The sequence below is a fragment of the Magnolia sinica genome, chromosome 18, assembly GCF_029962835.1.
Source record: "Magnolia sinica isolate HGM2019 chromosome 18, MsV1, whole genome shotgun sequence".
In the NCBI taxonomy this organism is placed as follows: Eukaryota; Viridiplantae; Streptophyta; class Magnoliopsida; order Magnoliales; family Magnoliaceae; genus Magnolia; species Magnolia sinica.
The window spans coordinates 4,058,028-4,130,116 of NC_080590.1; the positions used below are offsets into that span (position 1 = coordinate 4,058,028).

Genomic DNA, 72,089 nt, shown 5'->3' on the forward strand with positions numbered 1-72,089 from the left:
CACACACCACAAGGAGCAATGGATATGGAACAGAAACCATAGGTTTACCAGTGGGGCTACCACGGTGTATATATTTCATCAGGTATGACCCACGAAGATGAATAGAAAATACAAAAATCCAGCATGATAAAAAGTCTCTGGAGGGCCACAACCATTAAACTTAGAGGTTTTAGTGATACTTTTACATTATACCCGCTGGTGCGGCATCTCAGCTTTTTTAATTTTAATTTTAATTTTTACGACGATCTTATGGAATTACGATTAACATACGGGTTCTCACATGATGGACGGTGTAGATGTTACACATACAACATAGTGGCCCCACGGAGCTTCGGTGTTGTAACTGCTGCATAAACTCAGGCGTTGCAGATGATTACGGTCAAGCTTCCTCTGCCTTTTAAACCGCAATCCTCTACAGCAACTGTATTACGCAGTGCGTAAGACACCAATCTCCTTAGGCACACCACGTAAGTATATGTGAAATCCAATCAATCCATCAGGTGCTCTCAAAACTAAGGGAATATTTAAAAAAAAAGAAAAAAATCAACCTGATCTAAAATTCAGGTGGGCCAAAGGATGTGAACTTCGAGTTTTCAGCGTAAATTTACATTGTTGCTTTTAGTGTGGCCTTTATGAATTCTTTATCAGGCAGATATTTTATGTCTACATTAAATATAAAGTTGATCACCTGATGGACGGAGTGGATGTTACATATACAGCGTGGTGGACCACAAAGAGGTAAGGTGTTGTACGGGCGGTGTCAAACAAACGAGTGGGTGCAGACGAATCCGGTCCATGGCTTTTTCACTTTGTCGTAAAACTAGAAAGGAGATGCACGTGACCATGCAAAGAACGAAGAAAGAAAGAAATGTAAAAATCAAGTTGTTTATAAAAAGAGAGCCCATTACAATTACCAAGGATCCTTTCCTGATATATGATAGTGAAACGACCCCTCTCTCTCTCTCTCTCTCCCTGTTGATAGTCCAACTTTTCAAAAATCAAAAAGATTTCATATTTACGTAGAATATCATATGCTTGGGTTCTCTCTCACAGCTTGATATATGGACATTCCCCCTCCCCCCCCTCTCTCTCTTTCTTTTCTGCTTTCTGTCTTTTTTGTCTCCTTGTCTTTCCTTCTTTCTCTTTCTTTCTTTTCTCTCTCTTTTTTCTTTCTTTGCTTTGCTTTTTTTTTTTTCTCTGATTTTGAAGTGGGTATCATCACAGTAGTCTTTTCCAGAGAATGATTTGAGAATGAGTACCTGATGAGATCAATGCGACCGGCCCAAGGTGAATTCTAGATTGGGCTTCTTCGTTGGGCTTGATACGTGCATATCTGTTAGTCTTTCATAGTTTAGGCATTTTGGGTCCATCTCCTTCTGAAATTTTCATTCAAGAAAAGAAAACAATGAAGAAGGTTTCTAGATCTCAGTAGCTCTAGTTGTTGTAAAGAAAAGTTGCATCAAGATATGCACCAATGTGGCCAGTGTGTGAGATCAGGGCCGCTCATCGGGCAGTGCCAGCTGGATCAACATGTGCGCGTAGAGTGTAGCCTTGAGGGATCACCGGTCGGTCATTTTTATACCTTGCAAACTTTTTTGTACTTGTGCATCCCACCTGATGAATGGCCAGGATCCCACAAGCTTGCCACATTGAGAACTGTGGCTAGAGTCCCAATTAGTTAAGAGAAATGGCATAAATATCTCCTTTGGCTTCACCAAATAACCCAACTACCGTTTGAAAGGCCTCTATCTTTTCTCTTCTTTCTCTTTCACTCCCTCTAATATCTAAACTAACAAGACTTGGAGGGACTAGAGATGATTCGCTTTCCATTTCTCATGAAAAACCTCCATCCAGTGGGTGAAGAGAAAAGGGGGGTCATTTAAATCCATTTCATGAAGCTCAAGGGGGAAAAAAACAAAAAAAAAAACAAACAACAAATACATCCCATTCTAACCAAGTGATGGAACGTTTCAGTAATTTTCCGAATGGAAAATGGAACATTTCAGTGATGGGTTTTTGGTGGGTACCTCAAAAGAGGGTCTGGTTACTGTGGAATCCCTTGTTTTATCAGTCAACCAAGCTCCCCTACTGAAAGAAACCAACATAGAGAATATTTCCATCAGTGCAAGTCCATGCATGGGAAAAAAAAGGTATGCTAAGAAAAGAGACTATCTTTGTAACTTTTTACTATTAGCCTGTGATTTGTTAGCTTTATGGATTGTGCTGATTGAAATAAAGTTAATAGTCCCATGTGATAGCCCTTTAGCTGTAAGAAGAAACATCAAGGAAGCTTCATGGGAGCTTTGCTTTTGCACCAAGGCTCCTACCCAAATGGACGGTGCCCACAAGATCTTAAAGGGCAGGGCTCCTCATCTCAGACAGATTTTATCAAGTGGAACAAATTAGTCTTGGAATGAGAGAAGATGGGTTCTTTGTTGTCTTTTAAACTCTACTTAAATTGATCTTTACCCTATCACACAGCATCCACCTCTACATGGTCAGACAATGGACAGACAGAACAAAAGCTCTTTGCAACTTTTTGTGAGCACTTGCATGAGAAGTGCATTGTGTGTGTAAACACACATAGAAAGGGAGATGCTAAGCATTAGTGTATTGTATTTTGCACTTATCTAAGGAAGAAGTAACCTCCCTTGAGACATTTTACACTGTTTTAGGTTCGTTCATTTTAGTACAACCATTTTCAGACCCCATACCAATACGTATGTATTAAGGGGTCAATGGTCAGCAATCATTGATGGCATCAAGCGATCAGTGGTCGGATGTGGCCTGCTCTTATACCAAGTCAGAGATAGGAGTATAACAGGTGCCCTGTAATCAGGGCTTTTCTTATCATTATATACCATGATAAACTTACAAATATACCCTTAGGCAAGTACTGTTACATACACATGTGACACAATATAGACACGTGGGAAGTACACGTGTGATACCCTAATAACATTCTTAAAGACAGGTATATATATAGACGTAGGGAAAAGGATTGGTAGTTCACGAGAACTATAGTCCTCATCTTGCCACCGGGGGGGGACAGAGCTGAAAACTGATATATGTAGTCCATCCACGTTTTGTATAGGTCCCTTTCTTTAGCAGCTAATGGGAGACCATGAAAACCGAAGACTATACTTCTCTCAGGACTACTAAACTGGCCACTTATTTAGATCAAAATTGCTGATAAATACATCAAACGATGGCAAACAAAACCATACACAAATACAAGAATATATATATATATATATATATATATCAAGGCTATCATCGAAAACTGACTCTACTGTGCTGAGAAGGAAACGAGTCGATTGCCATACTGAAACAGACCGAATAAGACTGAAAGAAAATGTTTTAGGGTGAGTGGTACCAGTTTCAATCTCTGGGCAAGTCAGCCTCCTGAGACCGCTATCTAAAACCATGATTTTAATTCCTCATTTGGATCACAGCGGAATTGAGTAGTAAGGAATAAAAATTTATTACGCATCTCCCACCTGGTCCAATCCACATGTGGGTCCCAACATTGGGAACAGCTGGATGGGCTAGAAAACTTCAGCCAAGCTTTTCAGAGCTGTACATTTGTTTAGCAAAATGTGGCGACCTGACCAGTTGATCAACCTGATCATTATTAGGCTATGCCATCATATAGTGGTGCCGTTCTGATAGATGGATTGGATCTTGGACCCATCATCCTACTGGCACGTGTGGGGTGAAAATGAGCTTTATTGTACATGAGTGCGTGCTTAACAAAGCTCAGCATCCAAAAGCAAATAGAAATTGAATAAGCTTTAAAAAAGCTAATGTAAACATTCTACATCTGTTCTTAATTTGAAGGACAAAAATATTGTAGGATAGAAATATATTTCCTCCATATGAGAGGGATTGATTATAATGTATGAGTCTAGACATGTCGCTAATCATGCTTTAGGTTTACATCTTTATAGCTCATTATGCTGCATCATAACAAATTAATCTAAAACAAACAACATATATAGCCATAAGGGGTCCTTTGGATGCATGGAAAACTCACTTAAGACAAGGTTGTCCTTGCCTAATGCGCTGAATAGCTTGTAAATGCCACATTCACATAAGAAAAGCTTGTCCATTTGGACCAGGTTGTACCAAAAGAAAAAAGTTATCTAGTCCACATCCCTACCATACTAAGTCAGACAGAACCCAACACGGGTTGGAACTGATTTCAAGAGGGAGCATGTTTACATTTGAAAAACCGATTCATGGTTGGAGTCTCACGCATGTGTTTCATATTGGTACATGTGGCACAGCTCACTCCTCACCATATGCTCCTGTGGTCAACTTTTCAGGAAACTGTTATCCAGGAAGTGTTATCCAAACGCAAAACAGCGATATTCCTATGCAACCTCATCCATGCCCGCTGACACAATAGACAGATGGCAATGTTAAGGATTTAAATCGTAGTCCCCTAACATTCACATTTTCTATTTAACTATGTGATGGCATTGTTGAGAGAGAGAGAGAGAGAGAGAGAGAGAGAGAGAGAGAGAGAGAACTAGGGTTTTTGAGAAAAACTCAATTACTCGTGTTCAAATACTCAGATGCACTAATCACATCATAAAAACATCAGATCATCTAACCCAACCAAACATGCTAAGTTCATAAATATATGCTAAGGCAAAACGGGAAAAAAAATAAATTCTAAGAAAGTAAATGTCGAAATTCGAATCACCTGGAAGAATTGCTCCACAAGCTGCCATAAGCAACGTTTTGATTCAAAGGGGGCCTGCCTTGCTGAACCGCCAGCTCCGATCCATGTGGGTTGTGAACATCGAGTAAGATGTCATCAGAAATTTCTCCAGCTGATCCGTTCTCGAATCCATCAGCTTGTCCTGTGATGGTGAGAGAGAGAGAGAGAGAGAGAGAGAGAGAGAGAGAGAGAGAGAGAGGGAAGAAGAAGAAGAAGAAGGAATAAATAAATACACATTATTATGATACTAGTTTCAAGATTGTAATAGATGTAAAACATCCTCCTCACGAACATTCATACATTTAAAAAGAAAATGGACATTTAGTTGGAATTACCAGAAGAAACTGTCGGCCGATCTGTAGTCTTAACTGTCCGATACATCTGCAATCATATGTATAAAATTTCAAAATCGCATTATAGTTACACAGTACACATGGGAAGGTAGTAGAAACCATCTGTAGAATCTTTGACTAAGATTACTTTGAAATATTAACTACATTTTCGACTATGTTGTAAAGTACGATGTCGAGAAGTCCATATGTATGTATGTGTCTGTGTTTGCATGCGTATGTATGTATGTGTGTTTGCATGTGTATGTATGTATGTATGAGTTTAACCATGGGTACATGTTGGTTTGGTTAGAAAACCCAAGGAACAAAAAATCATTGTGAAATGATGGCGCATCGTACTTTTATTTTGATTGAGTTCGAAAAAAAAAAAGAAGAGATTTTGTTCATCACTATTATTATAAAATACGAACTGAAATGACAGGGAATTCTTTCTAGCTAACTAGTATGTATTTGTATAGACTCGTTCCCAGACTCAGCTCGGGTCGACTCCGTATGCTATTTTGTTTTCCAAAGTCTCTTGTTTCTTTTATTAGCCTGTTTTTCTGCTTCCAAGTAAAAAGCTTCTTGAAACTTGCAGAACCCAAAAAAATATCAAGAGGAGAAAAAGGAAAAGGAAGAGAAGATGACTGAAGGAGAGGATTGGTTGTTGGAGCTTTTTTCAGAGCAAATGGAAATTTCCAGTAATGCGGGAAAGGAAAAATGCAAATGCACTTACACTAAGAGAGCACAGTATAGCTTGGTAGCTTCTTGAGAGATAGAGAGAGAGAGGTGTGAATTTCTGTCATTTTTAAAACCGATGTCTTCCAAGATGTAAGATCAAAGAAACCCATATGAGATTATTACAAAGGAGTTAGAGATCTTTTCTTTCTTTCTTTTTTTTCTTACCTGTAAATGTGATTTCACATGAGCCAAGGTGAGATCTTTTACATCCATGAGCTCAAGAACTGACTTGGGTGTAGCCCCTAAAACCCAAAAAAAAAAAAGAAGCAAGAAAAACACAAATTAAACTGATTTTCTTTTGGAGAAGTAAGAATTATAGAAAAACAAGAAATGGGTGTGAATTCGAAATTGAAATTACAAACGAAAGTAGTAAAAAGAAGGCCTACTTTCATGGCCACCCAATAGCTCGACGGCATGGACGAAGCGGGCATGGAGGGTGGTGGTCCACCGCATCCGTGGGGCTCTCATGCTTCGTTTGGGCGGAAACCTCGACAGGAATTTGGACCTCATGATGTTTTGAGAAGGAAAAGTGCTTGAAGTGGTGGTCGTGGTTGTTGAAGATGAGGAATCACATGGCTGTTGCTGTACGAAAGGGAACGATGTAGGGTTGTGGTAGACCGGAATTCCTCTTATCGGTTTCAAAAAACCGAGATCTTGATGGTTGTGATGATGATATTGTTGTTGAAGATGATGATGAAGTTGATGACTGGCCTGGATATGATGATGGTGGTGGCCATGATGAATCTGACGGAGATGAAGGTCATTAGTGTTGTTAGATTCTGATACCCTTGGATTTGCCAGAGAGAGCTCGAAGCATGTATCTTGTTTCGCGTTGTATGGTTGGATGATGGTGTTGGTGTCCAAAGCTCTTCTCCAGAAACCCAAACCCATCTCCTCGTCGGATCTTCTCCAATTCGAAGCCGGCTTGCTGTTGGGTGGACTGATTTGAAGTGATAGATCCGGTTGCGCCGGAAACAGCTCCATAACTCACAAAGGAAAAAAAAAAAAAAAAACAGCTTCAATTGATTGATTTAGATAACCTTCCCTTCTCTTCTTGTTCTTGTTATATCAGTCTTCTCTATCGATGGTCGTAGAAGGATGGTTTTTGGGAGATTTCAACGATATGGGAGGTGGATTTTTTGAGTTAGGATTCCTGGGTTTTCTTTAGGATCGATCTATGGATAGAATGGAATAAGTGAGGTTTGAGAGATGGGGAGATGTAATGACAAGGTGTCAACTGAAAATGGGTGTTTTTTCTTCTTTTGTTGTTGCTTGTTTGTGTGAAGTATATGTGAGAAAATGACACTTACAGCAGCTAAAGAAGAGGTGAGGAGAGAGAGAGAGAGAGAGAGAGAGAGAAAAGGTGGGTGTTTTCTTTATGTGGACGTGAGGAGAGAGAGAGAAAAGGAAAGCGAAAATAAGAGCCTGCTAGTTTGATTCCTTTTCACTCTTTTGCTTTGTTTTGTGTGGGAAAAGGAAATTTTTGTGTAAGCTTTAACGTGTGGGTATGTTTTTCAACCACTTAAGAACCCCAAACCCTCTCTCTCTCCCTTCTAACTTTCCCTCAAATCCTAAAATTCCACACCTTTTTATTTCTCCCTTAATGGGCCCACTTCGTCTCTTCATATTTTGGACCAGGCCCAGATAAGCAATTGTAATCAACCATGTTTTGCAAATCGGCCTTGGTGCAAGGTATTGGTCACCATGCACCAATCCAAGGTCATATCACCCCTATATCGGGTTGTTTCAGACCGATATGTGCTGATACAGTCATATCAATTATAGGCCATACCAACACATATCAGGCAATACAATCCATCAAACCATTGAATCAAGTCTCATCCCCCACCTGTCTAAATCAAGTGTAAGTTCAATCAGGTGGGGTCCAGGTCTTTTAGGTGACAATTACACTAATCCAACTTTTTAATTATTGGGCCTAAAAACTGAGTCATGGGCCTGAAATGGACCTTAGGGTAAAGCCCAAATTTGGCCCACTTGTTAGATGGGCTAGATCTGAACCTGGCCCATTTGCAACTTTACATAGAAGACCCTAATAATTGGGGCATCAAAGGCCATCTTTTATAACTTTCTACACATCACTTTCGGGTTACTTCCTCATTCACATTCCCTTCTACTCCGTCTTCCGTGTGCTTGCGATTGACGGTCCCACGGCTCTCCTTCTTTTAGATGAGAGGGATGCTCGTGTGGAGGTTCATGCATGGATTTTCTGTGCAGCTCCCTCTTCATCTGGACCGTTAATCTGGTGACATACTGTCTCGATGGACTGTATAGAAATTTGGTAGTGATTGGACAACAATGACCATCTGGGTGTTATGAGTTTTACTGGTTGAATGTAGGCTGTTGATCTAACCGTTCTTATTGTAAGGAACTCATCGGATGGATATGACATTACAATTCCTTTTCCTTTTGGGATTGGACTATCCACGTAAGGGTCCACCAGAACAACAGTCCCGATCCCCAGATCTGTTTGCGAGGGACTTGAAAGCAGGTACCTGCGTGTTATCAATTGCTGCGATTTCTCGTTGTATCTCTTTTCTCATGACGTCGGGAGAAAATAAAAATCCGCAATACATCGGGAAGCGGATTGGCTGGTGTACCGCACACCAGTGATCTGGCTGGTGCGCGTACGTGTCGTGCGAAGACGAGCGCTGCGGCTCCTCGAGCTCCGAGTTGTACGAACGGTTCAATGGAGATCAAAGATACATGGACCCTCAAATGATGTATTTATTATATCCATACTGTCCATGCATCTTGTAAGGTCATTTTAGATCATGATATATATCCAAATCTTAAGTGGACCACACCAGAAATAGCAGCGGGGACAATAATTCTCACCGTTAAAACATACATAGGGCCCATCATAGCGTTTATTTTCCATCTAATCAGTTCGTAAGGTCACAAAGACCAGGATGACCAGGAAAAGCAGATATCATATATCCAAAGCTTCTGTTACGGTTTCAATGGTAGAAGTTCAATCTCCTGTAGCTTTTTGCATTGTGGTTTAATCGATCTTTGGATTTGTCTTATTTTTGGTTCAAATGCTATGACGAACTCCACAAATGAAAGGACGGTTGGGATATAACAGATACCTCATGATGGGACACATAGAACTTGGTGACGTCAAAACATCAGCCAAATCGGTAGTGTGTGGTACACCAGCAATCCGCTTCGAATACATCGAGCGAGAAGTGCATTGAGTAGTACACACTAGCAGTCGGTGTGTAAGCCACTCCCCATTATATGGTCATGATCGAACAGTTGTGATGAGAAGATACACTACCGCCTCCATATATATATACACTTCAGGCTCGCAATATGAAGGGGACTATTGTGTATGCCGTGGATAGATGCGAACCGTTGTTGTACTTTCTCCTCAACCAAATACAATAATCAGTGATATGGTTCCAAAATAATTTTTTAGCACATATCCTTCCGATGAGATCTACCAAACCAACGGTTGAGATCATCGAAACACGACAAAAAAAAATGCATGGAATCATGTGCCCCACGGAACAGCATATCAGCTTCCTCACTAGAGAACGTATCGCTGGTTTTTCGAGATTTGCCGGGAGACTCGCGAGCGTCATTAAAGATGGAGACTTGCGAGTATCAGAATCTCATCTATACACGTGGCCAATATTTAGGGAAAACGAAACCATTGAATATCGACGGCTTGCGAGATGTGCAGCAAAAAATCATCAGTGGCCCACATTCAATGCATAGAAATGTTAAGACGGTGAGGATTGACAAATCACCTCGAGTTTGGGTCTACAACTGTCATGTGGTCCACTGGATGAGCGGTTAGAAACGCCCTGATCGTTTCCATGTCCGCAGGAGGCGTGATCGAAATCTGCCCCTGAACCAATCTCCCTCCGTCACCGATGCGCTGGGATTTCATTGTGAAGCAGGCCGTTGTTAAAAATAGCACACGAAAAGCACGTCTAAAGAGAGTAGTGAAATTCGGGACCCGTGTAAAGTCGAGTACAGACTCGATTTGACTGCTGCTCCGCTGTCCACAAGGATTTAATTGGCCGGAGGGTGGTGGGGCTGGAGCAAAGCATGTTTTAAATTTGTTAGGTATTTATGTGCCCCAATCAAGTTCTACCTAGTTGTTGTGAATATTAATTTTCAATGCTTGTTTATGAACGCTCAACTACCATTAAAAATATTTTACGTAGCCTCATATCTGACAAGAGCATGTGGCCTCATTCTATGATGAGTACCGATTAAAAAGTGTACCAAGCTCATCTAGCATCCAATTAAATCCTACCACGAGTGGATTCTGATCCGCAATCACACTTGTTATTGGAGCTGGAGCTGTACATTGCTCGGCTCAATTCATTTTCATGACTATCTCAGCTCTAGCTGGGCTCATCTCGGCCTTTGAGCTCAAAACATTAGATCAGCTTAGCTAAACTATTCGAGCTAAGTGAGCCGTGATGAGTCGAGCCAAGATGAGCCAAGCTACGCTTTGCTCACCCAATCCCAAATCATTAATTTATAGAAACTCCAAAGTAATTTGCAAAGCTGAGTGAGCAACTTTCAAGTTAAGTTAAAGCCAACTAGATCAAGCCAAGTAGAGCGAGCTTTTCGAGCTAGCTTAGCTCATGTAGACCTTTACCTCCTATGACATGGACAACGCCAAACCCTTGGCGGGCCTACTCTATGAAAGCAGATTGTCTATGGCACCCGGCCATTGGGATGTCCTTTGGGGCATTATATGGCCTGAGCTTTATGAAACCCGTTTTACTTAGGTTGTTCATCCGTTTTCTCAGCTCGTCTTAGGACATGAGCCCAAAAATGATTTAGATTCAAAGATCAAGTACCACATTACGCAGAAGTGTAGATTAAATGCTCATTGGCAATACTTCTCAGGGACCACCATGAGGTTTTATTCATCTAGCTTGTTCAAAAGGTCATGTGGACTTGGATGAAGGGAAAGCACAAATATAATCTTGATCCAAAACTTCTATGGCCCACGCAGAGTTTTAAATCAAGCCGATATTTGTGTTTACCATTCATCTAGGTCTATGTGACCTTATAAACAGATTAGATGGCGGGCATTGGAAAGGTTTCAATGGTGGGAGTTACTATGACAGCTACTTCCTATGGTGTGGTCCACTTTAGCCTCGAATCTACCTCATTTTATGGCTTATATCTTAAAATAACATGACAAAATGAAGGGACAGTGTTGATAAAACTTAGACATCATGATGGACCCCTTAGAGCCCATTCTTGGGTTGAGCTTGGGATAGTCAGGTGTTGTACAGTCCATGGAGCGTGTCCCTAAACATGCACGAAAGGACAGTTGATTGCCCGAAGCAGAATCAATAAGTTCCCGGCGTGTTGAGGTTTGATTGGTCCAGCCCATGTTGGTAGAGTACAGACATTGATGGGGTACTGTTCCACCTATGCCTACGTTTTCACAGGCACGACTATAGCTGTACATGAGTTGAACCGGGTTGAGCTTGGCACAGCTCAGCTGGGCCAAGCCAGTAGTTAACCCCAGCTTGGCTCGGCTCAATCAGCAGCTCAAGCCAATTCGTGCCGAGCTCAAGCTTGCGCGACATTTTCTCAAACACGTTGTAGATTTTTAGTTTTTCACATAATGCAAAAAAGTAACTACAGTTTATAGGTATTTCATCAAACACTTGACGGTCAGCATCAAAATCAAGAAATGAGGATAGTTTTATAATAGAACTTCTTTTTTTTGTAGTAATATGTTTCATATCCATTCCTTCCTTGCCACCGGTCGATCTCACTAAGAATGTATGCACCCAAAACAACACTCCGTTGAGTCATTTCATCAAACACTCGGTGAGCAACATCAATATCAAAATAACCTAGACACTGAGTCGATTCAAGTTGAGGCTTGATCCGAGTCGAATCATGCTCAAGCTAGCTCGAACTTAGCTCAAAATTTTTTTGAGCTCCAAAATCCAACTCGACTCAATCCGAATCCAATTTCGAACTGAGGTGAGTCGAGCTTTTCTGAGTCAAGTCGGGCAAGTTGACCGAGCTAACTCGACTCATGCATAGCTCTAGGCACAACGTGGGAGAATTTAATTGGAGGGAAGGGTGTTGCCACAGGTAGAGCACATGCAAAGCATGTTTGAAAATTATTTGGAAATTATTTGGTCAAGTAATGAGCCTACCTCTGATGGGGAAATCTGTCAGCCAATCAAATTCTACCACATCAATAGAGTACTACCAAACCCTCATTCGTAAAGTACGACTTTCATACATGCATCCTGACAAGTTGTACAAGATGAAAGGGTTGGACGGATTGTACACTCCACGGTGCAATGCCACATACAAACCTATGGTTGTAGTTCTTGCCATTTGCTCCCTACAGTGTGTCCCACACGAGATGTGGATTCGATATTTTTCGCTCGTTCATAGAATCGAGTGCGGCACTTGATGGATGGATGGATTTCGCACAAACAACACAGTGAGCTCCATGGGTCCAATGTGATGTTTATGTAAGATTCATTTCAACCATTATGTATTTAGTACAATGTTATGCCCAGATACAGGGAATTAAGTTGACTTTTGATTCAGGTGGGCCAGACCAAGCAAAACAATTGGGAGAGAGACATCCACCCTCAATTTTTATGGGACCTACCATAATAATTATATGAAATTCACTTCAATCATTAGTTTCTACACAAATATTTAGGCTTGTACTTCAATAATCATATCCATTAGTGACTCGTGTGGGCCACACTAATGGAAATGGTTTGGAAGGCAAACATTACCTTGTACATTGTTTCCAATTATGCAGTCTTAAATCATGGATGAAACTAATTTTTGGGCTTTGACCTAACATGGGGCGAAGTACCTGTTGGTCGGAGTAAATTTTACATAAACATTACAATGAGGCTCATCGAGCCACCACCCATTTGCTCTGGTAATGATAATTATATTAATTAATGAGTTAGCTTTCTTTAAAAACTTTTGAAAAGGCTTTGGAATGTAAATACCATATTAAGTATGTAGTTTCTTGTTAAATTCTATAAAATAGAAAATAAAATTTAACAAGAAACTACATAATTAATATGGAATTAATGTTTTGGGGGTATTTTTTAAAGGGTTTTTAAAAAGCTTCTTCATTAATGAATGTAATTGTCATTGCACTACCTTCAATTACTAATACCATGAGAGCAAATAGGTGAGTGACTTGGGTGAACCCACCATGATGTTTATGTAAAATCTACCTTGATTAGTAAGTGGGTGCATCTCTTCATGTTAGGACAAGATCCCAAACATTATAACCATTGTTCTTCAAGTGGACCACATGATTGGAAACAATATATAGGGCAACACTAACTCTCTAAACTATTTCCATTAGTGTGGCCTATGTGAATCATTGATGGATATGATTTTTGGGTTATGTGCCTAAAAGTTTGTGTTGAATCTAATGATTGGGGTGGATTTCTTATAATTAGTATGGTGGGCCACAAGGATGAATGTCTCTCTTAATCATTTCCCTTGGTGTGACCCATTGGAACCATAAGTCAACGTGATTGCCTTTGGGCTTCATACTGTGCTATATATCTAATGGTTGGAGTATGTCTTACCTAAACATCACAATGGCCCTATTAAACTTAAGAGTGGCATTTCATAGCGTTCATTTGTTCTCTCTAAGTACTCACAGTTGAGCTGGATAGAGGAAAGTCGGGACTTGATTTTTGGTGAGGCCTATTGTGATATTTATGTCAGATCTACTTTGATCATTAGATGCATAAACCTAGTTTAGGCCTTAAGGGCGTGTTTTGGCGGTGGGATTAGAAGGGATTAAGTGGGATGGGATTCAAAAAACATAATTATTACCCATGGCAGGGATTGTCCCCTGTTGGGATAAGATTAATTCCATGCTTTGTTGGTAATACAGTGGTACATTGAATGGATATACCCACCATCATTTGAAATTACTTAAAATAACACACATGTTATATTTAAACCGTTCATTTATTTTGTAACCTCATTTTATGGCATGGGCCTAAAAATGAGGTAAATCCAAAACTTATGTGGCCCCAAAGAAGTTCTCAACAGTGAGTATTCAATCCCCGTTACTTTCTATGGTGGGGTTCACTTGAGCTTTAGATTTACCTGATTTTTTGACCCATGCTCTAAAATAATGTTGAAAAATGGGTGGATGGTGTGGATATAGCGCACACATCATGGTGGGACCTACACAACTTGCTAACATTGAGTGAAATTGGCATGGGACCCAATGCAATTCCATCTGATCTAATTCCCAACTAATTTCATTCTTCCCAAACATAGAGTGGAATTGGCACAGGACCAGATGAATCCCATCCCGCGTAATCCCTTCTAATCCTACTGCCCAAACACGCCCTAAGATAAAAATAAAGTTAAATTGTGATTCAAATGGGACACATTAAAGAATATGGTTCGGAGAGAGATGCCCACCATTGATTTTGTCAAAGCCCAACGTGATGATTATATAAAATCTACTCCAACCATTAGATGTCCCCTAAAAATTTAGGCTTGGGGCTCTAAAAATCAGGCTCATCCATGATTTTGTTGGGCAATACCAAGAGAAATAGTTTGGAGAGAGATTGATGTCTCTAGAATCATGTGGTCCACCTAAACCATTCTGCTGCTAATATGAATGAAAATAGTTTGGAAAGGGATTGTTGTCTCTACAATCATGTGGTCGTTTGGAGAGTGATTGTTGTCTGTACAATCATGTGGTCCACCTAAATTATAAATGAGGTTGGATTTTGAGCTTTTGGCTTAAAATAAGGTGACACATTTGGTAGTAGGAACAGATTTTACATAAATATCACAGCCCAAAGCAATTGACAACAAGACCTCATCGTTGAAAATTGAAAGTAGGTTATCTTCACTCAGTCTACCATTAGTTATTGATGGGTATGTATGCAAATTTGGTAAAATTTTCAAGAGAAAAAATTACTCTTACATAGTTTGATTCCTTGTACGCTTGCATTCACCTACTGTGTACCGCGCTCTATACTGATAAAAAAAAATACCTACACCAGATGGATAATCTTAACTGATTCTGTAGGTCAAGATATATATATATATATATATAAATCAATGGCCCGCATTCGACTAAAACAATCCATGAGGTAGAAGCTAATATCATCCAATCTATCTTATTCTGGGAAGTTGATTGGCTGGTGTATGTACGTGTCGTGCGAATACGAGCGCTGACGCTCCTGAGCTCCAAGCAGTGCAAAGGAGAACTAAATTATATGGGCCTGAAAATAATGTATTTATTATATCCATACCGTTCATCCATTTGGCGAGATCATTTTAGAGTAATATCCAAAAAATGAGTCATATCCAAGCTCAATTAAACCACACCAAAAATAGCAGTGGGGAGAATGATTCTCACTGTTGAAACATTCATAAGGCCCACAATGGCGTTTATTTATCATCCAATCCGTTCATAAAGTCAAACAGACATGGATGAATAGGCAAAAAATATCATATTGATCCAAAACTTCTGTTACCCCTAAAAGGTTTTCAATGGTAGACGTTCAATCCCCCACTGCCTTTTGCATTTTGGTCCACTTAATTTTTGGATCTGTGATATTTTGTCTCAAGCCTTAAAATTTTCTCGCCAAATGGACGGACGGTTTGGATATAACACATACCTCGTGATGGGACCCACACAACTTGGTGACGTAAACACATCAGCCAGTTCGGTGGTGTGTGGTACACCAGCCAATCCGCTTCCCTTAATTCGAGCTCCAACCCCAACTGCGTAAAATGGCTGAGTGCATGCATCTGGCCCATAGTACTCTGCTACCGTCAAATAACTACTCCATAGAAAATTTTAAAGTTGATGCCACATGGCAATTAATAACAGCAGCAACGTGGTCACATCTACGGTCTTACATTTTCGCGTTTTACAAAAGCAATTTTCTCTGCGCAAAATTACCAGGAAAAACCATACAGAGGTTTGCTGTGCCCACATGGGTGTATAAGCTCTGCTCACCTACACGCTAGCACACGTGTCAATAAAGCACATTGTTTCCATGATCCGATGTTTCCATTAGATGGGCCACATCGACAGATCATCTTTCTCAATCCGGCCGGTTGATTCACTCCTAAGGTCAGCCACGGTAGACAAACCAAACGGACGGATAGAAAGATATCAGAAATGGCCTGAGTTTCGTCCAGATGATCTAAACAACGTGGCCAATCTCATGAAAGGTTCAGATCTCGCGTACACGTACCTTATTGGCACACGTTCCAGCGTGAGGATGAGCAGAGTTGCACACGCGCGCGGGCTGACCAAACTTCACTTATATGATAATCCAGCGGAGCATGGTGGGTCATAGCCACACACGTACACATCACCGTACATGTGTAAGATAAGTGAGTCCATCTAGACCGTCAATATGTATGGAGTAACTACCTTGATATGAGATCTGTACGAGAAAACGCAATTTATCGAGAATCCCGCCGTGAATAGAGTCATCTTAACATGGACACCAAAGGGCCTCTCTCACATCACATGGATGGGTGAGATCTTCGCACAGAAAACAACACCCAGCTTTTAATGCTTTTACGAGCATCGGTAATCGCTATTGTTGGGGGAGGTTCGATAGCTTTCAGTGAACTTTCTATCATCCTTACATTGGCATTGGCACCACATATGGGATGTGGGGCCCATTCATCAACCGACAGTTGATGCGTCAACACGCTGGCCACAAAACGGACGCGGATTTCCTATACCATTTGTTGTATGTAGCCCGCGCAACAAAAGGATCCGTGGGCCCAGCATTATGTATGTGTGGACATCAGACGGTCCAAAGTTTACACCAGATCGCCTTAGAGCTTATCTGAAAATCAGGCCAATCTAAGACACAAGTGGGCCATAACATAGTGAACAGTGCTGATGTGAACGCTCCACTGTTGATATCTTCTGGGGCCCACTGTAACATTTACATGACATCCAATCCATTCGTAAGGTGACTTCGACGAGGATGAAAGGGAAAACTAAATATCAGCCAGGTCTATGACTTGGGTGGGCCCCAAAAAGGTTCTACTCGTAAGTGGGCCCATGCCCACATTTTTCCTCGTGTTGTGGCGCGATTAAGCTTTTCGTCGGTCTGATTTTTGGGCTCACGTCATAGCGTGATCTGGCACAAACGATGGACGGAGTGGATGTTGCACACATCACGGTGCGTCTCATGGATCTTTTGTTTCCCCGGTTCCCTACAACTAGGAAATTCGCGTCTCTAGAAAACGTTCCCATACAACGCTATTTTCAAGAACTAATCACGTTATTCTATGATTTTACACTCCTACAATCTGTAAGATATGTGGGTGCGCCACCCCATCTGTCATTCATGAGGAATTCCTTGTGGCCCTAGATTCAGCATCTGGAGAAGTTCTCATTTGTGAACAAGAATCCAGCAATAGTTCACCGCCATTTTCAAAATGGTCAAGACCATCTAGAGTGTGGGGCACATTGTGGATAGATCATAGCTTGAGAATCAAATTGGTCAAGCAATCTTCACCATCCAATCGGTGTCTATAAAATAGAAGGTTAAAAGCAAAATATTTGAGTGGTCCAAATTGAACAGGCAAGATCAGATGGTTATTTGCACCTACTGATTCGGCTAAGTGTTCTTTCTGAGTTGTGCTCCATTCATGATCAGAGCAGAAATTTTGTAAGTGTTATATTGTATAAAGCACACATTTGTTTGTCAAATTTCGGTTAGGCATAACAGCTTATAAAGTGGCTTTCTAATGTGGATTAAGATGGAAAGTTCAAGATTCTACTGAAGTTCAAGTCAAGTAGTGAATCAAGATGAAAAGTTTAAATTTCAATAAGTTCAAGATGATTGAGTTCAAGTTCTACTAAAGTTTTAATAAAAAATCAAACTTTATCTTCAACTTCAAGTTCTATTGAAGAATCAAGTAGAAGAACAAGTTCCATGAAGTTCAAGCATCCAATCTACTTCAAAATTCAATCATTTCAGGTATAACAAACCCTAAAAAGACCTTAGGCTTAGATATTTTCAAAACATAACTTAAACAGGTTTTTATACTTATGTTATGCTCAAGTTCAACTAGTTTAAGCTAAGGTTCGATTAGTCTAAGCTGTTGCTTGACTAGTCTAAGGATTTTTCGACCAATCCTAGTTTAAATTGAAGTAAAACGGATTTTTCCGTTACTTCTTTGACTAGTCGAGTAGACTGCTCGACCAGCCGAAAATGGGCTTTCGACCAGTCGAGGTTTGCTCGACTCGAAGTTCAACAACTGAATCAGTTCAAATTTTATGCACTCTCAACAAGTCGAAGACCTTACTCGATCAGTCGAACAGGGCCCTCAACCAGTTAAACAGTGCCTTTGACCAGTTGAGAATTTGTTTTGTTTTATCGCGTTCAAATTTAAAAATTTGTTGGAACGGAATCTGATTCTTAAACGAGTTAAAGACTATTTTAGACAAGTCGAAGTAACAACTTCTTTGCCTATAAATAGAGGCTTTTACATAATTCGAAATTAACAATTCAAGTCTATTAAATCCTTCCACCAGAGAGAGAAGTCTCCATTATTGTTAAGCCATTACATAGTATTTATAAATTTTTAATATCTTTTTTATTTTAATTCATTAAATCTTATTTTATAAAGAGAGTAAATACTCTTCTTTGAGATCTTAGGGAATTCAAACAAGTAGCCTTTTGTTTGAATCTATTTAAAATCAATCTATAACGGTAAATCCTTATCTATATGACTGAACATTAAATAATCTACTACAAGAGAAGCGGTTTTACGGCTATATTGACTGATACATTTTCAAAGAAAAAGATAAGTATATTTTACTTTTATAGTTTGATCTTATTGAGATAGCCAAAAAATCTCATTTGTTGGTTTTTCTGAGATAACTAGAAAATTCTCAAAGAAGAGTTTTTTGTTTGTGATAGCCCTTTAAAATCACAATTATATCAGGTTTTAAGGTGATTCTGAGAAAACCTTATTTATAATTAAAGACAATATCACGTAGATAGTGATTATTGAGAGTGGAATAGGTGTGACTGTTTGAGAACAGTTGTTGTACACACCAAACAACTATAACTTTTGGTGTTATGGTAAATATTTTCTTTTTGCATTTGTGGAGAATGTTTGTAATTTATTTATGCAAAAGTGATGAATGTTTGTAATAGATAACTTTATTTTCTCTTGTTTGGTTTGAGATCTTGATTCTTACAAACGTTCGTGAAATAAAGTTGTCGTACCTAAACTTGGTTTGGGTGTAAGTTGTCCTATGAATTAGTTTGATTCAAATTTTCAACACTAGTGTGATTGAGATTTCTGATTTATTTAATATTTCAGCACTATAAGTTTTTATTTTAGTATAGTCCTATTCACCCCCCCTCTTCCCCCTAAGACTTCTAAAGCTCGCCTTTTCAGATTTAGATGGCCAGTGTTGTGTCAATTTAATCAAATACAAGGCCATATGTGTGATAGAGGGCCTATGTTTGAATTTCGTGTGTATATATAATTTGCGAGTATACCAGATTCTACTTGATTTGATGTTTGATTAAACTACTGACTCATTAAAGACGGGATGTAGTGATCCAACTATTCTATTAACCATCGGTTGTGATAAATGATCATGCAATTTGTAAAAGAGTAAGGATTAATCCTTCTCGGAGGATTCTTTTTGTCTTTTGTCAATGAACTTGAGGATTTGTTCTTTCAACAGTACTTTAGTTTGATATTTTTTTCAAGGAATAGAATGATCAGATAAATAAAAGTAAGCTAAATAATATATATACTGATTTATTAATATTTAAATGTATGGTCCATTACAATCAATAAAGTATCTGACAACCAAATAAATAAAATAAATGAGAAGTAAATATTTGATTCGTCTATCAATAGATGATCGAGATAAATAGTAAGTAGGATGTGACCAGATTAGTATGATCGTCTAAATCGAAACTCACTTAATCATGATCCATCAACTTAAGGTTACGGATATTTAATCTACTCTTATAGTATTGTAGCGAGAGCTATGAAAGATAAATTGAAAAGTAGATAAGTATGTTTGGTGTAGGGCATTGAGCTATTATCTGTGTTCTCCTTTTATAGCTTGTCGATGAAGCAAAACCCTCGCTGAGTTTACTTGCTGATATTGAATCATTTGCATTTATAATATATTTTCCAGATAAGAAAATCTCCTAAATAAATTCGAAACTACTGGCTTGTAGGATCTTCTTCTCATAGACAAATCATTTTGATGAGAGATGTTCGTGGCCCACTAATTGAATTCGCGGTCAATTAAGGAAACATCAAGGGTTTATCCGAACCTAAAATCGATCATGGCCACTCACATGGTGGCCCACCTATTGCACTTAATGACCTAATCAAACCACCTCTTAAATGATTTAAAGTGTTGGAAGGATGTGACACCTAGTACTGATATGTTATCAGATTAGACCTGATCTAGTTATTCCATTATCTTAATTTCAATTGATATGAAATTGAACCTGATCTCCATGTTTTCTCTCTCCTGATTTGAGTTCAAACCACAATTGGGTTTGCTTAAAAGTTGGTCCAATCTTTTGATATTTAAAATATTCTCGAGCATTACAAACTCTCCGAACATCTTTGAGAATATCTCCCATTTTAGAAGGATTATGAGAGACGAGTTCGTCGAGTGTATCATAACCAGATATGTTTTCTTAGCATGTCTTTATAAATGTATTGGGTATGATGCTTCATTAATTGGCACGTTTAATACTGGCTACGTGGCATCTGTCAATTTGCTCTTTTAAAGACATGCGTTTGGATTTGTGAATTCGCATTAATAATGGAATGTCTAATGTCGAAGGAAGATTAAGCGAAGATACTCACGAGTATGAGTATGATTTCTATTAATACTAATCTATAATGTCAACACATGATGACTGTTTATTGATTCACATTAGGGCACTGTTGAGACTCAAATAATGCATAATTTTCTCCATTTATATCTTGGTTTTATAAACATAAATCAGTTTAATATTTTATTTTACTCATGTATGTGTTGCAAAGTGAATTTAAGAGCTTGGATTGAAAAAATGTATTAAAAGCATGAATTTGATATTCAAGAATCACCAAGGCAATGGATGGATTTTAAGAGACCAAGATTGAAGAATTTACATGCCAAAGATCTAAAAAAACCAAGTGAGAAATGAAGAGCATCGAAGATTTGAAGTGAAGAATCCTAAAATCGTTCTAAAAAAGTGTATTCTAAACTCTGAAGTCTATTTTGAAAAACTTCGTAGTGTAAAATCTATTTTAAACAAACTGCACAACATAAAGTCTATTTTGAAAAAATGCATATATTTGAGGCGGTTTCTAGAGTTTTTCAACTTTATAGGATAGTTGGAGTTTCTCATTTATAAATAGGGCTTCCTAGGGCATTTCTAAGCATCATTCAAAGCATTTAAAAACAAAATTTAGGATTTTTAAAGGGTCTTCAATTTTATCTAAGTTTTATAGATTGTTTTTTTTTTTTTTTAGATTTTTTTATTCGCATTTACTTCTTTCTTTTTGCTTTCTTTCTCTATTGTAATTATGTTTTTCTAAGTTTCCTTTAGCCCAAGTCAGAAAGGAAGCACATTGGTTTAATGTTTTCACAGTTATAATGATTGATTATTTTAAGAATGAGAAGAATGGTGTATGCATGTTATCTATTGTTCAAGTTTAGTTTTAATCATAATTTGAGATCCATATGTTTCCATCATATGAGATCCACATTGATGGATAGGCTTACCCTAGATTAATTATATTTTTTAGATAAGAGAGGTTCTCAATCTGATATATTTTTTTGATTCATTATCTCATTGATATTGAATTCTTAATATCACTAACGCTTGAATATATATATCAATTATGCAAATTTATAATTTTCTAATCTTTTATATTATTTATTAAAATATTTAAACTGTTTAATTTTTCGATTAAGCTGACCATAGTACTTAAATCCTAGTTGTGTCATCCAAGTCATCATGATTTTGGAACATTAACCTATGTGCGTAACTTTGAAGATTGGGTGTTATTTTAATTCAGTTGAATTACATCTATTTAAAATTCTTAAAATTAAATCATCAGTTTAATATATTTTTTTAAAAAGAATAATAATTAATTACTTTGTTTTACATTTAATTTCCTCATTCTCACAATTCATCTCCCTGTGGGATCGATCATGTATTCACAGATACTACTTACGAACCTCTGCACTTGGAGGCAAACAATCAGGCGCCGAAGATGTACTGCACTTGGAGGCAAGCAATCAAGCACCGAAGATGTACTGCACTTGGATGCAAGCAATCAGGCGCCGAAGATGTATGTAAACGATTAGGACGACCATGCAACCGTGTCATGTGTACGATGGAGCCCTACATTCCTCGTGCACTGTGAAAATTAGACAATTTTAGATGCCATCCAAGTCTTCATACAATCCTTTGAGTGATCCCACCCATCAAAACTGGCCCGCATTAAATGTGGACCACTGGCGGTTCATTTTTATCGGATGGCTAGGATCATTTAATGGGGGAGAACTTAGGGCATGCTCATCCTATGATCAACACCGTAGGCTACCTGCTGGAAGGTGGGTCCCATCTGTACCATTACTTGGTCAAATAGCAAACGCAGTTTGTCTAAATCAAACATCATATTATGCCTCAAAACCCAATAAACCCTACTAACCCTAGCTTCCCTATGTGAAATATTCAACCCTTTTTACTTAGGTTGGGCCCCACATTTTTCAGCCATTGAAAAAAGAAAACCCGACCCGTCTCAGAAACCCAAGGGCACCAAATATCTTATTCATGGGGAAGGCCCAACGACCCTTGATTCCACCAATGATATCAATGCGATTAGAGAGAAGCTTTAACATATACTCTGGCCGATTCTGATGGTTGATCCGCAGGCACCAAAAAAATTGCACACCTGGTGCACGTGTGACTTAAATTAAACCGTTCAAATCATGGGTCCAAATAGAAAAAATGCTCTGATTTGTTTCCAAACCGTCCACTTGATGGACATTTAAGTCATTCAAAATAAATAATGCTCGTCGGTCTGAATTCAACAAACAAATTCCCATAACTTGGAGATTAGGATAGTTAAATCTATCTAAATTTTGGAGAGCAACCTTTCTCCAGTGGATCTCACAATTTGGACGGTTTAGTTTGAGTTGATAAATCTTACATGTATAATCTATGATTTCCTGAGTATCAACCACCACACTCTGTCAGAGTATCAAATAATTCGGCATCACATTAACTCGGGGGATCCCTATAAGAAAAAGACAGTAGATGTTGCCTAGAAGAATCGGATATTTAAAAAAACTTCTCGGGTCCAAACAGGATTTCTGACAACATTGGAATAGATGCATCTTGTGTATGTGGGTATGCGTGTGGGTGTTATGTCCATTACTATATATTACTAAATTATACAATGTTGATGGCACTGGACACAATAGAGATCAACGACTGACATTTTGTTTTGTATAGCAATATATTTATAGCCGTGCAATTAATAGCGTGAACGTTGAGGATTATTATAACTAATCAATCAATGTCAACCAAGCACGACAGGGTCCCCATGCATCATGATGTGAACGGTATCCTGACGCGCTGGTCCGTACAAGTGGGACCCATGATCTAATCATCTACACCGTTGATCTGATTTTCCACACAAAATGGGGTATGCCCAAATGATCTTTCTTTAAACCGTCTATTCGTATGAGGCCAATCGAATGGACAGGCTTCTCTGATTTGGGAGATATTTTCTTTGTCCCCCATCGATCATAGGGCCCATCAGGTCACGGTTCAAATCATGAGAAATGCACACATGTCCACAACTAGATCCATTCATCAGGACCGTACATTGCTTCCAATGTCAACTCTTCCTTGGAAATGAAGAATGGAGGTTTTTGGAATGACATGTTTGGGGAAATAAAGAAATGGTGTATGGAAGCATCTGACCACATAGAAGATTGGAGCCTAAGCCATTTGTCATGCATTTTTTTTCCCATGCCCCCGTCTGATGAAAATGAAAGGGAATCTTACATAAATACCTGTGAAATTGTGCTAGAATATTAGGGGGTTTTGATTGATCTTGACTTTGGAATGGCTTAGACCATGTGATTTCATTGATTATACCAGGAATGTGATGAATTTCAATATGAGATCTGGAAAGAAAAGAAGTGTGTATGCCCTATTCTTTTATTATTTCTCCCTTTTTTAAAAAATGGATTCAAGAGGGGAATCTAGCCTGGGATGCTCATGCAGCGAAAATTCTCAATGCTAGAATTCCACATCACCATGTGAGACCTTTCAATTTATTAAGTAAATATCTCATGAAAGATTTGGATGAAAATAATGGTGATGATGATCGGACTGATTCCACTCCACATGTATCATCCACCGTCCTATGTGCCACGTGTTTTTTGAAAATGGAGCTTTGAAATCCATCCATTAGGTCCAGATCATACTTGTGGGCCACCATACAAAAATCATAATGATTGGATGGTTTAAACTACCTCATCAATAGCCTATAAGATGGACGTTTGAGATTTTTTACGGAAAAATAGGTTCAACCAATAATTTGAATCATCCTGGTGGACCTATTTAGTATTCTTTATGGTTCAAAGGAATCACTTTCATCAGATAATCCTAACCATCCCATCCATTTTCTGGAAAACAGATGGCTGTGGAAAAAAAACATAAGGCTAACTTTTGGATGGATAGGATCACCACGTGGTTTGCATTTTCCATTGCGGCCCATGAAGTGTGGGCTGGACCTAATCGACAGGACCAGATCAATGGATTAAACTGTCCACTTATCCCCATGCAACTCGGAAGTCGATACATTACATTACACTAGATCATTTCTCACCAATAAATGAGAGAGAGAGAGAGAGCACCTCACAACTCACAAACATCCTTTGGAAGTAGTTTTGAAATGTGAATACACATTGCAAATTTATTACGTACGTGCAACGCATTGATAGTAATTATTATATGGACATGTGACCCTTTTAATTCCATCTACATTTTGATATGTGTTTTACTTGACATGGACGGTAGATGATTCGTAGGACACCACTCCAGCCACATGTGATTGGCCAATGGCCATTAATCAGACATCTAGTCATCAGTACACTAAGTCGGTGTCGCTATATATCATGGAGCCATTTGTTGCGGTGTCCCGAAATATGATGACCAGTTACGGGTAACGATCCAATCAATGGATGAAACTATTTGTTGAAGTTCCAAAATAAAGATATCAGCAGAATATCTAAAGAATTCATTATAGAAATTCATCTTTGAAGAAAAAATCAATGAAAAGGAGATGGTCTCAAGTAGCTAACTCATACATCATTCAAGATAAAATGGTCCATAGGAGAAAAATTCAAAATTTGTGACCGAAAATCAAATTTATGGACTTCGTTGAATTTATGATGGAATGGATCATGTTAGGAAACCGTCTATCTAAAAATGATTCCTTAGATTCCAACAATAATAGAAGATGGAGCCTCGGATGCTGAATCATCCTATATACATCTAATGTCATGGGAAGATGGTTGCACCACTTTTGCTAGCGTAGGAAGAGGTTACATTAATTTTGTCTAAAATAAACAATATAACAAAATCATCATTGTAATAAATGTAAGCCATTTATTAGTCTAATTAAGCCGGGTGGACTTTTTCGTTAACTTTATTTATGTGTAAATATCCATTTAAGAGTGTTAAAAAAAAAAAAAAAAAAAAGAGTTCCATCAATAAAAAAATCTTTGATTTTACAGAAGAATTTATTTTCATCATTTGGAAACTTTTTTATGAAATGTTGAGTTCTTAGGTGAACAGTTCCATGATCCAAATGCTATTACAAAAGTTCATACATAAAGAGGCTCTCTATCTAAATGTTTTTTAAAAAAAAATTATTTATTTATCTACATAGGCTTCCCATCTAAATGTGTTTTTTTTAAAAAAAATTTACATAGGCTCCCCATCTAAATGTTTTTTTATTTTTTACACACACACACACTCACACTGTAGTGGGATTTCACCGCCTATGGGTACTCGAACCCTTAACCAGGTGTCGAAACTCCTGAGAGTCTACCACCGAAGCAAGAGTAAGGTCCCTCCCCATCTAAATGTTAGTGGTCTAGCTTCACCTTGAATAGATCAAGATCTCTAAAATTAGTATGGACCGTATGATCTTAATCTTCATTTGCCTTGTGATCCTAGCTCAAGTATAAATAATATGATGGGGTCTAAGTTCACTTAGGACATATTTGGATGCACCATCAATTTCGATTGCAAACATTAGTTGAACAAGTTGGAAATGATGATCATAATTGCTTTGTTACTTCTAAACCAGTGTCGAGCACCAAATTGCAATTAGGTCTCTTTCAAATTGGAATTGAAAGGATTGTGACCACAGCAACTGAAGAGTTAATTAGGTCATTTCCTCTTTAATTGAATGGATTTCTGTATTTCAATTTGATACTCCCTTAGCCTAGATCAAGGGTTCTTAATTAGTATGTCTCACATGGTTCTCCACCTTTGATTGAAGAGTGTGGACCACCATCACCACCATATAAGCCTTAACACAACTAACTGGAATCCACTACATGAATCTCATTCTGCCATTCCAATCTCTCAAGTACCATTGATATACCCTCCATCCACAATGGGACCCATAATTTGGATGGTCTAGATAGCTTTAAATCGGTGCCAAATGTGAGGACAACCTTTTTTTTTTTTTTTTAATGGTGTAAAACTAACATAAGAAGAGTCCAGCCCATTCTTTCATATATGCTCTTTTTGTCAATGCACTGGCCCCACATGTTTTCTCTTTTGCATATTGGATTTGAAACCATACTCTTTCAAGCTTTGGTGTAACAATTTACAACTAATACCAATAAGATACTTTGGTATTTCTCTTTCTCATATTAGCCAAACTCATTGCCATTTTCTTCTTTAGAATGTACAAAAGCTCTCGAGAGTCCCATTTCAATTAGAAAAGGGGTATCTCTTGAGACAGTTTTCAAAGCAATATATGACCTTCAATGCCTTAAAAGAGAAATGATGCTTGGGGTTTACCTATTTCATTAATGTATACCTTGTAAAGGAAATTTGACCATTAGGAGTGAGTGGAATCTCTTTCTTTCCTTCCTTTTGTTATGGACTAAGACTTGGACAGTCTGGAGGAGTGTGATTGTTGATACACAGGCCTTAAGAAATTGCTAATATGGCATGTAGATTATTTAATCTAAACCGTCCAAATCTTGGGCCCCAATTTAGATGGCTCTTAAAATGAACATTATATTTTGGGTCCATAAATGGACGATTTCTTGACTTTTAATGGATGGCTTAGATGGACAATGGTCCTAATTCAACATGAAAATGATCACTAACTAACCAGCAGTTAAGATCAATCAATCTGATTTACTGAATGATAACTAATCGACAGTGGTTCCTGCAATTTGTGCGGTTTGATTTGATCAATGTATACCACGGTTACTTAGTGCTTGTGTATCAACCATCAGGCTCTGGGGAAGTATCAAATAAGTGATCTCCTTTCGTATTATCATTACTTTATTTTTATTTTTTGACCATTGACATTTTGCTGATTCAAAAACTAAAGAGAACTGATCATATATAGCCGGCTGCATGCAAACTTATCATTCATCCACACCTTTACTGAAAATGTGTCATTATGCAGGACATCTGAGCCATTTAAATGGTGAGATTCACGGTGTCAAAATTTATGCCCGTCAAATTATTGAGTGGGCCCCATATTTAAGATGAGTGAGACCATCGTCCATCCATTGATTTCCACAGTGTGGCCTGCCCGATTAATGGATCAGCCTGGATGCCAATGGCCCATCGTTCACATGGATTGGATGTTATATACGTGTAACATGTTGGTAGGAAGGACAGGTCTGTATGGTAAGTTAGCGTACAGCCGGCTGTAGGTGATCAATTCTCAAAATTCAAAGGAGGAGTGAACTTCAAGGGATTAAAAAAGCAGGAACCAGAGTTAAATAATACATGGAGGATGATACACCCCGTGATCATTCCATCAAAAGCGGTTTATTGGGCCCACCAGCACGGTGTCAACATCATCCGGGCCGTTCATCTAGTGGGGCTGACGTCGGATTGGATGTAACCTGCTTCAATTGGATGACTTTAACCACCTGATGAGATAACTATTGCCGGTTAAAAATGTAGACCGCTGAGTTTTTTATTTCAGTTCTGCCTGTCTATTTGAGGACGTCCAATCAGACGGTTATGATCGTTCGCTGAGAATGATTTTCTGATATGTCCTGAGGTTTAGGAATTGTGCACACCAGGTGCCATTTACTGAATGTTGGAACTCTATTATAATAATAATAATTTTTTTATAAAAAAAAACCTTGGATTCATGCACATGCCAACGGATCTAGACCGTTCAATCAGTACTTCACCACTTTGATGGACCGCAGAGAAGTCTTTCTGATTGGAAGTTTGTGATTATCTAGTCCAACACCCGCCTTTTGTCAGTTCCACTGATAGGATGGGTCCATCCATTGATCGCAGATGACTGGTTAGCAAAATGTGTGGGCATGACACTAATAAGACGACCGTGACCATCTCATTTACTGTTGAATTTGGGTAATAAAAATTTAAATTAAAAATTAAAAATTTAAATAAATTAAAAAAAATAAAAATAAACCACTCTACTTTTAACAGTCAATGGGTGGCCAAAAGACTGTAAGGCTGGGATCACCGGATACTGGCCATCAGTAATGAGCCCAAAAATTTGGACGATCCGGATTAGTACCTGTGGGAGCTGTATACAGGGGATGAATTGCCACAAAGATGTGTACTGTGGTGAACCCAGACAGGGCGTACAGCCCTTAAACCCAATTAATTTTGAGTTAATTTCACTACCTCCCCTTACTTATAAGATAATTTACATGACCCCCTACTGTTTGGATTATTACTGATACCCCCTTTACTTCAGAGGTTCATCGTAATAGATGTGTGGCCCATTTATTCCATGGTAGCCCACATGATTAATAGCTTCTTCTTTTCTTTTTTTCTTTTTTTCTTTTTTTTTAAAATTATTGTATTATTTTTTTATTTTTTAAATGCATACACCACTCGAGCACTTGAGCTCATGACCTCAATGTTGAAAGGCACTTTGTCTGCCACTGAGCCATGGGTTGCAACTGCATTAATAGATTCGCCTAATTCTGTGTCCCATTTCTATTTTTATTTTTAATGGTTGAACAACTTTGTTACCTCGTTGGAGGAAGCAGATTACATCTTTCCCTGCTTATATGATAATCCGTCCATATAGCGTTTTGTGAGGCCCATTGGGATGTATGGGATTTATCTATGCTGACTTTTTTTTTCTTTTTTTTTTTTTCAGATCATTTTAGGATACGAACCCAAAATTGAGGCATATCCAAGGCTTAAGTGGACCACATGGTGGGGATTGAATGCCCACCATTAAAACTTCTTAGGAGCTGCAAAAGTTTTGAATCAAGCTCAAAGTGTATATCACCTTATGGACAGTTAGATGGCAAACAAACATCAAAGTGGCACCTAAAAGGTTTCAATTCTGGGTGTCATTGTCACTGTTGCTCTGCGCATTGTGGTCAACTTTAGCTTTGGATTTGCCTCATTCTTTAGCTTATACTTTAAAATTATCTAATATAATGGATGGACGAACAACATGAATAAAACCCATACATCACAATGGGCCCCATAGATGGATTATAGTCCAAGTGGGGCCAGCACACAATCCGCTTCCCTTCCTGGAGGGGTTAGATGTCATTGATACATAATGATGGGTTCCATGTGCAAGCAAAAAAAAAAAGTCCTTGTAAGGGGGTATTTTGTCATTTCATATAATTCTTCCAATGTGTCCAAAGCGGAGGTACCTACAATAATCTAAAAATAAATGGGAGGTAAGTATGACTGACGTGTAATTCAAGGGAGGTAAATACAATTAGCTAATGGTTTTATTTTATGTTTTTTCAAGTAAGGATGGATCACTTACACCCAACTGTTGATTAACTTAGCTTGCAATTTACATTACCTGGCCTACACAAAACAATGAGTGAGAAGCCATCACATGTTAGCACACTCCAATGAAGACAAAAGAGCGAATGTACGTGCAGCTGGAAAAAACTCATATACCTATCTGCTGATGACACATATTCCATTAGAAATGCCAGATGTAGATGATGTAGGCATGGCCAAAACCCTAAAAGTGCTCGTCTATCTTACTATACATGACAAGTAGACATAAGGCACGCTCAACCTGCAACATGTAGAGGAAGTTTTGTCAAAGAATTGCCATATTAAGCTCTCGGTTAACCAATCACTGCACGGCACGACCGTTGTAAGGAGAAATACCATTCCAAGACTATTTCTGAAAAAGGAATACCCGTAGGGAGTATACAAGACCCTTTTAAAACTATAAAAAGAACACATAAAAAAGAGTTCAGGCCTCACACCGCCAAGACAATCACACACAAGCCTTTCAGCTATGTGTTGCCTATCTCATATTTCGTCCCTCATGAATTAGGATTCCAATTCATTCACTTCTGCCCAATACCATGCTGCAACAAGCTCAAAGTTTTTGGCAAAGTTTCTTACATTGGCTTCAACTTTTGTCAATCACATCGCTGTAGTAAACCAATTAGTTAGTATAAATATCTACAACCCAGTAATGGGATCTCACAAATCGTTGACTTTTTACTTACTAATTTTTCAATCACAACCTGTTGTCTATATAATCATCTCACGGTAGCCTAGTTTTTCTTGTGATTGTCCATGTCTAGACCATGTCTGTTTCGTTAGCATAGGCCATCTTTAGTGCTCTCATCTACTCTTTTTATTCTTTTTTTTTTCGTCAATTGTATTTTATTTTATTTCTAGATTAATAAAACTGGCATCAAGCTTTTTTCTTCTGCTTTTAAAAAAAAAAAAAAAAAATCTTTATCCTTTTTCAAAGAAATATGATTATACCTCGCTGTTGTAAGAAAAGTCATTTTTTCAAGGGGAAAATAATTCAGGAGTAACCCTCCCCTTCATAAATGGCCTAATCACCTTAACAATAGGTGGTTATACACAGGATAGTTTAATCTGAATCAAATATAAGTTTGACACACCTGACATTTAGCACGTTTACACACATTTAATTGACATCAGGTCATTCATCACACGTGTAGCCGTGTGCCAGGATTGAACGGCAACACTGGTACCCATTCTTACTGGCATTCTCACTAAAAAGAAAAAGGCATGAAGGATTGAAAGGATGGGTTGTAGTGTACAACCAGCTGCAGGCGATCCGCTTTAGTTTAGCATGGACACACAAAAGAGTGCGTTCACCACATGCTAGCATTAGGCGTTGGATCCTCTTATTGACCAAGCATATATAGAAAAAAGAAAGGCAAAAACATCTTGAATCTTTCTTTCGACACCATATAAGAAGTCAAGACAAGCAAGCTCAAGATCAAATTCCTCACGAATCTAGAAAAGAAGTGATTGAAAGGTGATAGAAAATATCAGATTTTTCATAAGAATGGCATCGTTTGGATTTGATGGGATTAGAATAAATTCATTTGTTTAGGGACTTGGGCATTCCAATATTTCATGCTCCCTTTTTGTAGTCACTAGAATCAAATCAGGGCAGAAAAAGTGGGCCCACATGTGCCCAAAGGCCCACAAGGTGAGCATAGAATCAATGCATAATGATTGACAGGGCTTTTTTAAGCCCACATGTGTGCCTACAAGGCATACCATCCACATGCCACTACATTGGCCAGTTGGGCAATGCAATATCAAGACCATCCATCCAACGGCTGCGATATCATAAAACAAACAGGCAGATTAGAAAACTTGGGTAATGTTTTTCTAATCCATACATTTCGTTTCCTTGAACTGTGGCCCACTTAACAAGTGGACTGACCTGATTCTTGTGCCAGGGCATCTATATAGTTGTACCCCTCTGATGGATGGTTTGGATATCCTAACACCTGCGATGATGGCACATGTGTAGTGTGGACATGACCCATCACAGGCCTTATAAATACGTGTCGAATTGGAGCAGGTTGAGAGAACTATGTTGCCTGGGCCCATGAAATTAACTTATTTACGTGCTTATATGTACCGGTAGTGCTTGTTTATAAATCATCTTGCTCTTCAAAAGTATTATTTTTTTTTTTTAGGGTACAAACAAAAGAAAAGCAAATATTACATATACAAATGAGATGTGTGAAGTAAAATACAATTTGAACCGAGATGTAACAAAAAAAAAAAAAAAAAATAGATATCATTTTATAACCATTGGTTGGGGTGGCTGGCCTATTTTTCTGTTTTTTGCACTCATCAGTGTAAGTGACAGTAGCAAATTAAAGGTGGAAATATTTTTTGGGCCACTAGTCATTTTATGATTGCTGGTCTGTTTTAGCCATTTCTTCATATGATTTGCCATGTACAGAGAGTATCAAGGGTTTTGGTGAGCCTGAATGATTGGAAGAGATCTGATCTGGCGGCTCCTAGGTCCATCGATTGGGTCTTTTTCATCCGATCCATTCAGATTTTTTACATTTTTTCAGATTGATCGGAGGCCATCTTTGCTAGCAATGAGTGATTAGTATTTCAGAAATTTTGATCGTCAGCTAAGATTTGATTCATTGGGTTCCTGATCCACCGATCAGGGTACTCCAATTTTTTATTTTTTATTTAGCACGCCGCGTCAAATAAGGTCATTCATTCTTATCCCTGCTCAATCATCCACCGTACCCATGAACTTAAAATAGTGCATGAATTAATTGTTTACCATCCAAAGTGGGATCTACAATTTGGACAGTTTATAAGCTTGTAGTATTGTACGTAAGCTCTATTAGAATATTAAAGCTCTTTATATTATTATAGACATTAGTTTAGGAAATTATGTTACTCTATTATTTCTTCACCCAATGGCTTTGTCTAATTTTCATCTTTTTGAGTTTTCAATTTAATTATCATGCATTAAAATCTAACATCTATTTATTTCAAGTATTTTAAATTTAACTAAGGACCTTCTCATTTGGAGTCTTAATCAAATTATAAATGTCAAATAATTAATTCAATCACTAACAAAATCATGTCTAACACATTCCAAAGAACTAAAAAAATATCCCAACAACATCAAATGTAAACGATAAAGATAATCATGACTGGTCTAAAGTAGCAATATCTTCCTTTGTCAAGTAGGACCATGTGTCAGTGGGTCCTTTTCTGGATCGGATACGTCTTTCTATTCTTGAGTCACTGGCTCACCCTCAATCGTATCTATATAGTTTTACATCAATATATGGTAAGCTCACTAAGCCTAATGAGAAGTCCCCATATGATTCTTCGTATCATATCAGAATAAAATAACAATAATCATATACAATATAAGTTTAGAAGGAAATGTAAATGTCATATAATTAATGCATTAATGCATTAGTGTATTAAGTGAGAATCCATCCACTTGCTTAAGTTGAAAACCCGTCAACCCGCATCTGCTCCTTAATAGGTTTCTACTATTTGGTAGGCATAAGCAATACGCGCATCTACTCCTTGAGTAGGCTCCATTAGTATGTGGGTTTCTAGTAACAATTCTACCAAGTATACCATCCATAAAGGTCCCCCCAAAAGTTTGGTACGTATTATGCATGCAAATAATGGATGCATAAGTATATCAAATAGTTGTGAACAATATATTATATGATCATTTCCTTTCTTAGATTTGAATCAACACAGTTCCATATCACCCAATGATATCAACAAGACATTCATATCATTTGCATTAAAATCAAAACATATATTATTTCAACATAGTAATCAGATCACAGGATATATTCATACAGAAATTCAATCCATGAATTATATCAATACATCATAGTAAATGATGAACAAAACATAGCTATCAATGAGTAATTAAATCAATGTCCAAACAAACCAAATAAGCATACAATCACAACGAATAAATAATCTATTTTAACTTGATGGAAAGAAACACATCATAATCACTCACCTTAGCGTGGTAGACATGATTCTGTAAAATAAATAATTTCATTTGAATTAGAATTTCCTAAACTCACATAAATAAAATTATTTTCTGACCTCAGTTGTTTACATGGACCTACCTTTGATTGAAATAAATCCATTTAAATAATCTTACAACAAGATTTTTCATTTAAATGAATTTATGAATTAAGAAACAATATTTCAAAAATTAAGATGTTATTTAAATTTGGGCCCTAAAATTTCAACATATTTGGGATGTTTTTAGTAACAATCTATAATTTCAATTTTTTTTGAAGGTTTAAGTAATATTATGTAACATTATGAAAATTTATGTCATAACTTCTTGACTTTTCAAAAAATTATAGTTTAGCACTGAAATTCTAAATTTTTATACAGTTTGTGATGATTTACACAAAATTTTAAAAATTTATCTAGTTTGATAATTTAAAATTCAAATCACATTTGATAGATGGATCAGGGCTAACCATTGATCACTTGATCAATTTCAAGGGACAACTGATGATCATCCATACATTAATTTATTACAATTTCTAATTTTCACATTGATTGGTTAATGCGGCCCATTAGATGGTCAGATCGATTATCAAATCTACATGTCGTCATCATCCGATATCCGAATTTTAATAGTTGGTTCAGATTGAATTAAATATCAACCATCCAATAGTTTCACACAATAAATCAATACATGATTCATTATCTACAATCACCTCAAATCGATGTGGCCCATCTCATGGTCTGATCAGTCTATAATTTAGGGTTCTAATTAATTTTATTCTTAGGAATCTGCTGTACGATGATGATTTAATCACGTGTTTTAAATTTGGGTATACGATTCTCTGTGTCAAGTTGTACCTTGCGATTAAAATTTATATTTTTCAATTTATAATCTATACATTAATACTCGAATTATCCGATCAATCTAAATCATTTAGTACTATTATCAAATAAAATTACCCTACTCTACTCATAATTAAAAAGAAATCACGGATTTTTATTAATCAATGCAACCCATCAAGTGTTCGGATGATTCCAAATCCTTAAAATCTTAACATATTTACTCCAGCAAAATTAATGGGCCGCATAGATTACTTCATCCATGTCCGCGTTATGAGAAATTATAATAGTTAGATAATTAAAGATGCACGATGGATGATGGATTGGTGGCTAATCCAAGCCATTCATCGTCTATATTTATTAGAATATGTCCAATTTACCATATATATATATATATATATATATATATATATATATATATATATATATATATATATATATATATATATATAAAGGGACTAAATTGCCAACATGATGAGCTTGTGTCAGAGGTATTCTCTTCTCTCCATCTTTCTTTCGTATAGAGTTCCTCACTTTTTTTCTTTTTCTTCTATTGTTTCTTTTAAATAGGACATGACCATCTCTTTATAAGAAAGATAGTGAGTTCAAATAGGAGATAAGATAAAATAACGGATGAGGAGAGATATAGATCTCTCCCTCAAATTTTAAATTTTATATATATGAAAAATCATGAGGATTACAGAGTTCCAGTCAAAACCTTAATAATAATTATTTTGTACATAGACATATGGCACATCCGAGGCGTAAAACCACCCAACTGCACAAGTTCGAACTTGTAGAACCTGTATAGAATTTATATGCCAAATCAAAAGTTAAAGTTGAATTTATATACCAAATGAAGAATCCTAATAAACGGGTAGTTATGGGATATAGTGTATGACACTTAATTCACGAGCACTCAGAAATTTACCTACATGGCAAACCATCCTAACCGTTTATTCATAGATACTTGTTTGTTGAAATAGGTCCATTGAATATGATATTTTTCACTTTTAACCATTCAAAAAACGTTCACCAATCTGATAAACAAAAAATCAAACAAGCTTTTAACTCTTGGGTCATTTTACATCTAATCTAAGGCCCACAATTGGAAATGTTTTTTTTTTTTTAATTACTTGTCCCCTAGCTATGCAAACTTTCTAATCATGTGATGGATAAAAAACAACATGAAGAAAAAAATATTTTTTAAAATCCAAAATAGCATGAGGTATTTTTTGTTTTTAAGAAAAATAATAATTTTTAAAAAAATTTCTGCTATAAAAATTTAAACTAATGAATTACGGTTGTGTGTATTTTATTTCTAAATCTCAAATTAAAAATGGATACCTGGTATACTAATAGGTAGGGCAGCACCCGAAAGGGTATGTGCATGGGTGACCATTTGAAGCCCATGCACAAGTATCGGTAGCCATGTACATGGGTGGGTATGGGTGTGGGTATTCCTGTGTCCGGCCCGAACCTGACCCATTTACACCCCTAGCCAGGTCACTCTAGCTGGGCCAGGCTGCCGGCCATCACCATCACTGAGGCTGGCCAAAAGAGCTGTCAGGCAGCACCACCACCTACCACATGCTCAGCCCTGGAAAGCATGTCAGCAAGTAGGTCCAAGCTGGGCCTAAATTCGAGGCCGCTCTTTCCTATTTTCGCCATGGCCAATCCTGTGATAAAGCCCATTTGTGAGTTTTATGGGCTCCACCTCGGCCAGACTGTTAAAAACAGCCGTTAACCTCACCATACAAGAAGACACATCTAGGATACTACAAATCGGGTGAGTTCGACTCAGAGATTGACCCACAGGATTGGAACCCAGCTTGAGATTTTGGGCTCCATAATTTTTTGGTCTAGGAAAATATGTGTTTCTTCCTAAAGGCCCTAAGATGGCCCACCTGAGCGGACCAGTACAACCATGGGCCTATTTCAATGTTTCAAAACGAATAGGTGTGAGCCTGTTTCAATCTTTAGAGCCCTTTGTAAAGTGTTTAGCAACCTTACCTTTTCGTGCACAAAGGTAGTGTGAATTACGTCTAGTGCATTCTTCTTTGCATTGTCTATCTAACCCATGTTAAACCCGACAAGAGTACAAGCACCTTTGTTCTGTGGCGACAGCCCAAAGCAAGCGGCTTTTTTTAAAAAAAGGAGGAAATGGCAAACGCGAATTATTTCTTCTTTTTAATCGTTAGCTTGGCCCCATTGTTTTAATGTTCCAATCTCGGCTGTGGGTTGAGTGGGCCCACTTGTTATCGTGTTGGACCACGGGATTTGAAATTCCACCATGTAATGCATGTGGCCCCAACATACTAAGAAGATGGTTTACCTAGGGAGACAGGACACACCCAGATATATTACACGTCAGACCAGGGATTCCCAATGACTCCACAGGCTTGGAGTGGGAACACTTGGGTTTCACCCCAGGCAATCTCCATGCTTGGGCCTTACCTTTTGCATGGCTGGGATGCCCAACGCAAGTGACACTGCACGCATGAAGGAACACATCACATCATGCCAAAGTTTACAAAGCTTCTCTGATCTGCTGCTCATGTGAAGACCTTCCAACTGCTTGAAACATCATGATGCTGCTGCACCCAATTGTTTTGTCACTGATGACACCAGTCGAATGTGCCACTAAACCTGAGGCGAAATCACAACCACTGCCTCAGGCCCACTCTTTGTTATTCCCTTGCCTGTTTTGATTCTCATATATTTGATATTTCTCATCTAATGGCCAATATCAAGATCCAGAAAGGAAGAAAGAAACGAGAGAGGAGAGGAGAAAAGAGAAACTTCTTCGTGATTTTTTTTTTCTTTTTATTGAAGTCCAAGTTACAGGACCGGTTGTGTTATAAAAGAATAAAGAAATCGAATAGGGAACTGTGACACATCACGAGATTGCGGGAATAATATAACCCAGTTGCTCAAAAGAATCAATGATCAATGATATAAATCCATGTACGTATCTTAGCCTACACAGCAACTAACTCTCGCCGTCCCCACTTGCCATGGCCCCCTTCCGAAAGCTGAAACAAAAGAAGAGATCCGGCCGAGAACCCAAGAAGAATTCAATGACCATATGATCGTTCGTGTGTCAGTAGACCCCAAATTCGGCGCCCACGCAAAGAATCTGAGTTTCCGTCAATGCTAAACTCACCCTGTCAATTTGACATTGTCATCCTAGAGTCAAGACTTCTGTTGTTGTTCAGGTGTGTTAGAGAACTCCGTTTAGGAATGGGTCATGTTATGGTGCTCCTCTTAGAGCCTGCTCCTCTAGATTTCTCGTCACCTACTTCTGGCAGCAGCTGGCAGATCAGGCCGGACTGCTCGCCACCAGGAAGTGACAGGCCTCTAACTTTCAGACGCTTTGTTCCGTACTCAAATGGTGTGAGTTCCCTAACATTTGATCCTACATCAACCTGAAAATTAGCCCTTGCAGTTTGATCCCTTGATTTCGGTTCCATGCTCAGCTTTGTGTCAATTGGTGGTGCTTTGAATTTGTTGGAGGCAGCAGCAACCACGCCGCTGACTCTGTTTTTTGGAGCAGAATCTAGAGCTTCTTTAAAATGGTGATTTGCAGCAGGCTGGTCCAGCTTGTCGGGCACACAATCTGATGATGGGAATTGCTCAGTTCTTCTGTCCAGGTGATGTTTCTTCAGCCGTTTAAGTGCCTGAAGGGAAACATGAAAGCAGAGTTGTTTGATATCATTAGAAACCAACATTAAACAGATGAAGCGCCATGGAAGATGAAAACACCAAAAACCAAGAACATGATCATTTGCTTGAAAACCCAACTTCCACAGAATGTCTGATGTTCAAAAACTTGACTCGATGTCTAGCCAAGTTGGGTCAACTCGAAGACTCAATCAAGTCTTTAATGGACTCAACTTGATATTTTAGTAATCAATTTAAAATATCTAGAAAGAGGAGAATCTTAAATTTCTTAGAAAGTAATAAAGTACTAAAAGGGAAAATAGAGCGGTGGTTAATAGACCACTGGTAATGATTCTAAACTCCTACACTTGAGCTGTTTTGAGTCACTCAACGTGTCATGTCAAGTCGACTTGGCAAAGTTTCAAGTCAACCAACTGAGTTTTAGAACTATGGGCTGATGCAGGGTTCGAAACTTTTTAGTCGCAGAAATTTTGAGGAACACAAATTTGTTTTTTTTCTTAGCAAAGGATCATCACCAATGACAAGTAGATCCATACCCAGGAATCAAACAAAGGATAGTTTCCCACCCCCGCAATCAAAAGCTCCCAACCTCTGGTAATGATTCTAAAACTCCTACACTTGAGCTGTTTTGAGTCAACTCAACATGTCATGTCAAGTCGACTTGGCAAAGTTTCAAGTCGACCAACTGAGTTTTAGAACTATGGGTTGATGCAGGGTTCAAAACTTTTTAGTCGCAAAAATTTTGAGAAACACAAATTTTGTTTTTTTTCTTAGCAAAGGATCATCACCAATGACAGGTAGATCCATACCCAGGAATCAAACAAAGGATAGTTCCCCACCCCCGCAATCAAAAGCTCCCAACCTCTCCCCACTCACACATATATATGCATGTAATCTTCTGCTGAGCCGAAGATGTCTCACTCCTTAGCCCTGAAGCTTGTCTCTTCATTCTCTTGTTGTTGAAGAAACTACTATCTAAAATTTAGTTCATTTTCCATTATAGGTACCATGGGGAACAAAACAAAAGATAAGCATTGTTGTTCTTTTTGCATTTTTATTCTTTTGTTGGTAATCCTTAATTCTTAAGAGAGTGAGGAATGTTCATACAAACTACTATTTATTGTGTTGCCTAGATTCTTCTAGTTTGCCATGCTAGTCACGTGGAGGAACTTTAACTGCACCTAAGCCATATTCCCTCGCATACAAGGAAAACTGCCCCTCAAACCTAAAATAGAAATATTGTAGGTGTGAAGAATTAAACAATTTAACTTTCAGATCACAAACTACTCTACTAGGCCTCCTACCTTTTCACCCTACTTATTTAAAGTGATCGTTCCCAAAATGGTCCACTCCATTTGGTTCATTGAATCCCACTAAAATTGTGTTTTGATCCTCAAAAAGTCCCCTGCATCTAGTTTAAACTTAGTTCCTAAGAATAAGGACATGAAAAACGAGAGAAATTTTGAAAAAAAAAAAAAGAAGTCAAAATGGACCCTTTATGGTTGTATCTACTTGTAACAGCGTGTCAGCCCTGTAATGGTTTCTCTGTATCACGTGGCAGGGGTAACCGTTTCCTTTACAAAATGACCTTTACAGCTGTAAGGCAACTGTTTTTAATACCACAAAAGGACATCAAATGAATTTGACATAAATAAATGAAAGGAGAGGGTATAGAGAGGGTCAAAGGGCAGGAAGACTAGATTGCATGGTCATAAATATCATAAAAAGCTGCATTTATGTGCATAGTAACAGACATTCTGAGTTTGTTGGTAACTAATCTCGGTTTGCCATATATAGGTACCCATCAGAATTAATGTGCTAACAAGGACTAAAAGTGAAAGCAAAACAATGCATGACATGCACAGTGCAGGCGCAATAAGTGGATCAGAGAAAATGGTTTGGATTCAATATTATCCACCAGAAAAGAGAAAATGGCACATTAAGTAATACCTGCTGTTCGGTGGCCTTTGAGTTTATTATGCTGTTCACAGTTCTCTTCTCTACTTTCACAGTGGATCTACGCTTGACCCTGAACATCTCAGAATCAGAATCTTCGCTGTATTGATCCACGGCAGGTATAACCTGCACAACGTGTGAACTGCCATGATCGGTAGACAAACAACTGTTATAAGACAGAGAGGATTGGGAAGATTCATGTCCACTAGCTGATACTTTTTCAGAACCCTTAGCTGAAGAGGTCATTGTATTGTTAACATTCACAGGACCCTGCATTATGAAATATATTAAATAAAATTCATATGGTTAAAATGCATAAGAAATTTGTAAGGAAGTTTTAAATTGGATGTTTCAAGTCCAACTGGATGGACCACAATATACAGTCCACCCAGCAGATAACTTCCAACCTTTCAAGTGTGTGTGTCATCCAACCCATTCAATAGGTTGGTCCTATCATGAGGATCACCTTACGCAAAAATAAGCCATATACACTCATCGAGTGGACCACTTGCATTTTTCTATTTATCAATAGCTAGAAATTGTTTTCTATTGTGTGGCCCACATGATGGGAAGATAGGCTCCTTTTTGCACTAGGTGATCCTTATGGTGGGGCCAACCTATTGGAAAGGGTTGGATATCACATGCACTTAACAGGTTGGAAGTTATTCACTGGATGGATCATGTGTCGGTTGGACTTGAGACCTCTTTAAATTGAAGGCTAATGCTCAGGTTAATAACACGAGACAACTAATAGCATTCAACCAAGTGTGAAACCTCACATGCAAAGACAAGCTGTCATCCCTCGGCACAGCAGTGACTGAAGGAGATGGAGTAACTTCAACCACATCAGATTTGATGAAGCTGTTCCCACTATTCTGCATCGCCGGTCTGTGAGAAACACAATCTGGTTCTCGTAATTGAACCTGAGCTTGCTCTGCACATTTAGAATTCTGTTCAATCTTTATCTCACAATATGGCACGTATCCATCTTCTTCACAGCATGAGAACAAACTGGGCTGCGGGCACAAGTCATTGCCTAACTCCAGTTGCCGTTGAACCGCCTCTAATATTCCATCTTCCTGCTCATATTTCTGGGAAGCAACTTCCATTTTCAAAAGATCCTCCCTCACAAAAATAAGACGGTCATGCCCACATGAACAGCCCCTTGCCTCAGTGTCTAAATCATACAACCAGTGTAATGAAAACCATTAGAAAAATTCAATATACATCCTAATGGACAAATGCCCAAAAAAAAAGGTGAACCAAAGAAGGGGAGAAAGGAGGAAGAAGCCTATACCATGGCGAAGGCAGATAGGATCCATATGACAGTTGCATTTAACACACGACACATAACAATCACGCTTGCAAAGGCTGCAGAGTATAGTTCCCTCAGAAGCTGGAGAAAAGCTCGTACGTGCTCCTAACTTCATGAGTGACCAGCGAGCACGATGCTGAAACCGCATTAGGTGCACAAAAGAAGCCTTTATGCACTGCTGTGAAACCAAGTCTGCTGATGAAGGAGCCAGATCTCTGGATTCAGGAGCAGACGATCTCTCAAATAGAAGCATCGCTTCTTTGCAAAGGAGTTCTTCATGAGGAAGGAGGGGCATCCTGTTAAGAAGACTGTAACGCTGGCTAGCAACTGCTCCCAGCGGAAACCAGTCACCAATTGCAAAGTTCACTGCCTCGCCACAATTAAAACCTAGAGTTCAATAAGATTTAGGAAAGGTGACATAAGATGAGCAACTGGCCTGATCATAACATGCAGTGCATGGAGCAATTCACTGGAAGATGAGTGGAAACTGGAAATAATGCTTAGTATCTTACCGTGACTGAATCCAGCATGATATGCTCTAGGAAAAGTGATAACAAACTCTCCTGGCTTTTGTACAGCTTTATATACAGGAACACCGTGTTCTAACAGAATGTTTGGAGGAAACATGGTTGTCTTTCCCAAAAGCACATCAAATGCTGCATCATCTCCTTCAGTGGATAGAATTTCACGAGAGTACACATGCTCCCGGACCACTTTTTCAAAATCAGGAGCTGCATGACCAGGAATCCCATACCAACTTTTCGATGCACCGCAATGATGATAATTGATGCTGCCAGTGACAAATAGAAACCAGATTTATAAAATACATTATCAATGCTAAGAACAAGGAATGACACTCAAGCCTTGAACACCAGCAGATAAGATTCAACACATACCTGTACAAGTAATGATCTTCCACATGCCATGCAAACATACTGAACAGCATTCCAATGTAAAGCATGGGATCTGTTACTCCCTGAAACAAACGAAACAAATAAACAAACAGCCAAAAGCATGCAGCAGCTTAAAATGTTACAACTATTAAATATCAGAAGAATGAAAAATTATGTACCGGGATTGCACTCGGCAGCAGTCGCAACACAGATTTGGGCAGCCGAGAAAGCCTCTGAAATCAAAACCATAAACAAAACGATATACCAATTGGTTAATCAGGATAACAAACCAAAAGGCATGTAAACTCAACCAAACTAAATGACACAGGACAATTAACCACTTGCTATAAAAGCTCGAACTGATAGAGCATGGCGAATTAATCCATTTATCTCATAGCCCAGGCCCCACATCCCATGGGTTAGGACCTCAGCCGAACCCCCTCGTGGGCCCCACTTCACATGGGTTCCGCTTCACACGGGTGGAGCCCGCCTCACACAGGCCCCCCTGCATCCCACAAGCCACCCTACTCAAGCCCAGTATGAAAATGCCCCTACATTACTAAAACACTGATCTTGAACTGTTAAGGGCTTATTTAGCCGTTGGAAGGAAAGAAAACCATGACAGTCAACAATTCCTGAACTTGACTATCAGTATGTGCCATGTCAAGAAACTGCTTAATGCCTTAATGCCTTAGTGAAGGAGATCCCAAATTCTCTATAGACAAACAGCTACCTTTTCCTTTTCACTAAAAAATTTTCCATTATGATATTTGAGCTCTTCGTGAACTACACAATAAAGCAGGGTTGATGTGTCCATAAAGGAAAATAGATTGGTTCAAAAATGGACAAGTTTCTTATTGCAAATGTTGATACAAATAAAATAAACAAAAGGAGAATGCTAATGTTCCCACCTTCATGGGGAGTTTAGCAACATCCTCAAAGCTTTTAAAGTCACACATGGGATGACCTATCATCAATCTTGGCAGTCCGTTCAATAGTAGTATTGGGAGCAAGCCATGGTGCATGATTCATGCCAATCAGATGACCATAACCCTTCGAATGAGTCCAATTTGTTATAACTGTCCATTTCTCATGAGCCATAGATCGCATGTTTAGAATCATCAAACCAAAGTGCTACTTTGGATTCATAAGCAATACATACAAAGTGGGATCCATCAAACAGTCTATTTTCCATGCTATTGATCGGATGTTTAGGATCATCTGATTGGCTTGATTTTTGCACCAGAGGTTGCCCCTATTTATGAAATGGACAGACGGTCCAAGTCAATGATTGGTCATCATATGAGTCATTTAATAGCCTTGGGGACGCTCTGTGATGTTAGCATTTCCCTAAACAAAAAATATTGCAAGCTTCTTATCAGTACAAACAAAATGAGGAAATGTGGAACCCATAAATGAGAGAGTGCATAGGAAGGAAGAAGCCAGCAAAAAGTGGCACCACCAAGAATCCAGACACTTTAAATTTTAAAGACACATTAAACAGGGAACAATGAAGAAAATGAGTCAAGGTCTAAATGTAAAATTGGGGCTCCAAGCAATCTAAGCTTTTGCTTTTCTCATCTTTGAAATGGGTGAACTTAAGCAATGTTAAATTATAGTATAAAAAATTTCTACCAGAAGAACTCTTTGAAAAGAAATAGTAAGAAATAACACCTCCAAGTTCCATTTGCTTTTTCCAAGTTGATCGATAGAAGAAGATGAAAAGGCACTTCCATCAATATCGCATGCATACTCAACAGCTTCTATCTTGCCACAAGCAATTTCATTCCAAAATTCCTCTTCCAAGTATTTGGCAGGAAGACATCCAGCACTAACGTATCTTCGAGTAAAAACCTTGTTCGCCATTTTCTCAAATTCACGGAATGAATACTTTCTGAAAAACCATGCAAACATTCACACACCACAGAAAGTAATAAGGCAAGAAATTTAGTTTCTGTTTAAAATAAAAACTTACCTCCCACTCATGAAAAAGGAGACCTTATCATCTGTATCCCACTCCGCAAACCGGAGAGGTTGCACTCTTGTTTGAAACTTGAAACCAGTTTTTTCTTTCATCAATACAACACCCGCAGGTACAGAAGCACTCAAAGGCGAAATAATCTTGCATATACCTGAAAGTTGATAGCGAGAATTTAGTTCTCTGTAAAATAAAACCGAATTTGAAACCAGCAGATTTTGAAATGTCCACACTCTTCAAAGTTCATCAATGAACAGCATTCTCCATATTAATCCAGTAATAACATCCATTGAAGACAAAATGATCTGATTTGATAAATTTCCTATTCCAAAACCATCAATGTAATGGTTGGATATCCAAAACTTCATACTTCAGAACTTGGTGTAATATCCAGTGAAAGAAATGATAACCACAAGAGCTATCAGTACAATGGCTTGGTACAACATAAGTGTTTATGGAGGCAACATTTATCTGTGAAATAAATGACTTCAGATGAAAGAGTAACAGCAAAGGCAAGAAAAAAATGCATTGCTAAGCACAAATATTGCTGCCTGACAATGGGAAGATGCATGGAATGACAATCGACGCCATGGAATGAACTCCAAGATCATCAAAGCCTTTTGAGCGACAATCAACAGGCAGCATATAGAGGCACCATAAAGCTACACCATGAATTGAATGATTAAAATATTAGTGTTTTGTTATTTAGTAAATCTTCCTCCATGCAACATGGTTGCCAATGTATCATTTTGACACGAGGATCTCAACAATGCCTTGAGCCATTACAGGCAACATGATAGTCAACACCAGGGTTATGAGAATCGTATGATTCACACGATTCATATTGTATTGTATGGGTGTTAGATTTGAATCGTACACCCAAATCGTAAATCCCAAATAATCATACAATTACAATAACCGTACGAATCATCTGAATCGTACCAATAATCGTAGATTACATAATGGGCCCAAAAATTACTTAAAAATCATTTTTTATTCAATTTTTCTTCTTTCTTTGTACCCTTCTGCTCATAAAACATGAAAAGGCCTCCCCTATTAAATATATCCTCTCTTTTTTCTAGAGAGAGAGAGAGAGAGAGAGAGAGAGAGAGAGGCAAGAGGATATTTAGGGATTTTGATATTCAAAAATCCAAAACAAAGAAATCAAGATACTATTCACAATAGATTCGAATGCCATTTTTTCTAACATGATTCTATACTTAAGAAAGGTACAAAAGAACGAAATTATTAAAGGACTCTTGTATGTTTTTTAAGGTAAATTTTTCCGAAAGGCAACAAAAGAAAATAAAGGAAAAAGGCACGAATCCTTTAATATCATGGTGTGTATACCATATACATTTTCTCAATTGATAATATCATGAAACGTATGACTTTTTCAGTACATGTTGATGGGAAATGGATGATTAATGAGTTTTTAATATTTTCTTATTTACTTATATTTTTTTCGTTTGTTTTTTATATATATTTTTTTAAAATAAGAAAATTCTTATGATTTACATAATTTAACTGTTCACATTGCGAATTAAAAAAAATAAAAAATTTGCTGCAAACAGGAAATCGTTCCAAAATCATAGTCTCAGCAACCCTAACCTCTGATTAGTGGACAACTTTTTGGTCAGTTCAGAACATCCATGGATTAAATGTCCCAATCAATTTTTTTAATGTGATCAAATCAATATAGTTTTTGGTGTATGGTCCATCTAAGTTATTGCTCAAAATTTGATGGTGTTATAACTATGGATTCACTCCAAATTACCTATATGCCCTTAAAAAGCAACTAGAAGTCAGTCATGTTACATTCTCAAAGGAACATTTACCACATTAGGCAATCACAGCAGCTGAATCATACCTATTAACTTACTAGTTCTTCTAGATACAATTGTCAGTTTTCAACAGTTTGGGACCACAAATGGATGGGAGACACGGGGTGTAAAATTTCAGTTTCACTTGTAGCACTAATGGGTGATACAGTATCATCAAAGATAATGAATGACTCAAAAAGAGACATTGCCAGTGTCCTCCAATCTTTTATCATGGATGAATTAATATTTGGGGTGCATTATGGCATTCATCCCTTGTTAACTGTTAAAGGAATTGTGCAAAGATGTAGAAAGTTGTAACTTGGTGCATCAAATTCTTGTCTGCAACAACAGTAGAAGCATCATTTAGCTAAAAGAAAAAAAAAAAAAAAAAAAAAAAAGGAAATAAAATGTTGAATAGATGCAGCTCAGTTAGAATGCACAAAGATGTAGATATATATCCTGATTTAACAATCATGAACCGTCTCCACCCACATGAAGACCCATGTGCTGCCTGACGCATCAAAATCTTGTTTACATCAGTAGAAGCAGCGTCTAGTTTAAAAAATAGAAAATAAAATATGAAATGAAAGCAGCTCTCAAATACAGAATGTTGATATGAAGTGCATACTTAAGAACAACGGTGACTGTTAAGAAAGAAACTAATAATATCATGAAACGTATTACTTTTTTGGTACATGTTGATGGGAAATGGATGATTAATGAGTTTTTAATATTTTCTTATTTACTTATATTTTTTTCATTTGTTTTTTTATATATATTTTTTTAAAATAAGAAAATTCTTATGATTTACAATACGATTTACGGTTCGATATGATTCAACCCCTTTTACGATTTGCAATATGATAACGATTTTGACACAATTGGTCAACACCTATATTATAAAGTAACATGTTATAACAGAGGCACCCAACGGTCCTAACCAATCAAGATTTCGTATGACCGGAAACTTTTTTTTTTTTTTTTTTGGAAAGATGTACAATCATGTCACAGATACATTTTCTACTGGAAAGAAGTACAAATGTGTCAGAGAAGTATGTAATAATTTAAAGAGGAGACATCTCCAAATACCATTTTCCAGTGGCTGAAATGTGAATAGTGTACACGATGTAGCTCAAATGGTAGTGTAGGACCATCCAAAAAGAAGTGCGCATATTCATTTCAACTTTGACATGCACAAAGCTTGCATTAAGGGATATGTGCTACATATTCTTATTCTCAAATTTCCTTTACTCTCCCACCATCCAATCATCCAAGGTTTACAACCCATGGACACATAATGCAAGGGCATTTTCACAGCGGGCTTGAGTAGGGTCGTCTGTGGGATGCAGGGGCACACTCGGGTTGGGCGGGGCCCACGGGGGAGGTTTCGTGTTCGAGACTCCTCACCGGGGGTGATTAATGCACATTTCATATTGGGCTCGAGTGGGGTAGCCTGTGGGATGCGGGGACACACTCAAGGTGGGCGGCCCATGTGACGTGGTACCCATGTGATTTGGGGCCCACGAGGGGTTCGACCGAGGTCCTAACCCATGAGATGTGGGACCTGGGCTATGAGATAAAGAGATTAATTCGTCATGCTCTAACAGTTCGAGCTTTTAGAGCAAGTGATTAATTGTCCTGCATCAAATTGGTATCAGAGCGAGAGGTCTCATGTTCGAGACTCCTCACCGGGGATGATTAATGCAAGGGCATTTTCACAACGGGCTCCAGTGGGGTCGCCTGTGGGATGCAGGGGCACACTCGAGGGCGAGGCCCACGAGGGAGGTCTCGTATTCGAGACTCCTCACCAGGGGTGATTAATGCGCATTTCATAGCAGGCTCGAGTGGGGTAGCCTGTGGGATGCGGGGACACACTCAGGGTAGGCGGCCCGTGTGAGGCGGTATCCATGTGATTTGGGGCCCAATAGGGGGGTTCGGCCGAGGTCCTAACCCATGAGATGTGGGGGAGATAAATGGATTAATTCGCCATGCTCTAACAGTTCGAGCTTTTAGAGCAAGTGGTTAATTGTCCTGCATCAACACATGTTTACCTTGTGAGATTACCTTCACATTAAACCTTCCACAAATGGTTGGTGTTAATAATTGCATGAAAACATTTTAGTTATGGATTCCTTTTCACTTGACTGTAACCATTTTGCATGTTTAGTTGTCAACCTGCATAGAAAAGTGGCACGTGCAATGCACATGGAGAGAGGAAGCGGTTTGCAAGACATGGAGAAGGGTGGACAGGCGATTGTCCAAGGGAATTTATTTCGTACTCTGGCAGAGCATGACCCTTGATATGCTGTGTACACATGCATTTTTAGATCTTGCACACGTGGCACCTACTACATAATTTAACCGTTCACATTGAGAATAAAAAAAATTAAAAATTTGCTGCAAACAGGAAATCGTTCCAAAAACATAGTCTCAGCAACCCTAACCTCTGATTAGTGGACAACTTTTTGGTCAATTCAGACCATCCATGGATTAAATGTCCACAAATCAATTTTTTTATATGATCAAATCAATATAGTTTTTGGTGTATGGTCCATCTAAGTTATTGCTCAAAATTTGATGGTGTTATAACTATGGATTCACTCCAAATTACCTATATGCCCTTAAAAAGCAACTAGAAGTCAGTCATGTTACATTCTCAAAGGAACATTTACCACATTAGGCAATCACAGCAGCTGAATCATACCTATTAACTCACTAGTTCTTCTAGATACAGTTGTCAGTTTTCAACAGTTTGGGACCACAAATGGATGGGAGACACAGGGGGCGTAAAATTTCAGTTTCACTTGTAGCACTAATGGGTGATACAGTATCATCAAAGATAATGAATGACTCAAAAAAAAGACATTGCCAGTGTCCTCCAATCTTTTATCATGGATGAGTTAATATTTGGGGTGCATTATGGCATTCATCGCTTGTTGACTGTTAAAGGAATTGTGCAAAGATGTAGAAAGTTGTAACTTGGTGCATCAAATTCTCGTCTGCAACAACAGTAGGAGCATCATTTAGCTAAAAGAAAAAAAAAAAAAAAAAAAGGAAAAAAGAAAAAAAGGAGGAAATAAAATGTTGAATAGATGCATCTCAGTTAGAATGCACAAAGATGTAGATATATATCCTGATTTAACAATCATGAACCGTCTCCACCTACATGAAGACCCATGTGCTGCCTGACGCATCAAAATCTTGTTTACATCAGTAGAAGCAGCGTCTAGTTTAAAAAATAGAAAATAAAATATGAAATGAAAGCAGCTCTCAAATACAGAATGTTGATATGAAGTGCATACTTAAGAACAACGGTGACTGTTAAGAAAGAAACTATGCCCACAAATGCATGAACCAGAATTAACAACACAACACAAACATATTAATGAAGAATTTTTAGGGGTTGTTTGGCAGCATGGATTTGGATTCTGATTCGAGAATCCAAATCATGGATTTTGCATTCTTTCAGTAGCACTTGGCCGCTTGATTTTCAATTCTGTCGAATCCAGAAATTATGTTTGGTAGCCTGGATTTTGACTTATGGGAGCCTTAAAAGAGAGGAGAGCAGTTGTGATAGTTGGGTAGGATTGAAATCCAGGATTTTGCAACCCACCTTTTCACTTGGATTTTAAAATGCACTCTTTTGAGGATTTTAATACAAGTTGGATTTGAAATCTAGGATTTTGGGGGTTGCCAAACATGATTTAGATTGAAAATCTCATATTCCAATTCCTAACTGCCCAAAATCCATGCTACTAAATGACCCCTTTAAGTGCCAAAGCACTATGACTGCAATAATAGAAGTCAACCTCAAACACTGAAAAGTTTGGAATCAAACTTATGTAAGAATTGAGCACTATGGGAGGGAAAAAAAGAAAAAAAGAAACAGAAGTAGAACTTGAAGGTCCACCCTGAGAGAGGTACAGCTTCAATTTAAAACACTTACTAATGAACCACTTTAAAAAATAAAAAATTACCATATTTAGAAGCTACTGGAGCAATCTGTTGTAGATAAATTAAGGGATCCTCAAACTCCTCCTTTGTGGGGCTGAATACAGGGCACTCAGGAATTTGGTCTATCCATCCTAAATCAGCTGTGTCGAATTTTTCAACCTTGTGCTTTGAGAAAACATCCCTTCCACTTGAAACACCACTAACCCGTGAATTCAAATGCACATTTTCAGGCAATCTCATTCCACATGATGTTGAAGCTCTTAAAGCATCCCCACCACTTCTAGCCATCATATTAGTAACATTTACTCCTTCAGATGCAATGCCCAAATTCATCCGTTGGAGCCTCTTACGCTTAAGAATTTCTAGTGCATTCTTAGCCTCTCTGGACAAACAAGCCCTTCCTTCCACCTATCAAACAAGTGAAAGAGGATAAGGAAAGCAGTGAGCAGCAGTTAAATGGTACCAAAGAGGTTAACCTAACACATTATTAAGTATTGTACATTTCATATTACATTAATGTCTCCAATGATTATTACATAAAGAAACATTTAGATGCATATACATTGCCAGCTACCTCTACCTTACACGGATCCCCATTTTCTAGAAAACCTCCATCCATGAATAACTATGTCAAACACACCAGCATGGGCTGTTAGGGAAACCTGTACTTTTTTTCTTGAATTTGCAATATTTATACACTTTACACGATATGAATCAATTTCTAGTTATTTAGGCCATGTTTGAAAACCATGGATTCCATGCCAAGCAGTGGAAAAGGAAAAGAGTTTTCCCTTGATGTGACGATTGTGTTGTTTCGATAACAAAGAAAATGGTGGATTCCACCAAGCAATCATTACACTTTTCCATGATTTGGATTCTTGGCACATTCAACTACGTGAGTATTGTGAAAGGACCCTAAGGTTTCCTCTTGCTATACAAACAAGAATTCAAAATTGGAATCCATGTTTCAATAGTTCTAGTAGAAATCATCATTGGCTAATTATCTTTTTATTTTCCTTTTTCTTTTGCCATGAATTCCAAGTATACAAATATGCCCTTAGACCATTTCCCTATATCTAAGGCATCTAGGAACTAAAATTATAAATAATAAAATGTTTTTCAATATCAATACAATCCATATGGACATGTTGGTATGTCGTGTTTCCAAGGTCTGGGGTGGCCATGGCCAAGACTGCCTCCTTTCCTCATGCAAGTAATGGAGATTATGCAACATTACTTGAGGTAACCCGTGGATTCAGGGCGGATGGGATTCTGTTGATCCTAGCACCCGGCTATACATATGGTGGATGCTGGCAAAACCTCACCAGTCCTTCAGTGGCTCCTTGTGAATGGGCCATAAACCAAGAAGATAGCACCAACCCGAATAACCACCTACTACTGATAACTAGCATACAAATGAGCAGTATAGGGGAAAACACCATTGATCAGGAATTTAGGATAGTCTGATCAAGCCAGGTTTCAGTAAGTGGCCAATCCATCTCAGTGCCCACAGGCTACATGGTTCAGATCCTCATAGACATGTGCCACTTCTACCGTACAAGATACGAGGTGTAATAACTCCCCCATTCAGTGCACCCAGTTTACTTTCAGCATTATAAAATTTACAATACGTGAGAGGAAGTGCCGAAAATGCTCAGAAATTGTAAGCACACCATGAGGTGTACCTACACCAGTACTTACTCACGGGTGTGCGTGCACCCTTGTATGTGGTCCATGAATGACAAAGCTCCTAACAATCTCTCATGGTACCACACGTCTATTAGGGTATCTGTACCCATGTCGCCGATTTTGGCAAATACAGAGCCCTGCATCAGTACCCGTATCTCGGCATCATATGTTGCGCTTACTTAATGTAGGTCGGACGATTTTCTTCAGAACGAGAGGAGCCATTTCACCAACCGAACCGACCTGGAAACTATTTCACATGAAACTGGTCCTATGGGTGGAAAAGGGTTTTGTCTTCTTCTCTACGAGTTTTCTAACAGAGAGACCTTTCACCTCAGAAAAAGGTAAAATTTTACGAGCATGCCCATCTCTGAAATGTATAGATCGATCTCCATGAGAAGAGGAAACTGGCGGCATCAGCCCCTTTTCTCAAATGAAATTTAGAGGCATTTCAAAAGCCAGCCATCGAATCACACGATGCATATAGAAAATTCAACAATGGCGTTTCCATTCATTTCCTAGATGGCCGGATCCACAAAAGCCCTTAACTTCCATTTCGCGGACCACTGAATCCATCAAAGCCCCTAACATTTTCCGAATCAAACGGGAAACAGAGATTCCACGAAAGCCATACAGAAACGACAAAATGCACTAAAAATCGAAGAAAAACCAGAAAATCACGATTTAAAAAGCTCCGTCAAATCGCAATGCATATAGAAAATTCGACAATCGTGATTCCTTTCATTTCTCGGACAGCCGAGTCCATCAAAGCCCCTAACGTTTTCCAGATCAAATGCAAAACAGAGATTCTACAGCAAGGATACAGAAATAACAAAATGTACTAAAATCGATGGAAATTTTTTGGTTTAAAAACAAAAAACGAAGAATATCCAGAAAATCAATGAAAAAAACGAAAAGATATATAATTTTTTTTAAAGGCTAAGATCCAACGACCAAAAATACAGAAAAAAAAAAAAATCCAAGAAAACGACATAAACACAACAGAAACGAGAAAGAAAAATCGAAGATTTAAAGAAAAATACCATTTCATACCGACCGTCTTCCCTCGAATCCTCCGCCGTCCGTCGAATGGGACAAAAGCATAAGAAATCCTCCCCAACCCGAAACCCTATACCCGACCTCTGCCGTTTCCTTCCGTTAAAACGGTGCTTTCAAGAAACGGCGACGCACATTACAAGAAATCCAGCCGCGTCAGAACCCGAGATCCGAAGCTTCCCTCCAAAGCGAAGAAAAGTCGCTGGAAATTCCACGCTTTCTTCGAATAAAAGTCAAGCAGAAAACCGGCCAGAGCAGATTCCCGACGAGGAGAAAGGAGGTTTTCCGGCGAGAAAAAGGAGGTTTTCCGGCGAGAAGGCAACGGAGGATGGGAAGAATAGTACGATATCGGGAAACGGGACTTAGAAAACCGGAAAAAAGGGTAAGGGAGGGGTATTTATAGTTAATTATTAAAAACAAATGTTAAGAAAACGGGGAAGGATAGCGGTAGTTGCAGACGTTCAACCAAACGCCGACTGGCCCAAACGCGTTTTTGGCCCATAGCCACTTGGCCGACGAAGAATTACTGAAATGCCCTTTCTTGATGGGAAGCAGATGAGCTGTTTCGCGGGTACTGTATATCAACGCCGTCCATGCATTTTCCAGTCCACTTTAGGACGTGCTTCCAAAATTTAAGTTGATCCAAATCTCAGGAAACAATGACGATTGAATGCTCATCATTAAAAACTTTCCAGCGCCAATAAGAAGAACCGTTATATTTATTTTTCATCCAATTCCTTGATAAGGTCAAAAAGTATATGAAGTGAATAATACAAGTATCGGCTGGATCCAAAACTTTTGGAACTAGTAACAATCTTTTAATGGTTACCCAACACTCTACATGTGTAGTGTAGTGGAGATTAGGATATGTTTAATTTTTCAAATTTCGGCAAAATGGTTGGGCAGCATGGATATACAGTACATTCATCAAAGTGAATCCATGTGGTGAGAGTAGCACCCACAAAATGTGTTACTTGTAACAGCTAAAATCATTCCACTTTTTATGATATTTTTTTACTAAGAAAAAAGCCCATTGATTCCTTATAGTAAGAAGGCTTTTTGGTCAATTAGATCTAAAGTAATTGAGAATGAATGTAGCAGTTTATTGATCACGTGGTTTTCTTACCTTGCTATTTTGGTTTGGTCAATGATCAAGTTTTAAATGATTTTTATTAAAATATTTCTAAATTCCATGAAATTACTTCAATTGCCCCTTGAAAGAAGGATTACTAAGATTGAGGGTAGGAACAGTGTAGTCAATTTCACAAGGGTGTTTCGGTCAATTTGCTCAAAAGAGATTGAAGATGCCATGTTAGTTAAGCAACTTTTAATTTTCGGTCAAAAAGAAGGAAGCTTCAACGCGAGCTTCACAAACGAGGAAAGAAAATACGATAAATAGAAATTTTCTCAAAATATCATGATTAACTTATAAATGTAATGAATTTGATATTTTTTCGCGATATTTCAAAGTTTTAATAATAGTGGCTCTTTTACATGTATTTGGCTGATGAGTGTGCTCGACCACGTGATGCCCACGGCAAACATTTATATAAAGTGTAAACCTAAAACTATATTACGTGGGATGATCCTATCCATCCCACGAGGAGGTATATGGACCGCTTCTCCTTTTACTTACCATCGGCAAACCTTTTTATTGAATGGTTAAGGACATTTGTACATGCATGGGTGTCATTTAACCATCCATAAGATGGGCCTCTAAATGTTAGGCTTGTGTTCTTAGATTAACCTGCAGCTTAGGAGGCTACGCCCGAGGGGCAAAATGGCAAGACTCAGATAATTGGATGTTCACATGAAAACCCGTAGATAGGGACATGAATTGTATGGTAACACTAGTAACACTCACCTTTATGGTGAATGAACCTAGTAGGATTTGATTAAGCAACATGCAACTATTAGAGATGAAGCTCAAGAAAAATGCATTTGAAAGTTGTTAGGTCGACTCCGCCAACACATCTCTAAAAGCAACATATTGTCCATTCAAATCCGCTACATAGGTTCACCACATAGATTGGTAGCACCGGTCAACAAACAATCAATGGACCTCCTCGTTCATATGCAATTGAAGATAAATTGCTTAAGCCCCACTCATGGAAAGTTTGTGTGATTAGAAGCTATAGGGCCCGCATAGATCCTTGTGAGAAATACATTACATCAATCGGTTTCTCAAAATCATAATTGGGCTAAAGTCCAAAAGTCAGGCAAGCCAAAAAATCAAGTGACCCCTACCACAAGAAACAAAGGGATTTATACATCCACCACTGGAACTATATAAAGTCTGTGGAAGTTTTGGATCAAGATAATACTGATGCCAACAGCTTCTACTAGAAGAAGGTTTCATTAGACTTTTCCATTCTCATTGTTTTACGCTGTATGCTGCACAAGATCTAGACATGCCTAATTTTTTCTCATCTTATTATGAGCTTGAAAAACTAGTGTATGAAGTAAATTTCTCACGAGCATCTCTGTAGGCCCCACACAGCTTCTAATCTCATGAACTTCTAGTGGGCTGGAGCACACGCAATTTGCCTCCATATGTCATCCAACCTGGACAGCAAGAGAACACAAAGGGAGTTGATGTCACTGGGCAGGCCCAATCAGGAATGTGTGGGACCTTACTCTAACTCCGGTGGTAAACTCTTAGGAGTTTCAACACCTGGTCGAGGGTTTGAGTTCCCATAGGTAGTGAAATCCCACCATGGCGTGCGTGTGTGGTGGTGTGTGAGCACCTAAGGAAAAAAAAACAGGAATGTGCCATATGTAAATTTTATGCATTGGTCTGAACCCACCCAATTGATAGGACCCATGAGTGGGCCAATGCTAAAATATACATTGGTCCTATGTTTCTAAGCATCTATTCATACAAGTCCTTTGGACCATCATTGTCAGGTCCTTTTTAGTATTGATCAGTCTTTTTCTTTAGACACTTGATTTAGACCTTTTGACCATCTAAAAGTTGGGCACGGTAGTTATGAACCTTTGATGATTATGATCCTTACCTCATCAAATCATGGTCCACAAGTTTCGACGGTGTGGATCAATTGCCATTTGTTTTTGGTCCGTATCATGAAATGGCATAGGTGTAACCATTACGGGAAGTGCAGTGCTGACTACATTTTGAGGCTCTGCACATTTTAAATAAATGGTCTCAACTCATTCTCCTCATCGGTGGCACTGACTATTGCCTATGTAGACCATTCAACTTGTGGGCCCCACTGTAGATGAAGTAGATCTCCAAAATACACCGTTCAATCAAACCTAGTTATTCAATTGATGGAAATGAAATGTGAGTGGTCTAAATTCCAAGAGAAACCAAATAATTGCTATTATCTTCCTTAGAACACTGTGGACGGTTTAGATTGGTGTACTACGATGTCATGTGTATAGGTGAGGATTCACTGTCATTTTTAAATGGTGCAAAACTAGCATTGGTACGTACCAGACGCTACACATGTACAACCAAAGGTCTACATTTAACAGGGCTGGATGGACGGGTGGGATGATTTGATGTGTCCCATGGATTCACTGGGCTAGACTCATGCTAGTTTTATTAAAATTTAAATGTTTGAAATGGTAGTAACTCCCCTCATTACACTGATAGGCAGCTATCTACATCCATCTGAATGACATGTCACATCCTGTATAAGGCATATTTAGGAGAATTCATTGTCACAGCAACCATAACCATTCTAGAAATAGAATTTAAATGGATATGTAAAATTAAAATAGTAAACGGTCCAAATCTATAGATAAAAATTAAATGATTAATCTTATTTTATCATTACAATTTTTTTTATATTCCAATAGGCCTATAAAAAAAGGGGTAAAAAAGTCATTTACTTGAAAGAATCTTTTATTTTTTTACAAACCGTGCTTTCTCACCCAAACATGCATGAATTTCTTGTAACGCTTAATCACAATCAAACTCATATAAATGATATTTATAACAACAGGGTCATATTTAAGAAGGTTGGATGGACCGTTGATAATCTAATTCAGGATATTCCGGCTCCTTACCAAGTCACCTCGGGTCCAGTGGTACCTGGGCAGAAAATTCAGTTTTAAGGTATCTCTCTATCCAGACTTTCACGTCGGTTTTGCACGACTTAAAATATGATGGTGACTCATCTTAGTCATATGAATTGCTGATTTTTAGTTATACGGGCCATGAAATTGAGATTCTCGTTGTGGAAGAATAATATATCTAAATGATTAAATAATCCTACCATCTAATTAATCATGAGTGGTAATCCAAGTTCTAAGTTAAAAATCGGACGGTTAATATTATCTTCTCAGTGCAAGGTTTTCTCTACACTTTATACGCACTTGAGTCAACGATTTGGACGGCCTAGATTTCTTTACAATGATGCCATATGTGCAGTTGAAGTGTCACCACCAACTTCTACATTTGCTCAACTAACTCAACTTTAGCAGTCTTCCAAGCCTCTTTGCATGATATCACTGGCGAGAAATTTTATTATCGTGATATTTTAGATCAGGTAAGGTGGCGATAAATTGAAAAGGAGAAAAACTTTGATACTCTGGCGGAGCGTCATATATGATGTGCATGCACTAAGAAATGGTAAAACGAAATGCAATAAATTAAAATTGACACGTCCAGATTATTGATCTCAGTTTTGAAGTATTATTACCAAAAAATCACACTTATTTGATCATCTACGCGTCGGAATGGTAGTATTTATTGAACGGTTGAAATATAAAGGGTCCACCGGCCAAAATTCTGCGAAAAAGTGTCCACCAATCAAAAAATGTAATCTTTCAACCAAGTCGATTTTGAGACCATGACTTACCTACAGTGGACTTAGAAGTATTCAAAACCGAAACAGAAAGTACGCAACGTGTGGAATTTCTAAGTGCCTGCGTGTCAAGATGATAGCCTGACAAAGCATCAAATAACTTTCCATTGGAAAAACCGCCCGGATTGAGTTCTATCTACGGAAGCGACGAGTGGTTAAAGGAGTAAGTACTCCCGTCCAATCAGACGTCAAGGATGAGACACGTGTCGGCAGATAATGTGTGATTTGGACGGGGATTTCCTGCGAAAGCCTTTCGCAGGAAGTTCCTGCGCTGGGATGCTAAGTGGGGTCCACCGTGATGTTTGTGATAAATCCATACCGTCCATTCGTTTTAGGAGATCATTATAGGTCATTATATCAAAAATTACATGGATTTAAAACTCAACTGCGCCGCACGAGAGGAAACAGTTTTGATTTAGTCACCACCGTTGAAACATTTTTAAGGCCACAAAAGTTTCTTATCATGTTAAGTTTTTCATGTTTTCACTTCATCCCATTGGTAATGACCTTATAAACCGTTTGGATGGCATATAAAAATCAAGGTGGAGCCCAGAAAGATTTCAACGGTAGAAAACTATTTCCTCAGTTTTCCCTCTCGTATGGCCCAGTTGAGTTTTAAATCCAGATCATTTTCGGTGGAATGCCCTAAAATGATCTCGGAAAACGGATGGACGGGATGGATTTATCACAAACATCACGGTGGACCCCACTTACATCCCAGCGCAGGAACTTCCTGCGAAAGGCTTTCGCAGGAAATCCGCGTCCGTGTGATTTGTTTATCTTTTACTGTGTGCGCTCGCGGGAAACGGGAAACTGCTGGAACTGAAATAGCTGGCGGTTATAGCAGTTTTCACGCCCTACTACCAGCAAGCTTTCCGCTTTGGACAGGAGATCACGAGCCCAAGACCGACTGGTTTTCCGCTCAGCGGTTTGCTTTTGCGCGGTTGCTAGCCACTGGATTGAGTGCACTTTACAGAACAGCAACGAATCCAAGCCGTTTATCATGATCTTATCTTTACGAAGATTCCTCAGGTATAATTGAGACCTTATGATCATTAGATGGGCCACACGCGTAATTGGCCGTTAAAATATTACGGTCAATATCAAACATCCTACAAGATGGTAACATTTCCGCACGTGGCAGCGGACGAACTCGTGTAACAGTGTAATTAGGATTTCTACTTTGGTTTTTTTTTTCTCATTACGCGGAAGTTGGTCTATTCATCTTTTAGTCAGTGAAAACGAGTTTCGGCCGTCTTTGGAATCTCTCTCACACAAATACATCTCCAGATGCAGCTCGGCTCAGTACTTACTATGGCTTGATAAGCTACGTGTGAACCGCGGCTAGCTGGGAAGTGACAAAAAAACCCTTTTGTATTCTGTAAAAGTACCGAAAAACCCCTCATTCCGTCGCAGAGGCACTCGAATCACCGAATCTTTTTTCAGTGAAACGTTGATACTCTGACAGAGTGCAATGGATGATAAGCGATGCACTTAAAATGTACTTGTAAACTGCATACGTGGCATATGAGTGATTCAAATTTAACCGTCCAATCACTTAATAGTTATATCTATCAAGAGCCAAATATTACACTTATTGTCTAACTATGTATTAGTGAATATTTATTGGACAGTCAAAAATGAAAATAAAATAAAATTATCCAATGAACTTATTCTAACAAAACATTGTACACGAATTAGAGGTTTAGACTATTCAACCAAGCTGAATTTTGGAAAGTAATTTATATACAGGAAGTCCCACAATTTAATTGATTAAATTTGAGTTAATGCATCTTTAATTGTTCTATGGGAGTCTTGAAAGTGGCTTGGTAGTGTATATATGGGCTTTTGGATTAGATTCCACCAAGTCGGAGTCAACTTAGCCAAGTCACAACCCCACTTGAATAGTTTTCAATTTATGATCCAAACACTCCTAACCTTTTCCTCAATGAATGGGAGCCATCGATGATATTTATATTATAATGTTAGTTTAACAAATATTGGTTAATGCACTTAGCCATGTGATCATTTTGACTTTTGGATCATGGCTCTCTCAATGTTGAAGATACCAAATGAATGGTCTTGATATGGTCCATATGTGCCAAATATACATAGGTGATTGTGGATTCTTGATGAGTGAGTAACAGGTAGGGCTGGAAACAGATTGAATTTGGAGTCAATTTTTGTATACAGGAATTCAATATGATTAAGAATAATTGAGATTTGTATCCTGTGATATTGAGCAGTTCCTAAGAAACCCTATTCCAATTTGAATTGGTTAAATATTCAAAATTTTCAATCCCATCTCAATTCAGCCTGAATGTACTATTATTGCAAATTTCTTTTTCTTTTTCTTTTTAATGTATAAAATACCATCACTTCTGTTAGGTTGCGGTTTATTGACATTCCTTCAAATCACCGACAACGGAAAATAATGGAGATATTGATGGATTTTTCAGAATGCGTTTTACATTGCATGAAGTAAGTCTTCAATTTTACCGGTGAATGATATAGTTTTATGGAACCTAGATTTCTGTTTGGTTTTGTCTTCTCTTTTAATGATCTTTTGGTTGAATTCTCTCCTAGTCTTCTTTGATCCGAATATGCAATCATGCAAGCATGAGAGATTAATACAAATTTGCAGTTATCCAACTATTAGAGATGGTTGTGTAGGGAAACAACTGCTTCAGCAAATGGGTAAACAATTATCCAATAATCACCAAAATAGTTATCTCCAAGTTGGGTGTGGTCCACTGGGACGAAATATGTTATAATTATTTTTCAAATCCCTTAGAAATTTACTAGGATAAAATTGTTTTGAAATTATATACAAGTAGAGATATGTATGGTTGGATCTTTATCGAGATCGGGATCAAGAGCCAACCCACTGATAGCCCTAGCAATGGATGGGGTCCAAGTCAAGTGGAGGTGTATGCCAAGAATTCTGACTTCAATGTCCAATCCATTATCCTGTTGCCCCACCTAATCCATTTGAAAATTGTCAAGCTTAGGCCTGACCCAACCCATTTAATTGTAATCAAGTCAAGCTATGCTTGACCCAGCTGACACCCGATTAGTCCAAAAGTACAGTGTTCAATTAGTTTGTTTTGGGTTTTAGAACAGTCAAGTCAGGTCCTACGTCCACATTGATGTACTTTGTCCATCACATCCTTCATGTAACAACTAATCCTAAAATTCATAATCTGCAAAATAGACAATTAATAAAGAAGCACAGCAAGGGTCCAAAATCAACCAAAAAGAGTCCCAGAGTTTTGGGTGGGATTTTCCAACATGGAGAATTTTTGGGTCATTGTTCATCCAGTGGGACCCATCAGATGAACGGATTTGATCACTAAAGAATAGGCAATGTTCATACAAGCTGAACGCGGATGATCAAAATCAGTTGAAAGAGTCCCTGTATTCTTGTGAATGCTCCATCACAGTGGGCCGGGGAAGATCAATCGCCTCCACCCCCCGACCGTGGGACCCACTTGTTAGAATTGAAACCCGTGTCGGCGGGCAAAGACATGAATGGTTGATCAATATCATCCATCCATTTAAACCTAGATTTACACCAGTAATAGAAAGACAAGGACTGATGGTTAACATGTGATAATATAAGAGATGCCCAAAAATGTAAAGGCTCCACACCCTTTAAAGTTAGAACTTTATTCAAAGTCCTGAATTGACTCCCTTTAGGCGCATGATTGACAATTTCAGGCACCAAATGGGCCATCGGAATGGAAATAAAACTCAAATTAAAATAAGATAAAAGCTATCTGTAAGCGTGACAGGTAAGTAAAGTGCCAAAAAAATGTACATTTTTATATAAGAGAAATGAGATTACGGGAAGGTTAGTTCTATAAACTAACCCTTAAAAAATTACATTTTTATTTTAAATGTATACCACTTGACTTGCATTTGTTGTTGACCCTTCAATCATTCAAGCTTATTATACCCATCTCACCTACTATTATTACTACAAAATATTAAATAATAGCAACAACCACAACAACTACATCATAAAATTATATATGGGCTACAAGATCAACAAAAGATACATTGAGAAAGTGGTCCAACAAACCACTATTAACAATGTGAAACTGAGAAATCATCACATATCGCCGTTGTAGCCAATGTGTCACACGTGTAGAATATCTTATCCAGCCAGAGGTGGGACTCTCGAGAGTTTCAACATCCGGTCAAGGGTTCGAGTATCCATAGGTGATGAAATTCCACTAGTGTGAGTGTGTGGGCTGTGTGTGCATGTGTTTTAAATAATAATAATAATAATATTATTAAAAAAAAAGATTTCTTATCCAGCCAGAGGTGAGACTCAACATGTGTAGAATATCTAATCCATTCTAGAGGTGGGAATCATCATGTGTAGAATATCTGATCCATGCAAGGCGTGCGCCTCACCATGATGATCACCCGGTATGAAAATCAGGCCAATCTAGTCAGTGAGTGCGCCACACCAGCACACTTAGCCATACCCCCAGATGTCCACTGAATTCATGGTATGCCCCGCTGGATAAGCAGATTGGCTAGATTTTCATACCATGTAATCATCATGGTATGTCCCACCACTTGCATGGATGGTATATTTAGGGGTCGTTTGGCACCATGAAATCGAGGAGATTTGACAAGATTTCAAATCCATTGTTTGGCGCCATAAAGTAACTTTCAATCCCGGGGGTTTCAAATCAGGATTTGAAATGGATAATGAGAGTTTGGATTATATCTAAAATCCTTTTAAGAGTTGCATGCGGAGCATGTGTGTCACCGTACTATTATTGTATTGGGCAATGGCCCACTAATGATCAACACAATTCAAACATTGTCCATGTAAATCAATGGTTAAAAATCGTTACTCGGTCGGTCTGACATGTTCTTATGCTTGTGGCCCATTTGAGACTTGGAATTTCATCATTTTGGGCAAAGCATGTATTCCAACAGGCTTATTACAACCATTATGTCAAACATTGCATACTCACTAATTAGAGATATTAAAGTTGATTCAGTAATTAAATTCAAACATGTGTGAATACACCCTGCATAGCTACTTTTGGATTAAAGTTGATTTCCAATCCTAGGTGACAAACACAATAGGAGGATTTCAAATCCAGGGGGTTCCGAATCCATGGTGCCAAAGGACCCCTTAACAGGTTGATGGTTGATGGGAAAGAAATATATGCACGGGATCATAATTTTGTAGGGTTGGCTAATCTCACGTCCTCCAACGTGGAACATGTGTGTGATTTGAGCCTTATATCAAGTGGGACTCAATGATCATATCTCCTGCCTAAAAAATTAGGCCATTTAACTCTTAAAGTGTACTAGCCTCAACGTACAAAAATGAAAACAACGGTCGAAACCATTTTTTTTCTAGTGGGGCCCACCCAAAAGTCTTAATCTCACACGCTCATGCTATGTCAATATGTGTAGGTGGGCAGGGCTCCATAATCATCCATCCATGACTCATTTGATTAGGGTTAAGTGGAGTTTGCACCCTGGTTGGGTGGTTTGGGCACAATGGTCATGTTTTTGAGGTCTTGTGTTTTTACCAGCTCACCCACCAACCAAAAGCAATTAAAAAAAGAAAAGAAAACAGATAGAAAAAGTTTCAAATATTCGTTCAACTGATTTCATCTAAGCCATAAGGAAGACGGATCACATGAAAATGATAAAGAATGTAGAAATATTAAGGGCGTGTTATGGTGCCACCCATTTTCATTTCTAATTAAATAAACACTGTTGCATTTGTCAGGAAAGTGGTTCCCTTTCCCACCTTTCTTTTAAATGGTTATTATGAGGCTATATTGCCTTTCATACAGGTGTCTGTGTTCTACATCTGAACCGTTTGTCCACTCACCATCAAGAGAAATGGCTCCTGGTGAAATTTTAGGGCTTTTGATGCCTGGATGGACCACAACCTTGACTTGAATATTAATACAAGTCCACTTTCACAAGATTAGCACTGGATCACATACCTGACCTCAATTGGTTGAGATAAGGCTTAGATGATGATGATGTCCACTTCCACATGAGAACCTTAACTTAAATATTATTACGAGTCCGCTTTCACAACATTTATATAGCTGACCTAAATTTGTTGGAATAAGGCTTAGATGATGATGATGTCTACTTTCACAATGTTGGTACTCCCCTACGTCAAAAAACTTCTTGGCATATTTTAGAATTTTGAAGTATTAAAAAGCAAAAAACAAAAATAAATAAATAAATCTCAATCTCTTTAAAAAAAATGTAAAAAATTGAGGTGGTCTTAGGTCAAACGGTTTGAAAATAAGTAATTGTCCACCTAACAATAATTTCCAATCTTTTTATGTCCATCCAACCCGCACCTAGAACAAAAATCAGCCACATCCATTCATCAAGTGATCCAGACTTGTATTTTGTTACTTATCAATGGTTAGTCGTTATTTTGTATAGTGTGGTCCACCCGAAAAATGTATGGGGCTGATTTTTGCACAAGGTAATCCTATGGTGGAGTCAACCTATGGAAAGGGTTAGATGGGGCATTCACGTGTGATAGATGGGAAGTTGCTTACCAATAAAACTTAAATTATAATCCAACCAGTTGGACTTGAGACCTCCTTTTTATCATAAATAATAAATAAATTCAAAATAATAATATATAATTACATACTAAATTTAAATAAAAAAATTTAACATTAATAACGGGATATTTTTTGCAAAAAAGGGGGAAGGAGAAGCTTGTTGTGGTTTCAGACAACCACATGGTCTGCGTGGGTGCAACCGCAAAGGTAGCGTGGGTTTCAACAATCTCTTTGCAACCTGTAATTTAATATATATATTTATTTATGAGTACGTTTTGCATGGGTAGTGGTCATCGGTGGATGGGCCCATATGGATATATGTTTGGATGATCGGAATCGTCCTTCTTCTGGGCACTATTCATGATGGCGGTTCACATTCAATAGGAAACAGTCAAAACCAATCGATGGTCAGGATTGTCTGGTGAGTATCAACTTTGGACTGTGGCCCATCCACTGTAGTGAGCATCAATATGGATTGGATCCATCAACCATGGTAACATGGGACGCGGATTGCGTCATACCCCCGCAGTCTCCAGCTGGCAACCGGCAGCAGCTTTGAGTCGCCACCGGTTGTAAAGGTCTTATCCACACCGTTCATCCATTTTTTTTCATGTCGTTTTAAGGTATAGACCCAAAAATGAGGCAGATCCATTGCTCAAGTGGACTACACAATGGGGATTAAACACTTACCGTTGAAAACTTCTTGGGGCCACATAAGTTTTGGATGGAGCTGATATTTGTGTTTTCTCTTTAACCAGGTCTACATAACTTTATGAATATGTTGGATGGCAAATATACATCATAATAGGCCATAAAAAAGTTTCAACAGTGAGAATGATTATCATCGCTGATTCATGTGGTGTGGTCCAGTCAACCTTTAATCTACCTAATTTTTGGGCGTAACTCCTAAAATGATACGAAGAATGGATGGACGGTGTGGATAAGACCCATACATCACAGTGGCTACTCAAAGCTGCTGCCCGTTCCCAGCTGGAGACCAGCGGGGGTAGGACGCAATATTCGTCCGGTTACATGTGGGTGCATCCATTGATTAAGGCTAGAGGTTCTTACATTTAATTATTTATGGGGAATGGTCACATGGTTTCCAACTTCACATCTGAATTACCATACGTTCCGGTTGTGACTTGTGAGGGGACCACGGTTATTGTGAGTGCCACTGGATTCGGTAGTCCATTGTGTATATGTCATCCAACCTGATCATTAGGTGTGCCCCACCAGGATTAAGGGACACTCAAAACATTCTAATTTTAGGTGCACCACATAGGCCGTAGGCACGATTGTACATTGCTCCCTAGGGTGTGTCCCACCTCAGCTTTTTATAGGGATGATTCTTTGGATGTACAGTGTCCACGAGGAGTAACACCCGACAAACGGTTTGGATTCTACAATACATACCACGGTGGGTCCCACAGCTCGTACATCTCTCTTATTGGGTATTGACTCTGGTAGATGGAAATGTCAAGGGTACCTTTGGGCGATGGTATATATGGGTAGATTTCAGAAGGTCCACATCCACAGCTTTCTAGCCAGAAGAGCAGAAAAAATATAGATTTGAATAGTGCCTTTTGAAATTGAAGGAAATAGTTTCGTTTTCAAAAGGAATCAAAACATGAAAAGGGGATTGAATGAAGATGACTATGACTTGAATTTAGTAGCTAAAAAGAGAAAATCAAACCGATTTGATATTTCTTTACCATTTGTGTCCGGTTGAAATGGTCCTGGAAAAGCATAAATACATAATCTTATACATGACTTTCTTCTCACCGGGTTCTACTAAGCTTTCTAGAGAAAATTACCATATCACGTATGGGGGAGAAATGTAGGAGTCGGCAAGACATTGCCTCTATATGCAAGATGATGTAGCTTTCTAGAGAAAATTACCATATCATGCATGGGGGAGAAATGTAGGAGTCGGCAAGACATTGCCTCTATATGCAAGATGATGTAATTTATCAGGTAGAAGATGGTCCAAACATTAAAGCAAGCTTGTCCACTCATCAAGTAGGCCGCTCATGTATTTCAAGTTAGGCATGGGTCCCTTTTTCCAATCATCTTCATTTCTCATACAGATGCTCCTACTTCACTCTTTAAAAGGAGTTCTGTCATCTCATTGCCAACCATAAGCTTATATAAAGGATGTTGGGAATCCATGGAAGTAAATCTTGAATTTGAATCCAACAATCGAAAGATAAACACATAAAAAAAGCATGCAAGTACATGTGAATTTTATGTGAAAAAAATCTCGTAGAAAAAAAATCACGACACAAAGCAACAACAATCACTATGAAAACGAATTACAATAGATATAATAAACTTACATATATAAAACCTTTCAAAAAACCCTAACCTCCCTTCAAAAACTCTTAGAAACGTTTAAGCGCTCCTAATCATACCATAATCTCAAATTACACCCATATTTATAGTAATATAACTGATATATACGCAAAATCGCACGCTCCATCATTCCAAGCATCGATCGATTGAACAATCATCGATCAATCGAGCACTACATGTTTGATCAATCGAACATGATTAAAATTATTCAAATAGTTTACAAAGATTTTTCAAACATTGTCGATTGATCGACTCAACAGTCTGATCAATCGATATTGTTCAAAACTATCCAGAGACCAATCTGTATAAATGAGGTTACTTAATCGATCAACCAGCGTAGTTGATAGATTGATCCCCAGTTCCATATACAGATTGAAGACATCTAACAACACTCTATACTATGGCTTCAGTCATCATAAACCACAACTCCAAGCTTCATCTCTAATTGCCTCTATCATAGCTTCTCTATCACTATCACTTTTGTACGCACTCTGTCTTCATCAACCTTTTGTCGGACCTATAAAAGTCAAACATAATCAAAACTTCTATGTGGGGACCACATTTGTAAGCATATCCATTGGATTCACGTTTGTGTGGATCTTCTCGATAATGACATTGCTTTCCCCAAGCACCCATTAGATAAAATGATGATGAACATCAATATATTTAGCTCTAAAATGGTGATCAAATTCTTCACCAAATTAATCGCACTTTTACTATCACAATTAACCAGCAAGGGCTCTTACGGAAGCTCGAGTTCATTCATCATTCATCTCAACTAAATACCTTTCTTGAAAACATCCGTCACTGTCATATACTCAGCTTCAGTTGTGAAAAGTACAATCACAGACTGAAGTTTTGACATGCAACTGATCGCTCCAACCATTATACAAATGAGTAACCGAAAGTCGACCTTCAGTTGTCCACATTTCTTTCGTAGTCCGAATCAACATAGCCTATAAGCTTTCCCTCTTATTTCTCAAATGTCAAGACATGGTCGCAGGATGCTTCATTACACCAAGTAGCTATTTCAATTCTTATTTAATTAGAAGGCCTCTCATCTTCACATTCTATAGTTTGAAGTTATTTTTATCAGTGAACTTTTCAGTCTCATACTTAACGTTTGATTTTTTCATCGACATATTTCAGATTCAAACTAGAATCTCAATGTTAACTTCGATACCACTTGTTGGGAATTCACAAAAGCAAACCTTAAATATGAATCAAATAATCTAAAGATAAATGCAAACAGAGCATGCACAAGTACATACAAATTTTATGTGAAAAATCCTCGTGGGAAAAAAATCACGGCATAAAGCAATAATAATTACTATGATAACAAATTACAAGATATAAAATCTAACTTACAGATGAAGAACCCTTTAAAAAAACCCTAGCTTCTCTTCAGAAAACCCTTAAAAGCATTTAAGCCTCTTAATCATACCCAAACCTCATATTACACCCATATTTATAGTAACACAATCGTAATAGGAAACAATTTATGCAGTAATGTAAAATTGTGCACGTCGTCAATCTAAGCATCAATTGATCAACATTGATAGAGCAATTCTTAATCGATTGAGCACCACATATTCAATCAATCGAAGAACATGCTCAAAATTGTCCAAAGAGTTTATAAGTATTTTTTGAATATTGTCTATTAATTGACCCGGCAATTCGATCGATCAATATTGTCTAAAATTGTCCAGTGATAATTTGTATAAATATGAGTCACTTGATCGATCGACCAGAGTAGTCAATCAACCAATCCCACGTTCCATGTACAGATTAAAGACATCTAACAACAAAAGACATGGTTGCTTTATGTTGGCAACCAGCATCAAACTTTCACCGCAACTTTAAAGTTGGTTTCTTTACCGTTCATCAAGCACAACCTTAGCAAGCAAGGTCCAAACTTCAAAGTAAGCTTGTCCACTCATCAGCTGGGCCACACATATAATTTGATTAGGTCATTGGTTCTTTTCTTTTCCTAATCGTCCTTTGTTTTCTCATATATGTATTACCCACTAACTCTGTCTGTAGGAGTTCTACGATTTCACTATTAAGTCCAACCTTAGATAAAGGATGATGGTTGCTTCAAGTTAGTAGTTGGCGTTACTTTACCACAGTGTTTTTTTTTTCATGGATCATGACAATTTTACATGTATTGCCTTCTTGATAAGTGGATTAGCTTGATTTTTAGCTAAGGAATAACATGCAATTCTTGTGTATTATAAAACCTTCTTTTAATCCTCAAAGTAAGAATTAGGTGGAATGTCTAAAATCAGGCCCCACCCATAAGGTGTGGTGGATATGAACATGCCCTGGCCCAAAAGTCAAGTTGGTTTAACTCGTCCAGTGGATAGCATGCGTTTAGAAGAGAAATGGACACTTGGAAAACAATGGCCAACTGTCTACATTGGACACGTGCAAGGCTAGCTGATGTGTACATTTGGGCAGGACTTGTCCCCTGCAAAACGGACCTAATGAATGGTTAAGATGTTGTACATGTGAATCAAGTTGGCATGTCTACCACAAATCGGCCTCATCTATCCTCGCACAGACGGCCTTAAAAAAAGCTTACATGAGCTAACTTGTCTACTAGTATTTCACATATGTTTTTATGCGCTTGGCTATAGTACAAAACAAACAAATCATGGAGAGGTGCAATTGCTTTCTAAAACTGGTCAAAGGAAAGTGGGCCATTTGTGACATAGGCTGTAGCTTTTCCCAACTCTTGGGTGGGCCAGTGCTGAGTGATGATCTTGTCTTGAAATATAACGGACAATGTCACAGTCAGGGCATCAAAATCCAGCTACAAAAATGACAAATTCAAAGGTTTGAGAAAACTTTGTGAGAATCTCTATGTTACAACCACCCACATGATATCAACACCACTCATTTCAGGGCCCATCAAGAATCAGCCATAGCCCAAAAATTATTTATGCAATGGATCCCAGCCAACCGTTCGAATAGTTCCTCAAGTTCTTTAGCTTGTTGACTATGAGTGGTTAGGTTATTATTTTTAATCAACAATGTACAGCAAGGCAGTACCCACACGAAATGAAGCAAAATCATGAAAGCAAATGCTTAAACCAAACCTCAAAAGTTAAATAGAAAAGTAAGATATGAAATTTAGAGATTTATGTGTTTCGGCATTATGCTAATGCTTACAAAATAATAATATAAAGCTTTCTTCTTTACTAAATAAGAAAAATCAAAAGCCACAAGACTAACATTGATAGTATCAATATAGTTATATATCTCCACAACTACAAATATATGGAAAAATATATTTGTATCATAGATCATTTTAAGATATGAGTTCAAAAAAAAAGAAGGTTCAAATCTTAAGTGGATCATAATATAGAAAACAGTGGTGATTGATTGGCCCACCATTAAAAATAAATTCTTAGGACCCACTGTAATATTTTTGTAATATTTATTTGCCATCTAACCTATTGATAAAGTCACACAAACTTAGATGATCAACTTGATCTAAAGCTTTTGCGGCCTGCCATAAGTTTTTAATGGTCAATCACCATTGTTTCTTATGGTATGGTCCACCTGACATTTAAATATGTTTCATTTTAGGTAATATAGTCAGGGAATCACACTATACAATGAAATTTTACCACAATTGGTACTTAAACCCACGAACCGTGTTGAAACTCCATATTTCCATATTTATTTCTCCTCCATTTCTATCATAAATATATGTTGTGTATGGCTCAAAAGTAATACAATATTACTTTTCCAAATCGTGTCCTGTAACATGGTATTAAAGCGGGTTGTTCCTGGTGAGACATGAGTTCCGTCAGCGCAACACCACCATCTCAGTCAACTACTGCATTACCACTACCTTCTTCTCCACCACCGCATCACCATTGAAACTGACAACCTGTTCTTCACGCACCAGACCTAGGCATCACAATCGGATTCTTATCTTCTTCTCCACACCTCTGAACAGAGCAACACCACCAAGGCTTAGACGATAGGATCTGAGCCTTAGCTGGTGGCAATAACACGGGCCACTCGATCTACTGCTAGCTGGTGTGACTATTGCTCGTGGTGGTGTTCTTCCTATTCATCAATTCAGTTGTTCTTTGCAAGAAATCTAAGAAAGCTAAGGATAGTACTGAAGCAACCAAATCCCAAAGAAGGCTTGAATTAGATGATCTGAATCCGTTACTCTTTTCTATTTAGTGTATATTTGTATTTATGAGATTTAGAAAAATGGTGGATTTTGATTTTTGTGTGTGTCTGTGTGTGTGTGTATTTGGGTTCCCCTCTGCGTTGATATTTCTCTATGGCACCGTCAAAGGACTGACGATATTTATCTAGGTTTGAAGATCACATCATCTCCTCTTACAAGGCCCAATTTTCTTCAGTGGCAACGGGCTGTCCACATCTTTATTGGGGGCAAGCGGAAACTTGGCCACATCACTAGGACCCTTCCTTGTCCAGTCGATGGAGACTCCAAGAAAGCAGAGTGGGAATCTGACGACATGATTGTCATGTCATGGTCATGGAACTCCGTAGCCGATAATGTCTGGAGTGGCCTTCTTTTCTTAAAGACGGCAAAAGAAATATGGGACACGGTCCACGAACTCTATAGCGTGTGCATAACATGTCACGCATCTTTCAATTAGAGAAGGAGATTGCCTCTCTCTAATAGAATGATGAGAGCCTCATAGAGTACTATGTTAAACTCTGGAGTTTATTAGGAGAGCTCGCCTATCATGATAAGGAAGATACCTACCGTTCTCGAGATGTGATTCTTATCAAGAAACGACAAGAGCGACACCGAATCTTCAAGTTCTTAGATGACCTTAATAATGAGTATGAAATACTCCGACAACAAATCATCCACAATGCTGAGACGATAACCTTGAATTAAGTTTATACTCAACTTGCAAGAGAAGAAAAACAAAAGCAAGTTATGACTCCACCTGCCTCGATCACGCAGTTTGTCTCATAAGCTGATGCTCTTTTTTTTTATGATCGGGGCCATGGTCGTGGAACTCGAGGCCATGGTCGTGGTTCTCTTTTTTGTACTCATTGCAAACATATCAACCATATGGTGAACAATTGTTGGATCAAATATGATAGACCTCCCATGCGGGGAGGCTTCACTCATGGACGTGGTCGTTCGTCGAGTGGCCAATGGGTTAATTTATCTACTACTGAATCTGAAGAGACACCGTCGACTTCCTCCACTACTA

The 72,089-nt window shown here is 38.2% G+C and overlaps 2 protein-coding genes across 4 annotated transcripts; both read right to left on the reverse strand.

Moving 5' to 3' along the window:
• Positions 1–869: 869 nt before the first annotated feature.
• Positions 870–7,146, reverse strand: LOC131233143 (probable transcription factor KAN2). Of its 2 annotated transcripts, XM_058229754.1 has the most exons (6): positions 6,186–7,144; positions 5,965–6,041; positions 5,065–5,110; positions 4,712–4,871; positions 2,028–2,088; positions 870–1,376 (listed from the first exon to the last, which is right to left on the reverse strand). In XM_058229754.1, exons 1-6 carry the CDS (start codon positions 6,781–6,783, stop codon positions 1,269–1,271), a joined length of 1,050 nt encoding a protein of 349 aa, XP_058085737.1. In that variant the 5' UTR covers positions 6,784–7,144; the 3' UTR covers positions 870–1,268. The 2 variants fall into 2 exon arrangements, with proteins under 2 accessions (XP_058085737.1, XP_058085738.1); XM_058229755.1 differs by lacking the exon at positions 2,028–2,088 and having other exon boundaries at positions 6,186–7,146.
• Positions 7,147–37,538: 30,392 nt separating this feature from the next.
• LOC131233103 (lysine-specific demethylase JMJ13-like) lies at positions 37,539–53,526 on the reverse strand. Of its 2 annotated transcripts, XM_058229704.1 has the most exons (11): positions 53,081–53,526; positions 50,375–50,759; positions 44,572–44,728; positions 44,271–44,490; positions 42,776–42,829; positions 42,600–42,679; positions 42,216–42,493; positions 41,686–42,090; positions 41,168–41,565; positions 40,383–40,658; positions 37,539–38,428 (listed from the first exon to the last, which is right to left on the reverse strand). In XM_058229704.1, the coding sequence occupies exons 1-11, from the start codon at positions 53,081–53,083 to the stop codon at positions 37,997–37,999; spliced, it is 2,688 nt and encodes an 895-aa protein (XP_058085687.1). In that variant the 5' UTR covers positions 53,084–53,526; the 3' UTR covers positions 37,539–37,996. The 2 variants fall into 2 exon arrangements, with proteins under 2 accessions (XP_058085687.1, XP_058085688.1); XM_058229705.1 differs by lacking the exon at positions 50,375–50,759 and having other exon boundaries at positions 53,081–53,520.
• Between the last annotated feature and the right edge of the window lie 18,563 nt (positions 53,527–72,089).

Coding starts and splice junctions, on each gene's coding strand:
- LOC131233143 (XM_058229754.1), bottom strand. CDS start 6,783: ATGGAGCTGTTTCCGGCGCAACCGGATCTATCACTTCAAATCAGTCCA. Junction 5,111..5,964: donor ATGTGAAATCACATTTACAG/GTAAGAAAAAAA, acceptor ATATGATTGCAG/ATGTATCGGACAGTTAAGAC. Junction 2,089..4,711: donor TTGTGGAGCAATTCTTCCAG/GTGATTCGAATT, acceptor GGTTTCTTTCAG/TAGGGGAGCTTGGTTGACTG.
- LOC131233103 (XM_058229704.1), bottom strand. Junction 44,491..44,571: donor TCCTTTTTCATGAGTGGGAG/GTAAGTTTTTAT, acceptor ATGGTTTTTCAG/AAAGTATTCATTCCGTGAAT. Junction 42,680..42,775: donor TGCTGCCGAGTGCAATCCCG/GTACATAATTTT, acceptor CGTTTGTTTCAG/GGAGTAACAGATCCCATGCT.